This window comes from Pinus tabuliformis, chromosome 3_1 (genome assembly GCF_031772625.1).
Source record: "Pinus tabuliformis cultivar Carrire ecotype Pingquan chromosome 3_1, CPIR1, whole genome shotgun sequence".
Taxonomy (NCBI): Eukaryota; Viridiplantae; Streptophyta; class Pinopsida; order Pinales; family Pinaceae; genus Pinus; species Pinus tabuliformis.
Window position 1 is genome coordinate 719,705,501 of NC_142301.1, and position 72,089 is coordinate 719,777,589.

Genomic DNA, 72,089 nt, shown 5'->3' on the forward strand with positions numbered 1-72,089 from the left:
CATGGTTATTGACCAGTAGTCATAGTTCTTCCCATTAAACTGTGGGAACTGGGTGCTAAACATACCCATGCTAGTGCTGGTGCTAGCCATTCCTTGCATCCTCAACTATGCTTCAATTTCTTGACTGTGTATTTTAAAACACTGACTGTTTCAGGAGTAACAAAAAGAAAACTTTGAGGAATACCTGAATCTTTTGCATGAGACTTCACTTTGCTGGAGAAGATTTACTGCTGCAACAAAAGACTCCTCCCTTCATCTTCTTGAACACCTTCAAAGAGCCTAAGCCTGCTCTGATACCACTGTTGGGGATTTTTCTGGTAAAATCCCAAAAACAAATAAAAACTGAACACACAGAGGCAATGCTCTGTTTCCTTCTCTCCACATGATCTTTTGCACACGGAAGCTTTTAAAAAATAATTTCTTGAGAACAGAGTATTACATACCCAGAAAATGATTTCTATTCATTAAAACAAAATGCCTGATACATATTCATCCTCTTTGCTGAGAGGGATTCACCAAAAATACATTCAACAAAACTCTGTCTCCACCTGAGAATTTACACTGATGGTGTGTAAAAACCCATTTACATTTACTGCTGTGAAAATATTTTACATAAACTGCTGTAAAAACACTTTTTCACTTACTGGTGTAAAAGTCTTATTTTACATACCACTGTAAAAATAATTTACATATGCAGCTCCAAAAGAAATTATATGCTCATACTCCCCACACTGCTGTGCATATCCTCCTTTAAAAAATCAACAACACAAAAAAAATTTCATGTTGTTCCCTCTATTCTTTCGCTGCTGCAAGCTTCCATTTCATCCCATGTGCAAATGTATTACCACACAGAGTGCATTTTTCATTTGGCTCGTTATATCAAAAATGAACACACAAACAAAACATATACAAAAGGATTTTTTTTAAACATACGTTGACTTGCCCATACCTCCAGCATAAAAATAACATTAAAATTAAAACTCTTATCTACTTTCTATGGGCATAATTAATGCATTGAATTATTATCGGCGGTCAACCAAACTTGTTTTTACTCCACGCAAGTATTTAATGTTGGCTCATATGCAAGTTTGAAACAATCAATGGTGGAGAACAATGAAGCGGATCGGACGGCGATGGAGGATTTCGGGAGGCAATTTTATGTTGAAATTTAGGCTCCGAAATGTCAGTTCTGCATACGTAACAGAGGACCACGTGGCTGAGGATAATTGGATCGGGCTCGATTATAAGGAAACTACTTGTTGATCGAAGGCGGTCCAAAATTGATAGGTGGTTTTGCTGAGCGGTTTTCGGCATTGTACAAACGAACGAACGCGGTTGAAATTATATTTCAACACTAAGTTTTGTATTAACCTTGCCTCTTGGTTTCATTCGTTCATACATTGAATAAGCAATCAAATTAAATAAATTATTTGGATCATGAAGGATGATTGATGTTCGAATATAAGGTTTTCCGATTACTAAACATTTTAAATGAAGCGAAAAAATTTTAATCGTGTCAGTGCGAATCATAATATGGTACTAATAATATTATTAATACAGAAATTTCAATTAATAGAAATTGAAGGATAATTTATAAAATATAATTGAAGGATAGCCGACAACTGGGTCAAATTGATGAGAACGTTTACATGTCCCTGTGCAGGAAATGGCACAATTACTACAGGGAGAGAATGCTTCCCTTTTGCTGGCTATAAGGCAATTTTTTGACACTTTTGTCAATACTGAGTGGACACACAAACGCGTGGTAGAAGCTTCAAAAGATGTTAAATCACTTGTTTCCAAAGACTATCCTTAATTGGAGAAGCAAGGGCAAAGAATTTGATTTCTATCCATTCCTGATGGTTTACCGGTCGACCATGGTCGTAGCTCCAAACTTGGCGAATTACTTGTTGCCCTGCAAAAATTAGGCCCCGCATTGGACGACCTCCTTAGAAGCGCCGAAGGGAAATCACCATCATTTCCACCCATCACGTTCATCGTCACAGACCCCTTCACGTCTTGCATGGAGCAAGTCGGAAGCTATATGAAAGTGCCGAGAGTTATCTTTTGGCCTTTTTGTGCCGTTGCCTCCATTTCTCAATGCTACACCAACTTCCTTCTTTCTGAGGGACATATTCCAGTAAATGGTATGTTTTCCTATTGCCCATCTATATGTAATATAGATTCATGTTGCGGGAGCTTTGAATTTCATTTGTCTAAGGCACATGCACGTCTCACTATTTCAATAGATTGAACTTAAAGCCAGAGTATTTTAAATATATTTTTGGTATTTTCACTTAGATTAATTATTTCATTATGTTATATTGTAGAATTTTGATTTTAAAAAAATATTAATAATTATAAAATATGAGAAGGTTGAGAATTTCGCTAAAAGAATTTAAAAAAATTGCATTGTCAGTGTTTGAATTATGATATTGATAGTGGAAATGGATTCAACACCATCAAAAACTTTTGGGGCACTTAAAACCTAGAAACTTAACAGCTATAATTGATGCTTAATAAATCATCCTCTATATACAATATGTTATATTAATAGCATTATTGATGTTTGAATTCAAGCTTCTGTGATCCATAACTTGTTGATATATGAAGAAGCTTCAATCTTCTTCATATATCTACAAGTATTATTGATGTTAGCATTTAGGTTTTCACACTAATAGTTATGTTAATTAGATATCATTTTTTGGAATTCAACTGCTTAAAGTCAGTTATTCATCTATGACGATTTCCATTAACCAGGACAAGAGTTCACCAAGAGCGCTTAACAGTGTAGCTTTCCCCACAATCAAGTCCACTTAGCTTTCTACCCCATTTGCAAAAAGTTAGAAAATATTGTGCGTCATGAACCATTCAAGTAGAGTTCCCTTCACTCTTTTGATTTAAGTATTGGGGGTTTCTGTGGTACAGTAATGTGAGTTTTTTTTATAATATTATTGAGGGGTTAGATGTTTTGGTTGAACATTTCACCAAATACCAGCAATGCTAGAATAACTTTATGTCTCTGAAAATGAGTAAAATATTCATGCAAAACATCCAACACCTCAATAATAATACACATCTTTCTAATATAAAATTATGACAAATACAAGAATGTCAGGCCAGGCAGTAACTCTCCAAAGGCAGAAAAAACTGATTTGTGTATATTCCATAGGTAACCCATTGTTATATACAATAGGGAGTGATTGTTCAGTTCATCTCCCGATGACTGTTCACCTTCCCAATTTATTTGTTTACATAAAATTCCCAATCATGAAGATTAGGTGTCAACATTCCCCCCCTTAATCTGAAGGGATGTTGGTGAGTCCAAGCATCATTCTGAATCGTTCAAGCTTTTCCCTTCCAAGTGCTTTGGTGAAGATGTCTGCAATTTGCTCATTTGTGGAACAATGACGGAGATGGATTGTTTTGGCCTCAATATGATGTCGAATTAGATGATATTTAGTATTGATATGCTTTGTTCGATCATGGAACTTTGAGTTCTTGGCCAACTTTATTGCAGAGGTGTTATCAATCATGAGAGGAATTGATTGTATTTGTTTTACCTGCAAATCTTCAAGAATTTTGCTGAGCCACACAATTTCTTTCGTTGTTTCAGTTGCTGCCATGTATTCTGCTTTTGTTGTGGAATTTGCTGGAACTGATTGTTTGCGTGATCTCCAGGAGACAGCTCCTGATCCAAGACTCATAGCATATCCTGAAGTAGATACCCCAGTTTCTTTGTCTCCATCGAAGTCTGAATCAGAGTATCCAATCAAGCTGAAGTCGTCCACCTGTGTATACTTGATTCCAAGGTCTTGAGTTCCCTTCAAGTATCTTAGAACTCTTTTTGCAGCAGATCAATGTCCCTCACAAGGATTTTGCATGAACCTGGAGAGGATTCCAACAGTAAATGAAATGTTTGGTCGGGTAGTAGTGAGGTAGATGAGACTTCCTACAAGCTCTCTATACTTTGTTGCATCATCAAATTCCTTTCCTTCAATAGATGTGAGCTTTAAGTTTTGTTCCATTGGAGTAGAAAGAGGATTGCATTCTGTCATGCCAAATCTGTTTAACGAATCTCCAATGTATTTATTTTCAGAAAGAAATATGGCTTTTGGATGTTGGGTTACTTCAATGCCAAGATAGTAATGAACATAGCCCAAATCAGTCATTTCAAAACTTTTCCCCAATTCCTTCTTTATGGATGCAATGTAGCTTTCATTGTTCCCTGTCATTAAAAGATCATCTACATATACCACAAGATACACAACCGTTTTGCCAACTTTCTTGACAAACAAAGTTGCATCATCAAGATCAAAATGATTGAAGTTGAATTTCAGAAGATGCTCAGTTAGTTTTTCATACCAGGCTCGCGGTGCTTGTTTGAGGCCATACAAGGACTTCACAAGTTTGCATACTTTATGTTCATGTCCTTTCACAGCAAATCCTTCAGGCTGGGACATAAAAACATTCTCTTTTAGATCTCCATTCAAGAATGTAGTTTTTACATCCATTTGATGAACTTTCCAACCGTTCTGAGTTGCTAGTGCAAAGAGTGTCCGGATGGTGGCCCATTTTGCTGTGGGGGCAAAAGTTTCCTCATAATCGACCCCTTCCTTCTGTGCAAAACCTTTTTCCACAAGCCTAGCTTTGTGCTTGTCAAGTGAGCCATCAGCTTTGTACTTGTTCTTGTAGACCCACTTGTAGCCAATTGGTTTGGTTCCAAATGGAGGATCAACCAGCCTCCAAGTGCCATTCTTTAAGAGAGCATCATACTCCTTTTGCATCGCTTCTTTCCATTCATCATGAGAAGCATCTTCTTTGAAGGAAGTTGGTTCAAAATCTGTAGACAAGTTCAATTCACAATCATAAGTAACATCCATATCAACAGGTGAATTAGAGTCATCTACATCACCTCCATTTTGTCTGTTTGAATTTCTGGTTCCTGTTTTTCCAATTTCATCAGGATGAACACTTTCAGGTGTCTTTGTCAGCCACTTTGGGGGACCTTTCTGAGATGGTCCAGGCTGCTCTGTTGATTGAGTTGGGACTGAATCAATATTGAGTCTCCCAATTCTATCAATTACATCACTTAAAGCATCATCCTTTGTTGGAGTTTCATGCAGGGGAGATTGTTCTTCAGAAGAAGATTCCACATGTTGATCTAGTATAGGAATCCCCCCTTCAAGATGTGGAATCTGATTATCAAATTCTTGAAATGATTTCGTTTTTGCGAATATATCCAAGCGATCAAGTTGCCGCTCAACAACATTGTCAGATTTGGATGATTCAAGAAAAATGACATCTCTAGATACAACAAACTTTTTATTTACTTCATCATAGAGGCGGTATGCTTTAGATGTGTTTGAATACCCCAGGAAGATACACTTATGACTTCTAGCACCAAGTTTGTTTCTATGTACCTTTGGTATCAAAGCATAACAGGTGGAACCAAAGGTCCTGAAATGTTTTACCGAAGGAACATGTCCATACCACAATTCATAAGTAGTCTTGTTTCTTATAGCATTAGATGGACATCTATTCTTTATATATGCAGCACATATAACAGCATCAGCCCAAAACGTTATCTTTACATTTTTGAAGAAAAGCATGGACCGTACCATATTCAAGATTGTTCTATTCATTCTTTCAGCTACACCATTCTGTTGGGGATTATAAGGCACAGTTGTTTGATGTTTGATCCCATGTTGGCGAAGATAGTGTTCAAATTCATTTGGTGTATATTATTTTCCATTATCAGTGCGAATAGACCCAATATGAGATTGTGCATAATTTTCAATCCATTTATGAAAATTCTTGAATGTTTGAAAAGCATAAGATTTGTTCTTCAATAAATAAACCCAACACATTCTAGTGTAATCATCAATAAATGTCATGATATATTTATTTCCATTTGCAGAAGGAACAGGCATTGGACTACATAAATATGAATGAATGAGTTCAAGCTTCCTATGTGCTCTTGAATGTGAATCATGAAAAGACTATTTGCTATGCTTTCCTAGAGTGCAAGCATCACATTGCTTATGTTTCCTAGGAATTGTAGGCAAACCAGTAACACCATTTTTCTTTAATAAGCGGAGACTGTCATAGTTTAAATGTCCAAATCTAGCATGCCATAATAAACTTGATGGAAGTTTACCTTCTTCATGATGAGAAATATATGAGAAATGTTGTGCATGAGCAGAGGTTCCTTGCAGTTTGAGAAGTCTTGCTTCTTCTATAACCCTCATGTCAAGTGAGTGGTCAGATGCTTTTCTTACCTCAAGCTTGCCATCAAACATATGAATGGAGTGACCTTGCTGGCGGATGTGGACCAAGGACAACAAGTTTCTCTTGAGCTGTGGGAGATATAGAACATGATCCAGAAGAAAGTCTGGAAGACTAGGCAGTTTAAGCCTGATTGTGCCAAGCCCTGATGGCTTGAAATCTTCAAAAAAATCTTTTCTATGAGTCATATGACAGGTTGCTCCTGAATCAAGCAACCAATCATTTTTCCAAGAAGCAAGTGAAGCATTAAACAAATCTTCATTTACTCCAATGTTACATTGTGCCTCAATATAGTGAGCGGATTCAGGTGCTTTACCTTTGTCTGTATCATCAGTTTTACCTTTCTTCTAGTTTCTTTTCTGCTCAATTTTGTCCCATGGTAGCTTGCATGTAGAAGCATCATGTGATCCATTTCGTTTGCAGCGAATGCAATGCAGATCTGCCTTTTCTCCTTGAGAATGTCTGCCCCCCCTCCCTCTGAAGTATCTTCCTCTTCCTCTTCGTCCACCTCTTCCTCTTGTAGAATCTTGAGCAGGATGCTTTTCTTTATGAGCAAGGCACACAGTCTCTTCAGAAGATTCAAGGACTGTCTTCTTTCCAAAGGCTTTCTCTCTTTCAGCAAACTTTTTCACAAGAGAATCAAAGGTTATATCTTTAAGATTTCCATTTGCTTGTAAAGGCTCAAGATAATTGGAGTAAGTAGGATAGAGTGCCTTGAGAAAAGAAATAAGAGGGATATCCAGCTCAACCTTAGTGGATTTAATATCACGCATTATAGACTTTACTTCAGATGCAAGAGCAAGAAGATCATTATTTTTTAGTTCAAGAGTGAAGAGTTTAATCATGAGCTGAACAACTTCAAGTGCAGAATGTGAGTCATAGAGTTCTTACAGCTTTTGTAAAGCTTCAAAGGCAGTTAAATATGATGAAATATGGCGACTTACTTCTTCATTCACAGATGCTGTGATTAACGGATAGGCTTTGTTGTTCTTTTTTTCCCAAATGACGAGCTCTTTGTCTGATGTAGGCTCCACTGGGTCATTGTCTCCTTCTCTGACACACACTCCTTTCCACAACTCATTATAGATGAGGGTTTGTTTTATCATCCGGAACCATTCAGGATAGTTCTCCTTGCCAGTGAGAACTATTCCTACAATAGAGATGATTGAATGCATTCTGTAAAAAATACTTCTGCTGATAAAAAACTTCTGCTGATAAAAAAAACTTTCTGCTGATATACAATGAAGTTGTACTCAAAAGGGCAACTCTACTGATTTCAAATTCTTTATGTACTCAGTTTTCTTCAAATGTCTCCAAAATTTATAAAATATCCTCCCCTTTCATTTTCTTTTAGTGGGATTCCTTTTCTCGAGACAAGTGCAAAGAATAATGTTGAAAAGGTATTTATGACCATGGCATCAGAGATAAAAAAATGGATGGCAAATCAGCCGACATTGAACACTGGCAAATCTGGCACGGTGAATGTCGGTGGGAGTCCGCCTATTCCATCAAAGAGTGGCTGTTGTTCATAGTTTCGAGTCCTGGAACTCAAGACTGTTAAGTAATTCTACATAATGTATGCGGCTGCTGGTCAAGTAATTCTACATAATGTAGCGGCGATGTTATGGTTGCATTAGGTATTTGATGCTTGATGCCCAAGTTCAAACATCAAAACAAAATGATAAGGATAATGCAAACGCGAGGATAATGCAAACACTTTCAAACATCAAAACGATAATACCACTGTGCATTCAACACGACTTCGCATTCAAAATGTTGTGAAGAAAGGATTTTGTCCAGTTTTCAGCGATGTACAAGGAGGCTTATCCGTTCTGGAACTCCCACTTTCACTGGCGATAGCTATGCTCTCTTTCCGGAAAGCCTTCACCAATATGTCAAAGAAATTAAATTAAATGAAATATTGTCTACGATGCGGACGATTATACCTTGACTTCACATTTAAACCCGATACTCAGAATCTGGAATGCTTGAAGCAATCGTCCCTTGAAAGTCACCATGGTTCGACTCTAGATTTCCGTCGATAATGCAGGATGGAATCCCTGAGAACGACGATGGCTCGCCTTCGAGCTCGAGATCAGTTACCAACACTGTCAATGGGTCGCACAATTTCGCAATACAGGGTTATTCCTTGGCCAAGGGCATGGGCGTTGGGTGTATGAGAGAATTCGCAACTCGGTCACGTGAGAGCGAAATGATGCTTGGACAGGTCTGCATAGAGGCACCAATGCATCTCTGGGCATGTCAGGTCATCGACAGAGGTAGAGCAGCGCTCAGCACTGAGGCAGTGGCAGACTATTTCAGGACAGAGGAAGTGGCAGAGATGAAGGGAGTTACGACTATTTTTAGAACTGGCTTTGATACCATGTCAGGCCAGGAGTAACTCTCCAAAGGCAGAAAAAATTGATTCGTGTATATTCCATAGGTAACCCATTGTTATATACAATAGGGAGTGATTGTTCAGTTCATCTCCCAATGACTGTTCACCTTCCCAATTTATTTATTTACATAAAATTCCCAATCATGAAGATTAGGTGTCAACAAAGAATATAATTAAATATGAGAGATCATGTTTGAATTATTTCATTTACTATAGAAAGACAATGACAATACTTGTGTTTGTAATCTTCTTCACCTCAATAATACTACACATCTTTTTAATATAAAATCATGGCAAATACAAGAATGTAATTAAATATGAGAGATCATGTTTGAATTATTTCATTTAATACGGAAAGATAATGACAATATTTGTGTTTGTAATCTTCTTCAACTCAATAATACTACACATATTTTTAATATAAAATCATGGCAAATACAAGAATGTAATTAAATATGAGAGATCATGTTTCAATTATTTCATTTACTATAGAAAGACAATGACAATACTTGTGTTTGTAATGACAATACTTGTGTTTGTAATCTTCTTCAGTAAGGAAAGAACAAAATGCAATGACAATACTTGTGTTTGTATCTTGTTCAGTAAGGAAAGAACAAAATGCAGGAAAACTCATCACTTGTCTTCCCCGAAACATCCCACCACTGAAGCCGACCGCCCTGTTATCCTTCTATCGCTCCCAAGATCCATTTACATTCTTTTCAAAGCCTTTCTCCCTGAATCACAGAAGCAAAGTAAAGGGGATTACATACTAGTGAACACGCTTGAGGAACTCGAAGGGAAGGACGCAGTAACAACACTCTCTTTGAATGGTTCTCCTTCTCTGGCCATAGGACCTCTTTTTCTTCCCAACTATTTAGAATGAAGGGCATCGGGATGCAGTCTGTGGGAGTGAGAGGAGGGCTGCGTCACCTGGCTGGATATGCAACGGCCGGGATCAGATATATATGTTTCGTTTGGGAGCATCGCTGTCAGACCAAAACAACCGCTGGAGCAGCTGGCATTAGGGCTAGAGAACAACGGACAACCTTTCTTGTGGGTTCTGAGATTACATATCGCAGGTGGTCAGGCTACAATTTTGCCTAAGGGCTTTGAAGAACGAACAAAGAAACGGGCATTGTTTACATGATTGACCACCAATCTTTCTTAGTATGTGAAAATCTCTGTCTAATCCATAAAATTCGAAGTGAATTCCAATTTAGATATTAAGTTTATTAAAATGTTTAAGGAATATCACTCAGTCAATAACACGTTAATGAGAATGATAAATAACATTTTAGGAGGATTTTGTATTTTTTAATTAATATTATTTAAATAATTTATATATAAAGGTAATTAATTTAAGATTTTAATTAAAATATATAATTTTATATTTATATTATAATATATATTCTTATAAATTTGTAAGTTTTTTGGGGTTAGTTTCGGTATTTGAATTTTGGATAAAACAATTTGCATAATATTTCTAAATAAATCAATTGCCAATTCAACTAGTCTTATAAATTTATGTTATAAATTTTATTAATTTTATTTTAAAAATTTAATAATATAAAAGTATATTTTTTTTAATTATATTTATATATTTTTATTTTTTATTAAAAAATAATTAACCAGTTTAAATTATTTATATATATATATAAACTACACTGTTAGAAAAATAGAAAAGTGATTTCCTAATATTATATAAACAACATTTTAATGATATTTTTATTCATATGGTTTATTTTTATTTTATTGTTTGGTTTCTTTTTATTTATTTTTATTTTACAATTTATAATTTTTATGAATTTTGTTTAAATTAAAGAAATTAATTTAGAATTATATATATATATATATTCGAAATTTTGAAAATACATTGATTTTATATATATTTATAAAACATATCTTAATTGGTATTTTACATAAAGATTTTTATCAAATATTTCATATTAGTATCAATAATAAAAGTATCTAACTTATTGAGTTCACGTCCTTTTAGTCAATTATCTAGATTAGAATTTTGAAAATAATTATCTATATCATATTTTATTCTTAAATCACTTAGAAAATGTTAAATATAGATTGAAAAAAGACAATAAATTAAAGTTCATTTCATAATTAGCCATGTATCAAAAATATGTAACAATAAAATTTACATAATTACATCATATTCTAGTACACATAGGGAATTAAATTTTTTATAGAGACAATATGTTTGAGCATTAAATTCTCTATGCAAATGTGAGAAAGGTATGTCAATAAACTACTTATAAATGCTCATTAAGTTTTCCACCTCAGAGAATAAACTGGTGGTGTAAATATATAATGTTTTGTTCATCTGTCTTATAACCAGAGATGAGTCCCCAAGAATTTGGAGATTCATAAGATCAATGTTCAAATAAGTTTTAGGAGACATTAAACAGATTTGACTTCATTGGAGTATTTGTTCCTACCTTTGTGTCCACCTTTTCATAGAAAAAGTGAGTTTCTCTCTCATATAAAATAAACCTCAATACACAAACCTAACTTGTGCCATGGCATGCACTTTCAAAAAAGATTTAGGAATATTTCTTGTTTATCCACAAGTCATTGATGATTTATGGCCCTTTAGGAAAGCTCATAAACTTAAACGAAGAAAATAAAGCCAAAAAATGAGATGTAATCCGAAAGGATGAATGGAAGAGTTCGAGGGAAGGAAAATACCTTAAAAAAAGGTGGCAATCCTCAAGATGCTAGCATCTTGACCAAGCTATATCCCCCATACTACTAAATATGGAAGTGACCTATATGCCTTCAAGTGCCTTGATATAAACTAGTTCTTGAAATTATGGTCCACCATCATCCTTTTCCACAAATTAAGGAGGCCTAAGTGGTATTCCACCTCCCTCTAAATTTTCATTGAGGAGGGGCCACACATAAATTGAGGAGGTAGTTCCACCATATTACTTACATAATAAGCACTTACCTAGACTTTGGGATTTTCTCCTTTCGAGTCGGTTCGTGTCAAAATTCAATTGCAGAAAAAACAAGCCACGTGAAGGAGATACATTTGGAAAGTATTGTCACCTTCCATAGCATAGTCCATCTTTAATCTCCCTCAAACACAACATGAGGATACCAATTGTGTACTCACTTCTAACTGAGTTTGTTTCCCATTTGAGTTCATCCATTGTATACTTCAAACATATGTGGGATTTTCAAAGTTCCACCTAAAATTCCTCGAACGAACATTTCATCTTAGCATCCATCCCTAGTTCTCATGTCAAACACTAACCTTGAGCACAAAGAGTTGTAGCTTAAGGCCTCCCAAATTTGATAGAGTATGTTGGCCCCTTCCAATGTTCTTCTTTTGAAATAAAGCTCATATTCTTTAGAAAGAACATCCTCTTTTATAGTCATGTCACTCTTGTTATTTTATATAGATGTGAGGTTTGAGGCTGTAGTATATCCAAACAGTCGTGCAGAAATATTGAATAACTCCAAAAGAAAATTTTAACTTGTCATCTCAAAATTAAAGAAAATACTCCCTACCCTATCCTCTTTATTGAAAAATTATTTCCCACATTGAAAGCATGGCATTAATAGGTATGTTATGTATAAGAATAAGTTATACAACATGGTTGCCAAGAGATTTCCTAAAATTACATCTATCTATAGAAAAAAACCCCAAAATTCGACTCAAGCAAGGGTGGGATAAGGATGTCTAATCATGGCTAGACCATTGAGAAATAAATGAGGAGATCATCTATCCAAATTCCAAATTTAAGGATAAATTGGGGGGAAATAAAGAGCTAGAGGGAAAATGAAACTACTACATTGTTAGGAGGTGATCAACCCCAAACTTGAACACAAAAAGTAGATCTCTTTCTTGACTAGTGCTAAGAATAAAATGAACATTTCCAAGATTAGAACTAATAAGCTCCATAGCGAAACTAGGTGTTGGTCAATAACAAAACACCATGGGATGAAAATGCTTGTCAAATATGTGATCTTAGGAGGGTTGAGAATGAAAAAAATCCCGTGGGATGAAAATGTTTGTCAAATATGTGATCCTAGGAGGGTTGATAATGAAAAAAAATCTCTCTTAGAGTTCCATTATTATACTCACATTCAATCTAATTTTCAAATTATTCTTCACTCTACCAACCTTCTTGAGCTTTTAACTCATCAAAACTATGGTGATCTAGGGGGCTTCTCTCACTTCTTTTTAGCACAAAAATAAGAAGTTAAGAAATTTTATTAATCTCTTACCTTCTTAAGGTATGGTGGACCATATACGTCTTAGTGGATATTATTTTTTATTATTATGATCATATTTTTTTATGCATAATATAAATTAATTTTTTAATATTTTAATTACATTTAATTTTTTTATAATTATAAAATAAAAAATTCAAATTTAGATAAATTATAATAAAAAATAAAAATAAATAATTATAAAATAAAAATAAATATATATTTATAAAATAAGTAATTATTTGTTTCTAAATAGATATATATTTTTATCTTCCAATTACATGATTTCAAAATTTCATAAAATCTCAATTTTATTTTTTTTAATTTAAAATATAGATATATAGAGAGAGAGCGTATGCTATTAATGAGATTATTGATGAGAGTATTTTAATGATAATATTATGATGGGGCCAGCCCATGTGGTCCCGCAGTTCCAAAGCTGATGTGTAATGCGCTCACGATCTGGACAGTAATGTAATTGATTTGGTAATAAATGTTGTTTGATTTTCAATCTCCTTGGCTTACAGCATGGGTACCTTGATGGTCTGCTGGGTGGACAACTGTCCCTTCTCAGGATTTTGGAAACCCACCTCGGTTTGGGTTTTACACCGTTCGCGCTCCTTTGGTGGTCATTGTTACGCTGGTCTTTAGCTCTGCGAGCTCCTGACGATTCTTTGTAACTTCTGTAATTTCTATGGTGAAATGTATGAACTCTGCCTGTCCGGTCAATGGTGTGGTGTGCATTTGGTTGCGGTCGTGGTCTCTGTTGTTCCAAGTCTTGGCCTATATGCTATCGATTGTTTGGTGAAGCACTGGTAAGATTTGAACTACGGTTCTGTTTGCATGTGTTTTCGCTGTCGTTGTAGTGTATATCCGGCTTTGATATTCGCCTCTGTGTATTCTGGTCACTATCTGCTCGTATCTCACAAGGGTTTATATATATTCGAGACCGGTAAGGTTAATGAGGACATCTACTTCAGCGTGGGTTCGTCGGCTTCCAATTTCGATAGGTCATGTGGCATGCTCTGCTCGTCCCTCTACCAACTTAACCGGTAAGCTTCCGTTCCTTGCTAGATTTTATTTCTGCTATTTGTTTTGAGGCTAATGGCCCGGCTCCTCTGTGAGCAGGGGCTCGTCCGGGTGTAGAATTTACAGCTATGGCTCGCCTATCAGGTAATGGCCCTTATTAAACTTCCTCAATAGCTTCTTCCCAATTCTCTGTTCTTGTTTTCGTTTGGCTGTGGTTGGTGACTGACCCTTCCTCCGTTTGCCATTATGCAGGTGGAGCTATTCGTTGGTCCAAACACTTGGACTCCCGGCCGCCCTGGACAGTATACGGGTAGATTCACCTTGTTGTTTTAACTGTGCTTGTTTGGGTTCTTGTATGGTCTGCTCGGTTTTCGTTGGCTCTGTGTCGCTATCTGCTGTTGGTTTCTTAGGTGCTAGGTTTTGTGGTAACCTCAAGAGATGGGCTCGAACTCTTTATTGAGGGCTTTTGTTTACAATCGTGTCAGTTCCCATGTCGGCAAACTTGGTTGGTTTTGTAGTTATTTTGAACAGAGAATGTGAATGCTGATACAGACTTTTAATGACTATGTTCTATCCTGTGTATTTTACATGAAAATAAATCTGGAACCGCTCGTATGGTTTTGTTTGCATACCTGTTAAATGTGTATACGCCTGAGAGCTATGTCCGCGCGGCCTATGCTGGTCGTTGTGGCTCTTTGTTTGGTTATTGGGCTTCTGTTTTGGTTCAGAGTCCGTAGTGAAACTGTTAACAATGTTTTTATACCATAAGGGAAAACAAAAGAACGCACAACATTGAATTTCTTTTTACAATATTTGAGGACACTCGTGGAATTGTATGTGCACTAAAATAATGAATATATTTCTTTCTGTTAATTATCTTCTTCACTGGCCAACCCGTATTGGGCTTATTTTTCCTCCTTTTGTATCACTGTCCTCGAACAGTTGGATAACTGTTGTTAGTTGTTTTGTTGTCAGTTACAATAGTTATTTCGTATTCGAAACTTATTCTTAACTAGCATGTTTTCCTTTGCTTGTATTTACAACAGTAATATAACTGTTCAGAAACGAATGACTCTGACTAATTACTACTGTTCCTAATTAGAGCTCATTACATTATTCTTGGCATTTTTAACAAAAAAGTAAAATAAAAAAACAATAAATAAAAATAAAGACAGACACGCTGTCCATCCAGTGAGTTGTGTTCTCTGTCCTTTTCAGAATCCATATCAACCTTCTTTCCGTCTTCGCCCTGTTAACCAGATGCTCCTGCATCAGGCTCCCGGGGTAAAAGAAATTCATGGCTCCGTTCCATGAGTTCCTCCACCGAATAACCAGCCTTCTGTATCTGCGCCGCGTCGAGCCATGAGCTGTCCTCCATTGGACGGTCTCTCCACTTGACGAGGTAACGCAGATATTCCTTCCTGCGTGTCTTCTTGGCTACCTGGGTGCTGAGGATCCCTTCAATCTCATGGGACTTTACCGAAGGCAATTGTTTCTTCCAAGAACTGTCTTCAAATTGGGTGTCCCATTTTGGCTGTACCACACTATCATCCTCTGCTTGGGCATTATATGGGAACAGATCCGCCACATTGAAAATAGGTGATATTCCTATGTCAGGTGGCAACTGAATCTCATAAGCATTGGCTGAAAATTTACGTAGGATTTTGCAGGGACCAATTTTCTTATATTTTAGCTTATTATATGTGCCCTTAGGAAACCGTTCCCGGCGCAGATGCGCAAGGACCTCATCCCTAACATTAAAATGCACCTCTCGTCGCTTTGAGTCTGCTTGCTGCTTGTATTTTTGTACGCTGTCCTGCAACCTTAGTTTGACTTTTTCATGTAGTTCGCTCATTGCTTCTGCAAAGTCTTCCCCATCCGTGCTTCACCGTTCCAGCTTTCCCAAATCTCGTAGTTCATGCATTCCCCGAGGATGCATGCCATACAAAATCTGAAACGGGCTAAGTCCGGTGCTACGATTGGGCGAATCATTATAAGCGAATTCTGCCTGGGCGAGAGCTCGATCCAGTAATCGTGAATTTTCTCCAGTCAAACTCCGTAATAAATTTCCCAAGCTCTTGTTCACCACTTCCATTTGTCCATCAGTCTGCGGATGGTACGCAGAGCTGAAGTTCAGTTGCGTGCCCAACTTTTTCCACAGGGTGCGCCAAAAGTGCCCTGTGAACTTTACATCCCTGTCTGAAATGATAGTTCTAGGTAGGCCATGTAATCTAACAACCTCCGTGAAAAACAGGTGTGCCACGTACGTGGCGTCACTAGTTTTCCGACAAGGGATAAAATGAGCGAATTTTGAAAATCTATCTACCACCACCATTAATGAATCATACCCCCGCTGTGTTCTAGGCAGTTTAAGAACAAAGTCAATGCTGACCGAGTCCCATGGCCTACTTGGAATAGGTAGTGGTGTGTAAAGTCCAGTATTCTGACTGTGTCCTTTTGATAGTTAGCAGACTTTACACCTGTTTACATATCTCTTGACATCCCTGCTCATTTTCGGCCAATAATAGAAATGTCCGAGTTGCTCCAAAGTTTTGTTGATGCCAAAATGTCCCGCTAATCCACCGCTATGCTTTTCCTATGCAATATTCTCCCTCATTGAACAGTCTGGGATACATAATTTCCCACCTCTGAATAATAATCCTTCCTGTAAATTATAGTCTAACCACGGGCTTGCATTCCTTAATACGGGATTTTGGCAGGCTTCAAAAGCTTCCTTAAAATCCATGTCGGTTTGGTACAAGTCTTTTAAATGTTCGAATCCCAATACCTGTATGCTACTCTCCTGTAAGAGCAAGGCTCTTCTGCTCAAAGCATCTACCACTTTGTTAGCTTGCCCACTTATGTGTTTTAACACGAAAGTGAAACTCTGTAAGTATTCTACCCACTTGGCGTGCTTATGGTTTAACTTGTGCTGCTGCATTACGTATTGCAATGTCGAATTATCAGAAAATAGTATGAATTCATTGCCCAATAAGTAGTGCCTCCAATGTTTTAAAGCTTGGACCACTACGTAAAATTCCTTATCGTATGAGGAATATTTATGCCGGCTCTCATTCAGTTTTTCACTGAAAAATGCCACTGGTCTGTTGTCCTGACTGAGCACAGCACCAATAGCTGTTCCACTTGCGTCACACCGAACTTGAAAAAGTTTATTGAAATCGGGCAGCCTCAAGATTGGCCTCTCCGTGATCTTCCGCTTCAAAAGCTGAAAACTGTCTTCTGCCTTCTTGGTCCAACAAAAAGGCTGGCTGGCCTTTTTGATGGTCTCTAACATTGGTGCACAGATTTCACTGAAATTTCTAATAAACTTTCGATAAAAACTTGCCAATCCGTGGAAACTACGTACCTCAAATAAGCTCTTCGGTGACGGCCAATTTATAATTGTTGCAATCTTCTCGGGGTCCATTTTCAATTCATTTTCTGCAACTACAAACCCCAAATAGACCAGCTCCTTCTGCAGGAAAGTGCATTTTTTTAAGTTTATCAGCAGTTTGTTCTGCTGTAATTTCTCTAACACTTTTCGAACATGTTGAAGATGCTCTCTTTTTGTTGTGCCGAAAATTAAAATGTCATCAAGATAAACTATCATGAACTTGCCAATAAATTCCTTTAACATCTCATTCATCAGTCTCATAAAGGTACTAGGAGCGTTGCTCAATCCAAATGGCATGACCAGCCATTCGTACAATCCTTCATTAGTTTTGAAAGTTGTTTTCCACTCATCTCCTTCCCTAATTCTGATTTGATGATAACCACTCTTCAGATCAATCTTTGTAAAATAAGCTGCTCCACTAAGACAGTCCATCATGTCGTCCATCTTGGGTAAGGGAAATCTATATCGAATCGTAATTTTATTAATGGCCCGCGAATCTGTACACATTCACCATTCTCCACCCTTCTTAGGTGCAAGTACTGTTGGTACTGCACAAGGGCTCAAAATTTCTCTGATCAATCCCTTATCCAACAACTCCTGCACTTGTTTACGAATTTCTTCATTGTCCTTCGGACTCATCCTATATGCTGCCTTGTTTGGCAAGCTTGCTTCCGGTATAAAGTCAATGTGATGGCTAATACTGCTCTTGGGAGGAAACTTATCAGGTAAATCGTCAACCACAATGTCTTGGAATTCTTTCAACAACTCCTGGATTTCTACAGGCAGTTCTGCTTTTTCCGTGTTCAGCAACATCGGTCTTGTCCTCCTTACAATTGCATAATTGACCTCATTTTCCTCAATCTGCTTCACAAACTGTTTCCCTCCAATTAACAATGTTTTTGTTCCACTTGGTTTTGCTGCATCCTCTTCCTTGATGGGTACAAGCGTATGTTTGATCCCATCTTTCACAAATTTATAACAATTTGTCTTTCCATCGTGTGTCACCCTCCGGTCATACTGCCACGATCTCCCAAGCAGTATATGGCACACGTCCATTGGCATAATATCGCAGACCACCGTGTCGTGATATTTGCCAATGTGGAATTCTACCTCGCACTGTTCGTCAACTAATAACTGGTGGCCTTTCTGTAGCCACGACACCTTGTAAGGCGTGGGGTGTTTAAGCCGCTTCAAGCCCAGCTTCTCCACCATTTCGGTGGCAACCAAATTGTCTGTACTTCCGCTGTCTATAATCAATTTACAACACTTCCCCTGTGATTTGCAAACTGTTCGAAACAACGCTTTTCGCTGGGTCTGTCCAGCCATCTCTTTGGCTGGTTTCAACAGCACCTTGTTCAAAATTAGAGCTTCCCCCGTTTCCGCCACGTTCTCTATCTCCCGGGGTTGTGCTTCAGCTTCCTCAGGCTGCGCAACAAATGCTCCCCTCTGGCCAATGTGTTCAGCTTCCGGGCATTCAAAGGATCTGTGCCCCCACTTATGGCACCTGTAGCACTGGACATTAGTCCCTCTTCCGTGACCATTTCCTCTTCCCCGCTGATATGGCCGACCTCCTCTAGTGCTTTCTCCCTTCTCTGCTGTCCCTGAAGCTCTGGAACTGCTACCTTCTTCGCTGTTTGTGGCAGTTCTCCCTCTGCCGTAGGACTGTCCTCGTCCTCTGCCATTCCCTCTCCCTCTCCTGTTGTTCTGCTTCCTGTTGATTTTCTCCTCAGCCTTTACAGCACTCTGAAAGGCTTCTTCAATATTTCGGGGAGAGAGAATACTAATCTCGTCCAATATTTCCAATCTCAAGCCATTTACATACCTTGCTATTTTTTCTGGAGTATCGTCCGTATAACCAGCACGTAAATTTACACGGTAAAACTCTTCCGTATACTCCTTTACAGTCATACCCTTCTGCCTTAAATTTTGCACTCGTCGGTAAAGCTCAACCTGGTAGTCTTTCGGCAAAAATCTGCCCTTCAGTTTTGCCACCATCCGTGGCCACCTTCTTATTGGCAAATTGTTCATTCGTCTCCTATCCGCTTGGACACTATCCCACCATAAGGCGGCGTGCCCTTTTAATTTAGTTGCAGCAAATCTAACTCTTTTATCCTCACTGATTTCCTCATTTTCAAAATACTTGTCTATTTCTCTTATCCAATCCAGTAAGACATCTGCGGACAGACTGCCATCATAGTTGGGGATCTCTGGTTTGGGTTTGCTCTGGCTAACAGAACTGATCGCAACAGCCTTAACTCTAGGGCTTCTTCTTTTGACCTATCTGTAACAGTTGCTGCCTCATCTTCACTGTCATCCCCAAGTTCCGGGTCTCTTCGCCTACCTGCCACTACTGCTTCCAAGCGAGTTGTAAGGATTCTCAATTGTTCTCTCAATCCTTCGTCTGGTACTCTGCGTGCACCTCTCCCACGTCCTCGTCTTTGTACTTCCATCTTCCTCTACTTTCTCAAAATGCTGCTCCGATACCACTTGATGGGGCCAGCCCACGTGGTCCCGCCATTCCAAAGGTGATGTGTAATGCACTCACGATCTGGACAGTAATGTAATTGATTTGGTAATAAATGTTGTTTGATTTTCAATCTCCTTGGGTTACAGCATGGGTACCTTGATGGTCTGCTGGGTGGACAACTGTCCCTTCTCGGGATTTTGGAAACCCGCCTCGGTTTGGGTTTTACTCCGTTCACGCTCCTTTGGTGGTCATTGTTACGCTGGTCTTTAGCTCTGTGAGCTCCTAGAGATTCTTTGTAACTTCTATAATTTCTATGGTGAAATGTATGAACTCTGCCTCTCCGGTCGATGGTGTGGTGTGCGTTTGGTTGCGGTTGTGGTCTCTGTTGTTCCAAGTCTTGGCCTGTATGCTATCGATTTTTTGGTGAAGCACTGGTAAGGTTTGAACTACGGTTCCGTTTGCATGTGTTTTCGCTGTCATTGTAGTGTATATCCGGCTTTGATATTCGCCTCTGTGTATTCTAGTCACTGTCTGCTCGTATCTCACAAGGGTTTATATCTATTCGAGAGCGGTAAGGTTAATGAGGACATCTACTTTAGCGTGGGTTCGTCGGCTTCCAATTTCGACAGGTCATGTGGCATGCTCTGCTCGTCCCTCTGCCAACTTAACCGGTAAGCTTCCGTTCCTTGCTAGATTTTATTTCTGCTATTTGTTTTGAGGCTAATGGCTCGGCTCCTCTGTGAGCAGGGGCTCGTCCGGGTGCAGAATTTACAGCTACGGCTCGCCTATCAGGTAATGGCCCTTATTAAACTTCCTCAATAGCTTCTTCCCAATTATCCGTTCTTATTTTCGTTTGGCTGTGGTTGGTGACTGATCCTTCCTCCATTTGCCCTTATGCAGGTGGAGCTGTTCGTTGGTTCGAACACTTGGACTCCCGGCCGCCCTGGACAGTATACGGGTAGATTCACCTTGTTGTTTTAACTGTGCTTGTTTGGGTTCTTGTATGGTCTGCTTGGTTTTCGTTGGCTCTGTGCCGCTATCTGCTGTTGGTTTCTTAGGTGCTAGGTTTTGTGGTAACCTCAGGAGTTGGGCTCGAACTCTTTATTGAGGGCTTTTGTTTACAACCGTGTCAGTTCCCATGTCGGCGAACTTGGTTGGTTTTGTAGTTATTTTGAACAGAGAATGTGAATGCTGATACAAACTTTTAATGACTATGTTCTATCCTGTGTATTTTACATGAAAATAAATCTGGAACCGCTCGTATGGTTTTTTTGCATACCTGTTAAATGTGTATACGCCTGAGCGCTATGTTCGCGTGGCCTGTGCTGGTCGTTGTGGCTCTTTGTTTGGTCATTGGGCTTCTGTTCTCGTTCGGAGTCCGTAGTGAAACTGTTAACAATGTTTTTATACCATAAAGGAAAACAAAAGAATGCACAACATTGAATTTCTTTTTACAATATTTGAGGACACTCGTGGAATTGTATGTGCACTGAAATAATGAATATATTTCTTTCTGTTAATTATATTCTTCACTGGCCAACCCGTATTGGGCTTATTTTCCCTCCTTTTGTATCATTGTCCTCGAACAGTTGGATAACTGTTGTTAGTTGTTTTGTTGTCAGTTACAATAGTTATTTCATATTCGAAACTTATTCTTAACTAGCATGTTTTCCTTTGCTTGTATTTACAACAATAATATAACTGTTCAGAAATGAATGACTCTGACTAATTACTACCATTCCTAATTAGAGCTCATTACATTATTCTTGGCATTTTTTAACAGAAAAGTAAAATAAGAAAAACAATAAATAAAAATAAAGACAGACACGCTATCCGTCCAGTTAGTTGTGTTCTCTGTCCTTTTCATAATCCAAATAACCTTCTTTCCGTCTTCGCCCTGTTAACCAGATGCTCCTACATCATATTTTGATGAGGAAAAATGTTGAATATTGTTGGATATTTCATGGTGTATGTGGGAGTGGGGAAATACAAGTGCACTGGGCATTTTCTATCCCTCTCCATGCAACCGACACACAAATATGTTTGAGACACATGTGATATGTAGATCTAGTGCTGATATTTTGGAGACCTTTGATCGTTATATGTTTTTTCTCAAAACGCGTGGCCTTGAGTTTGGTAATATCAAGGTGAATGTGGAGAACAAAATTCTTCACATTTTCGGTAAAATTAATAAGAAGAACATGCAATTAAATTTGGAGGTAAAGCTGATAGCAATGGAGAGGAAACTACAAGGTGTATTCGAAAATTTATCCTATCAAGAGACTCCAATGTAGAGAACATAAAGGATACTTACAAGGTTGGCATCTTGAGTGTGACCATGGCCAAGTGTTAGCCCTCTGACATTGAGAAGCCAAATCATAAGGTTGTCAGCAAAGTGTTTTTTGAAAGTCTTTATCCAAAGTTGGATCCTACAATGGAAGGTGTTGGGGAGTTGAAAACTACAAGGTGTATTTGAAAATTTATCCTATCAAGAGACTCCAATGTAGAGAACATAAAGGCTACTTACAAGGTTGGCATCCTGAGTGTGACCATGGCCAAGTGTTAGCCCTCCGACATTGAGAAGCCAAATCATAAGGTTGTCAGCAAAGTGTTTTTTGAAAGTTTTTATCCAAAGTTGGATCCGACAATGGAAGGTGTTGGGGAGTTGGATCATAAAAAAATTATGATCTTTGTTTGGACCATGTCATGTCCCTTTTCTTTTTAGTCACAAAATCAAAAGAAGTGGGAGTGTTGAGTGTCAAGATTCAACAACGTACAGGTATTCCTATGGGTGAAATGAGGCTCCTCTATGGAGGTAGGAAACTGAAGATGGAAAAATGCCTCAGAGGCTATGGAATTAAGAGGGATGCCACAATCACTATAGTGACATGCTTGTTTGGAGGTTCCGAAGTGGGTGGGGAATCTTCAAATTAAAATAATCTATCCTTCAAGGAGGCCCTCAAAATAGGACCCTAGTCTTAGCAATGACAGGCAGCTCGTAGGGCATTCTAGGTGGATAAAGTCGAGGAGGTGCACTCACTACAGCAAAACAGGTAATTTGTGCCAGATTTAGCACCAGATTTTAGTGCATTTTTTTCTCAATCGGGATGAGAAGCTTGGCGCTAAATCTGGCTCTATTGTACAATTTTTAAAGCGTCATTTTCTGCACCAAATTTTGCATCCTTTTTATGCCAAAATTTCCATCATTTTTTGCATCATTTTTTGCACCAAGATTTTCATTTGGTTTTACAACAGGTTTTACTTCTAGTTTTGTGCCATTTTTTGCATCTATTTTTGCATCATTTTTTCTTCCTCTTTTGTGGCATTCTTTGCTTCTAGTTTTGTGTCATAATTTGCATCGATTTTTACACCATCTCTGGCATCTGATTTAGTGCCTTTTTTTACATCCAATTTGTGCCAATTTTTGCATCTGGTCTTATGCCATTTTTTGCTTCTAATTTTGTACTTATTTTTACATCTATTTTTGTGCCAGTTTTTCTGCCTTTTTTTACACCATTTTTTCCATCCAATTTTGCACCATATGTTGAATCTGATTTAGTGCCAAATTTTGCATGCATTTTTGCACCATTTTTTGCATCCACTTTTGCATTTTATTTATCTCCCTTTTTTGCATCCTATTTTTCACCATATTTTGCATTTAATTTTGCATCATTTGTTTCATCCAATTTAGCATCATTTTTAACACCATTTCTTGCATCTAATTTTTCATCCTTTTGAGCATCTAAATTTTCATCCTATGTTGAACCATATGTTGCATCCACCTTTGCATCCCATTTTGTGTCTATTGTTACGTTCAATTTTGAGCCATTTTTTCGTCTACTTTTGCATTTGTTTTTGCACCAAGTTTTGAATGATTTGTTGCACCTCATTTTACATCCAATGTTGCATCTCAATTTGCATCCAAATTTGAGCCATTTTTATGCCCATTTTTGCACCATTTTTTCTTTTTTGGTGTCCAATTTTGCACCATTTTTTTTGTCCAAATTTGCATCCTTTTTGGTATCTAGTTTTTCATCTTTTTTGGCTTTGAAATTTGCGTCCTTTTTTCTGCCACATTTTGTGTCCACATTTGCATCTCATTTTGCACCTATATTTTAGTTTGAATTTTCATCTAGTTATGCATCATTTTTGACATCCTTAGTTTCACCCTTTTTTAGCCCCATTTTGCATTTTGTTTTGTGTCTTTTCTTACGTCCTTTTTTCATCCTAATTTCACGCCATTATTTGAATCCTCATTTTGGTGTCCATTTTTGCATCCTTGTTTGCGCCCAATTCGGTATCTTTTCATATGCCCTATTTTGTTCCCTTCTTTGTGTCTAGTGTTGCACCATTTTTTAATTTTACTTTAAAACCATTTTTGTGTCATTGTTTGCATCTTGTTTTGATGGCTAGTTTAACATCCAATTCTACACCCGATTTTGCATCCATGCTTAAATCCACTTTTGGCTTCTTGTTTAGAGTTTTACTTTTATTTCCATTTATAATCCCCTCTATGGGTTCATTTTAAAGTTCATTTACATAGTTAAATATATTAAAGTTTCTAAATATCATTTTGCTATAGGATTTAATGCACGATTAGATGAAAATAAAACCCTCTCAATTTATCCCGGAAACCTAGGACAAACCAATTAAGAGAATGGTTGTTATAAGGCTTAGGATTCTTAGTAGAACAAGATGTAGAGTATAGATTAAGAAAAAGAGAATGAATTCTTGTGAGTCCTCGCATGCAGGTCTTCTTGGAGTTTTTAGTATAGCTAGGAAGCGGTCCTAGCTAGCTCCAAAGCTTCGTCCTACACATAAGAGAGAGAATAAAGCAACCTTCACAGCATAATATCTTGATAATCGAAGCTATCAAAAACATATAAATATTATTGAATAAATAAATACAAACCAAATTTCCATACATCCATTAGTTAAATAGAAGAAGTAAAGAATGAATAGAAACATGGAAGGAAGAACAACTAATCTATATGAATAAAGGAGTTGGAGGAAAGTTACAACAATTAGATGTAGTTTCAATAGCACCTCCCCCAACTCGTAGCTCCAAAATTCTCCCTCTCAAGATAGATCTCAGCAGCGTGACAATACAAGAATTCCCATAATTTTTTCACTGGCCAAGCCTCCAATATATAGGAAAGTGAAGGCTATGAAGATTTCCCAAATTCCTAATTAGTTCAATTTGGGAAAAAAAAATTTGGTTCAATAATGTTTCCTCATATAAAAATGGCCTTTTCCACATTTTAGATGATTTTGTGCTTAGGAAAACTCTTCCCAATGCTTTATGGCTCTTTCCCGCTTTTGCATGCTTTTATTTTTTAGGAAAAAGCTAAAGATGAGGATAAAGAGGTCACATTCCACCATATGAGTTTTCGAAACTGAACAAGAGTGTTAAATTCAAATTCTAGTTTGCTTATGTTTTAGTTTTTTTTAATATATATTTAGTTTTAGTATTTTTTTTATTTTCTAAAAATATATATTTAGTTTTTGGTATTTCTTTCTATAAGAAAAATTATATTTTGTTTTTATAAAAATGGATTTTAAACATTCCATTCATGCTAAATTTGTGATTTTATGATAGGAGTTTAAATTATATATAAAAAAGTAACTCAATGCCATGTGTTGTGTCACTAAGATGGGTGTTATACATCTCTTCCTTGCTAAGTTATAGAATGTGCTTGGGTTTTCTTAAAGAAATAAAACTAATTATGTTCTTCATGATATCTTGAAATGTTCATCTTGAACCAGGTTAATAAAACAATAAAGTTAAAATAGGTGTTCCTTTATCCTTTGTAGATATTTGTCCCCATTAATCTTGGTCTTAATAGATAAATTGTTTTATGGTGGCCTCGAATGGTCATTTCCATTAGTTGCATGCTTTATAGTTTTTTGTTAGTGACATTTTTTAGGGTTGATAATATGTTATTTAATTTATCAAAATTTGTTATTGTCCATGTTATTGTTAAATATTAATATTAAATATGTTGGTTTTTGAGCATGTTTTAGCAAAACGTTCCCAAAAGTTTATAGATTGTATTTTATAATGCAATGATTCATTGCTTGATGAAATTGTTTTGGATATTTTTTAAATGAATTGATGAAATTGTTATCGATATTTTTTTTAGTATATTAACTTGTATGTGATAAGTCAAAAGTCACCTCCTTTTTAGATTTTCATTGGTCAATTTCCCTTAAGGCCATCAAGTTCACCATTCGGTCCCAGGTTAAGGAAATATAGGAGTCATGAAGTGGAATTGTCCAAGCAATTAAATCTTGAGACATGTTTTTTTTTGTCACATTGTACTTCCTTTCTATGTAAATTCTAGATGAGAATAGTCTCATGGAACATGAGGGCCCTCAATAGTAAAGGAAAACAAAGACTCCTAAAAGAAAAATGGTACACAAAGCACCCATCAATAATGTTGATATAAGAAGCAAAAGATATTAAGTGAGGTATTGCCTCATATAATTAGAAAATGGGGGAGGAATTTCCAAGTAGTAGTGATTGATGCTTAGAGTTACTTGGGTGGAATGGTTATTATTTGAAATGATCAAGACATCAAGGTTAATATGTTTACCTCCTTTCGCATTATGAAAATACAATTTTAGTTAATTGACATCGAGGACTATTACCATGTATCCAATGTCTATGACTCCAATATCGCAAATGGAAAACCTCTATTTCTCAATCATATTTCTAGCACAAGTAATTTATACTCCCTATCTCCATGGATTATTGGGAGTGAATTCAATATTATCAAGTGTCTCGAGGAAAAGAAAGGATGAATCGCAATGTTTAACAAGATATTTTGTAAGTTATACCATTAAAGCCATAAAGTAGTCTCCATTAAAGTTGTCAAGAAATGAGTCTCCAACCCACACATGTGGATTAATGAGATGTAATACATGTGTGTGTGGTGACTAACTTAATACACCACTCTAATATCTCCAAAAAGTTATGTATTTCACTCCGTCACATAAATTGACAATAGTGTGACATAAGTAAAGCAAGAGTAGACATGAAAGCCATAGGCAATAAACATTCCCTAGATCCTCAATTAGGTGCTTAAATGATAAAGTGAAAATGCAAGGAGAAAAGAGGAATTCATGATTTAACCATCACAAACATGTGATCAAGTGTGACTAGGAGTGTATATATTCATATATTTTCCAAAGAGGGAGGGAATACATGAGTTACCATTCATTGGCCCTTATTTTTCTTTCTTTTTCGTTTTCTTAAATATAGGACTTAGGCAATAAGGTTTTCATAAGTTTGGCATAACTCATAGATATAAGAGTTACATGAATTTTCACTTCAACCTTAGAGTTTAGACTTAGATAAATCAATACAGTGTATCTTAAATGATTTTGTCTTTCACTTTTTGATTTTATTTCATCACAAATGACAAAAGGGGAAATATTTTGCCACAAATCTATGAATTCTTAATCATAAAGGCGTCATGTGATGAAAACAAATTAATGATGTTATTCTCTATGAAAATGATGGGTATTCTTGAGAAAATCTTATGCTTGTGGATGTCTCGTCTCTGCTTGAGAGGGAGTGAGTGTAGACACCATATTATCCATGTGTCATGTACTATGGCCAGTACTAACAATCATAAGCCTAGTAAAGACACTAGTAGGGAGAATGGTGGATTGGATAAACATATGGGACCATTATTCTTTGAGAATTTGGACTTTGACTAGGACTAATCGCCATAAGTCAAGTACATTAATCCAAGATAAGAATAGTCATGAGGATTGATATTTCCTGGCGTCAAATATTATGATAGTGGATTAGGAAATGATCATGTGAGGACATAACTAGTGAACATCCTCGTGGGGTAAGTGCCTAGAGAGGCAGTGGTGTTCAAATTTATGCCTCCCAACATTGTGCTCTGATCTAATGGAGAGATAAACTTGTTAGTCAAGGCCTTACTCTTTTGACAATGTTGTGTAATACCCCTCTCCTTAATAATAAAAAATAACTAATAAAAATAATAAATCGTAAATGTTAAATAATAAATGATATTAAAAATGTATACAAGAAAATAAATAAAAATAATAAAAATAAAAATAGTAATAACCATACTAAAGCTCTAAATAATAATAAATAGAAATAAAACAAGAAAACTATCAAAAAGAAGAAAAGAAAACAAGAAAGTTAAAAATCAGAAGAAAAGTAAAGAAATAAAACAAGAAAGCTAAAAATCAAAAGAAAGTTGCATGTAGACACATGGAGTGTGTGCATGTGGTTCCCCTTCCAATGTTTGTTCTATTTATTAGATGCTGAGGAAGATGAGAGGCATTCCTGCATTCCATCATTCCGAGATTCTATCTTTCGTTCTCTTGGGAGAATGGTGTTCTAAGACTTAGGAGTCATTGACAGTAGTACGTTGATTGAAGGCTCAGGGGTAGCCAGTTGTAGCAAATCCTTGTGCAATTGAGCCTATGGTTGGGTGGAGAGTCGTCCCCAAAACCTTGTTGTGATAAGCCTACTTCTACCACAAGTAAGCACAGGTAAGCACTATTCCTAGTTTGAATTTAGTTAATTAATTACATGTTTATGTGGTTAGGTAATTGCCACTATGATTTAAATTTAATGTTAATAAGTTAATTAGATATCTATTTTGGGCTGTTAAATGTTGTATCAGAGCTAGGTTTCGATCCTGGGACCTGTGGGTTATGGGCCCACCACGCTTCCGCCATGCCACTCTGATGGGCCCGGGGTCATTGAGTACCGGACCGGACGCCTGCATTGGGGTAGATGAGGTTTGAGTTAGGCGCGGGCCTTGGGGCCAGCCTTGGACTATGACACGGACCGGGTGAGGCTTATGCCTAGTGCCAAAAGTGGGAAAAAGGACAGAGATTCCTTGAGATTTCCGGGGGTGTTGGGGACTTTCGATGCCGGTTGGTTATACTAGTTTAGTAGAGGGTGTTAGCAACATGAAGTAAATAAATAATAAATAATACAAAAGTAATAATTAATAATGGAAATAATAAATAAATCACTTAATAATAAATAATAAAAATAATAAATCATAAATGATATTAAAAATATATACAAGAAAATAAATAAAAATAAAAAAAAATAAAAATAGTAATAACCATACTAAAGCTCTAAATAATAATAAACAGAAATAAAACAAGAAAACTATCAAAAGGAAGAAAATAAAACAAGAAAGCTAAAAATCAAAAGAAAAGTAAAGAAATAAAACAAGAAAGCTAAAAATCAAAAGAAAAGTAAAGAAATAAAACAAGAAAGCTAAAAATCAAAAGAAAGTTTCATGTAGGCACATGGAGTGTGTGCATGTGGTTCCCCTTCTAATGTCCATTGTATTTATTAGATGGTAAGGAAGATGAGAGGCATTCCTTCATTCCATCATTCTGAGATTCTATCTTTCATTCTCTTAGGATAATGGTGTTCTAAGACTTAGGAGTCACTAGCAGTAGTACGTTGATTGAGGGCTCAGGGGTGGTCATTTTTAGCAAATCCTTGCGCAATTGAGCCTATGGTTGGGTGGAGAGTCTTCTCCAAACCCTTGCTGCTGTAAGCCTACTTCTACCACAGGTAAGCACTATTCCTAGTTTGAATTTAGTTGATTAATTACATGTTTATGTGGTTAGGTAATTGCCACTGTGATTTAAATTTAATGTTAATAAGTTAATTAGATATTTATTTTGGGTTGTTACATGTGGTATCAGAGCCAGGTTTCAACCCTCGGGCCTGTGGGTTATGGGCCCACCACGCTTCCGCTGCGCCACTCTGATGGGCCCGGGGTGATTGAGTACCGGACCGGATGCCTGCCTCGGGGCAGATGAGGTGTGAGTCAGGCGCGAGCCTTGAGGCCAGCCTTGGACTAGGATACATACCGGGTCAGGCTTATGCCTAGTGCCAAAAGTGGGAAAAAGGATAGAGATTCTTTGAGATTTCCCGGGGTGTTGGGGACTTTCGATGCCTGCTAGTTATACTAGTTCAGCAGAGGTTGTTGGCAACATGAAGTAAATAAATAATAAACAATAAAAATAATAAATAAAAAATAATTAAACTTAACTTAGGGACGAAGTTCCTTAAAGTGGGAGAGTATGTAATATCCCTCCCCTTAATAATAAATAATAAATAATAAATAATAAAAAATAATAAATAATAATAAATAATACAAAAATAATAATGAATAATAGAAATAATAAATAATAATAAATATCACTTAATAATAAATAATAAAAATAATAAACCATAAATGTTAAATAATAAATGATATTAAGAATATATACAAGAAAATAAATAAAAATAAAAATAGTAATAACCATACTAAAGCTCTAAATAATAATAGATAGAAATAAAACAAGAAAACTATCAAAAAGAAGAAAATAAAACAAGAAAGCCAAAAATCAAAAGAAAAGTAAAGAAATAAAATAAGAAAGCTAAAAATCAAAAGAAAGTTGCATGTAGACACATGGAGTGTGTGCATGTGGTTCCCCTTCCAATGTTTTTTCTATTTATTAGATGGTGAGGAAGATGAGAGGCATTCTTGCCTTCCATCATTCCGAGATTCTATCTTTCATTCTCTTGGGAGAATGGTGTTCTATGGCTTAGGAGTCACTGGCAGTAGTACGTTGATTGAGGGCTTGGGGGTGGCCAGTTGTAGCAAATCCTTGTTCAATTGAGCCTATGGTTGGGTGGAGAGTCGTCCCCAAAACCTTGTTGCGGTAAGCCTACTTCTACCACAGGTAAGCACAGCTAAGCACTATTCCTAGTTTTAATTTAGTTAATTAATTACATGTTTATGTGGTTAGGTAATTGCCACTGTGATTTAAATTTAATATTAATAAGTTAATTATATATTTATTTTGGGTTGTTACATGTTGGCTATGATGATGTAAATCATCATTGATGCTTATCAATCCAAATCCCTTCTTATATGAATATTTCAACTTGAGAGTAGTACATTTTTGTGTCATTATGAGTACCTCCCTAGTTTAGAGGGAGGGTCATCATCTTCATTATTTCCATCATCACCACCATCAATGTCATCATTATTGTCATCATTTCATTATTGTCATAATCACCATTCATGTCTTCATCATCATCATCCTCATCATCATCATCATCATGATTATGGATATTGTCATCAGTTGTTCATAATTATAGACATCATAAGAAATATCATCAACCTAAAAAATGTTACGAGTGCTCGAAAAGGGTTGTTAGGACACATGATATATGCAAGAAAAATAAAAACTTTATTTTTTAGAGATGATCGATGATCATCATCATTACTACCATTATCATCATCATTATAATTGTCATCATCCCCATCATCATAACTAATATAATTTTTATCATAATTGTTGTCATCTTCATCATGAACATCATAATCATCATTCATGTCATTATTGTTCTTGATGATGACCAAGATGAAAATAATGATAATGATGATCAGATGATGATGACTTGGAAGATGATGCCAAAGACAATTATTATGATTTTGACCATGAAAACATTTAAAAATTGGTAAGAATTGCCAAGGTCATTAGCATCATCATCATCATTTTCATTGTAGCTTCCATCATCTTTATCATCATTTTCATTATCATAACAATCACAATTCATGTCATCATCGTTATAATTATTGATATAGTCATCACTTATTCATAATTTTCAATGTCATAAGAAATATCATCAATGCAAAAAATATGATGTGTATTGGAAAAGGGATGCAAAAGTGAACAAGAAAATGGGGGTAAAAATAGACGTAAATTTTGATGAAGAGTGGAAACAACATAAGTAGATGCAGAACAAGACAGAAAAATTGACACAAAATTTGATGAAAAAGTAGATGCAATAGTTGATGCAAACTTGAACACAAAATAGGAGTCAAACATGGATGAAAAAGTGGAGGAAAACATGGGCACAATAGTAGGCATCAAACTTAGCATTAATTGTGGTGAAACAAATGTGGATACTACAATGAATGTAAAAAAAAAAGAGACACAAACTTGAATGCAAAAAGGAGGAAAAATTGGATGAAGAAAGGGATGTAAAGATGGGCAAAACATGGGTGCAATAGTGAACACAAAATTAGTTGCAAAATTGGACAAATCAAAAGTGGATGTAAAAGTAGATTCCAAATGGGATGCAAAAAACATAAACAATATTTGATGCAAACTTTGACACAAAAGAGGATGCAAATGTGGATGCAATAGTGGAAGAAAATGTGGGTTGCAATGATAGGCATAAGATATGGCACAAATCATAGCACAAAAAAAGTGGATGAGAAAGTGGATGTAATAATAGACCAAAAAAAGAAAGATGCAAACTTAGATGCAAGACAAGATGCTATAAGGGATGTAAAAGTGGATGCAAACACGGGTGCAACATGAGAAACAAAATTGGATGCAAAATATGGATGCAATGGAAGTACATGCAAAAAAAGATACAAAATGAGATGCAAAACCCACACAAAAGTGGATGCAAAAATAGATGCAATATTTTATGCAAAAGAGGATGCGAAGATGGATGCAAAATTGGAAGAAAACGTGGGTACAACAGTAAGTACAAAACATGGCACAAATTGTGTCACAACAAAAGTGGATGTAATGATAGATGCAAAAAAAGAAGCAAATGAAGATGAAAAATAGGATGCAAAAAGGGATGTAAAAGTGGGCGTAAACATGGGTGAAACAATGGACGTGAAATATGATGCAAAAGTTGATGCAACAAAATTTTATGCAAAAGTAGATGCAATACAAGACACAAAACCTTATGCAAATCTTGAGCAAAAGCGGATATAAAAAGGGATTAAAAATAGATGTAAAAGTCTATCGAAACCTAGATGTATATGAGGATGCAATCGTGGATGCAAATTTAGAAACAAAAAAGGGTGCAAAGGGAGGTGTCAAACTAGGTGCAAATTATGGCACAAGTAAAATGGATGAAATAGTGGACACAATAACACATGAAAAAGAGGATGTAAATATGGATGCAAAACAAGATGTAAAAGTCAATGCAACAAAACTAAATGCAAAATTAGATGCAAAAAATATGCAAAAATGGATGCAAAAAATGATTTTAAAATGATGCCAAAGAGGATGCAAGAGATGCTGCAAAAGTTGATGCAAGTGTAGGCGCAAAAAGTGGATGCAATAGAGGATGCAAAAGATGGTGAAACAAAATTAGGTGCCAAACTTGATGCAAAACATGGTGCAAAGGATGGCACAAAACTTGGCATAAAACGTGGCGTAAAACTTGGTGTAAAATCTGGTGCAAAACCTATTACAATCCCTGGTGCTAAACTTGATGTAAGACTTAGTGCAAAACTTGGTGAAAACTTTGCATCATGTTTTGCACCATATTTGATAAATGGACACAAAGAGCACAAAAAATGGTCTCTAGATGCAAAAAAGGAAGCAAAAACGGATGCTAATCACAGGGTTTTGTTGTAGTGACTTTATTGAAATTTCACACCAAAATATGGAGGACTACCTTCAACTCTACACTGAATCAAGCCTTATCTGTCACTTTGATGGCTTATGTCCACATTCAAATGATCTATACAAATGGATTCATATGGTTTGGACTGATGAGTGCAAGGTCATCTTCTACTCTAAAGGATTTTTTATAGTGATTTTTGATGAACTAGAAAAGCACCAGAATGCCCTAAATTATGGGCCTTGGTTATGGGGTAAAGTTCGTTTGTTCATAACTTCCTAGTTTCTGGAGTTCGATCCTTCTACAATAGTATCACCAAATTTCCAATTTGGGTTCGAATTCTAAATTTTCCCACCCATATTTGGCACTTTTAAGTTTTTCAGGGCATAAGAAATTTTTTCGGCCATTTTCCTACCACATATCCCTCTTGAGGGAAGTGCAACCTATACACCTACCAAAAAATATGTGTGGAAATTGATATTAGTAAACGGATGTTAGATTAAAGCAATTTAAAAATTAGTGGTTTTCATTGAACCCAACCTCTGGATTACGAGAATATTGTGTTTTAGTGTTGAATTTGTCTACAAACTAGCCATATATATAATTCCTACCCTCTATTAAATTACATCAAGAGACAACACTTTAGATCTTCAAAATCTAAAAGTTCGAAACTTGTTAACCCGTCCTCTATGGAGGGTGAGACTTCTTCTATTTCAAATCAAGAGGAGAATGGTGTTGACGATGGTATGACTCCAGAGAAGTAAGATCAAATTGTCACTCCTCATCAAACTTATGCGGCTTCAATAGGGATCTCAGTACCCCTTGAAAACAGGAAATTGGGAAGTCAAGACATCTCTTTGGGTATTTTAAAGCGTGCACATGAATTGACTTCTTTTGAGACCGATAGGGAATCTCCTTCAGATCTCACCAATAATTTACAAATTACTTTGGTTGATTCACCTCCTGTAGGTCAGAAAAAGGTTGCGAGAAAGAGAGGAAAGAAGAGTCACTTTGAAGACCATACCGAAGACGGGTGATTCTGTTTGGTCTACAAAATCTATCGTAGTCTCTTATTTTGGGTCTGTCAAATCCATGCTCTGTCAAAGTCCTTAGATGGACCTTTGCTACACCAATGTAATTTTATTTTCTTTGATAATAGAAAGTATATATATATATATATATATATATATAGAGAGAGAGAGAGAGAGAGAGAGAGAGAGAGGAATACTCATTAAAATTTGTTAGCATATCACATTTCAATTTCTCAAGAATGTTATTCTTATTATTCTATTAATTTCTCAATAGAGTAAAATACATTTAAATATGAATGTTTTTTGTTTGTTTTTTATTATAAAGAGAAATTTACAACACAAAAGTTATTCATCTTAGGCCACACCAACCTTTAACATGGGGGGAAATTTGCAATGTCTCCTACCAAATACCACAAATTTCACATCAAAATCACTACTCACTATGTCTATTTTGTAAAAATGACCTGAGGATTGTACCTAATCTAGGCCACATGAACAATTAACATGGGTGGATTTCCTTGGGCGTCTCCTCCCAAATACGGTGAGTTTCAAACCTTAGCCACCTTAAAGAATGAAACCTTCAAATGTAATTATGACAAAATAATTTTAAATTCATTTTAGAATAAGGATATAGAGGTGAACTTTTATCCACTTATGTATGGCGAATAACTCCTTACTTTTCACCATTAAATCCTATTTCTTTGGACAAAAATTTGACGAAATAAGTGGCTCAACTTTGATACTCTTTGTATACACATATCACAAAATCATTAATATAACCTCCCTAAATACAATATCAAATTTAATCGCTAACTCTACCTCAAAATATTTCTTTAGAATTGATCTTGATTTAATAGTATAGAACTCATCACCATTAAATTCAAATCCTCTCTTTTCAGTAATAAATCCAATTCTTTTAAATATAATTTAAAAAGAAAAACAAATAAATCTAATTTTCAAATAATTAAATAATTAAAAAAATGAAAGGAAAAATTGATAATGTTTACCTACTATATATTTTATAAAATTTAAAACATATAACTTAAAGCACATATCATTTATAAAATAATATTGTAATAAAAAAAACTAAACCAATAATAATCTCTGTAAGTACATATATTTTTAATGATAATAAAAAATTATAAAACCATTATAATTTTAACTTAGGAAACATCTGCCATTCTCATTAATTTCGTAATGCTTAACTAATACCCCTTTAACATTTTAATAAAGTAATTATGTACATTGGAATTTACTTGGAATTTTGTGGATTAAAGTACGATTTGGAAGAACTGGGCGAAATGGAGTGTCAACCACGTAGACGATAGAGTCACGTGTATGGATCATCTAGGTTGTGTGCTTTTGACAATTTGACTTTCTTACGTACGGTTACACGTGTGAGGGGCGTGCCACAACGTCATCGATAGATGCCTCAAGCACTATGAGATGCCATGTAAGCTGGGCATAAATTTTTCTCTATTTTCCAGACTTCTGGTTGGTGCTAGATCTTCTGTTAGTGCTCGGATCATTTGACCGCCACAATCAAAATATCTAGAAACAGAGTAGAGTCTAGTGAAAGAAGATACTTAAAATGGAAAAGGATGACAATTATGAACCATTACAGTCTAGGTAGTACATGATTACATAATCTGTACCAGATTAAGCCATTGAAGCCATGAAATGGAGCAAGCGTGATGACCATATTTAATATTTTCAACATCTAAAATATTTTCTTTTTTAAGAATGATACTGGTTTTGCATATGTGGTAAACCCACTTATGAGTAAAACCTGAAAGGCTTGAAAGCCAAGCTCTCTTGACATCTTCTGGACTTCAAGTCAAATGGCTTCATGTTTTGGATTGGTGCACTTTACTCATCGTCATGGCATTAACGAAAGTGTTTAGGTTCAGAAAAGAAGATCCTCCATGAAGGACGGCCTTTGTTGCCGACTCTTTGAGTTTGAGAACGTTGTCTCTCATCTTCTTTCCTTCCGCTGTTCTCATCATTCTCCTCACAACATCCTCAACCTCTTCTTTCGTGGCCACCTTGCGGTCATCCACATCCACGTCTTCAAAATCGAGGCCGATCTTCCACACCTCCTTAGCGAATCTGCAGTTGAGAAACTGATCGCCAAAATATGGGAATCCCACTGACGGAATTCCCATGCTCATGCTCTCCAACATAGAGTTCCAACCACAGTGCGTGAGGAATAATCCCACTGAAGGATGGGCAAGGACTTTTACCTGTGGCGCCCACCTCACAAACAATGCCCGTTTCTTTGTTCGTTCTTCAAAGCCCTCAGGCAAAATTGCACCCTGACCATCTGCGATATCTAACCTGAGAACCCATAAGAAAGGTTGTCCGCTGTTCTCTAGCCCTAATGCCAGCTGCTCCAGCTGTTGTTTTGATTTGACAGCGATGCTCCCAAACGAAATATATATAACCGATCCCGGCCGTTGCATATCCAGCCAGGTGAGGCAGCCCTCCTCCTCCTCCCACAGACTGCATCCCGATGCCCTTCCTTGTAAAAAGTTGGGAAGAAAAAGAGGTCCAATGGCCAAAGCAGGGCAGCCATTCAAAGAAAGTGCCCTTATTGCATCCCTCCCTTCGAGCTCCTCGAACGTGTTCACTAATACATAGTCGCCTTTGCTTTGCTTCTGTGATTCATGGAGGAAGGCTTTGAAAAGAATGTCGGATGGATCTTGGGAGCGATAGAAGGATAACAGGTCGGTCGGCTTCAGTGGTGGGATGTTTCCGGGAAGACAGGTGATGAAATTTTCTGGATTATTCGCCTCCGTTACTGAAGAAGGTAGCAAGATAGTATAGTTATTGTCTTTGCAGAGCAAATGAAAATAGTTGAATGAAACAAACCAGGATTTATAAGCATAACGTAAAAACTATAACTATGAATGAATGTTTCATCTTTCATATTCGATTGCATCGAGACTCACCAAGACCATTTATATTTAGATGCACCGATAGCGATCATGAGTTTTTATTGTGTAGTTAGTTCTCGTAAATGTAATCGTGAGAATTAGTTAAGGGAAGAGGCTAATTTTGTAACCTCGCTGTATGTGTAGGTATGTTAATATGGAGTTTGACCAGTGTTTTTAAAGTAAAAATAAAAATAAAATTTAAATGGAATAATAATATTTTTTATAATAAAAAAATAAATATGTTAAAAAGAAAGTAATTAAAATGGAATAATAATATTTTTTATAATAAAAAATAAATATGTTAGGAATAAAGTAATTAAAAGTTTTTTTTAAAATATTTTAACATTAAATTTAAATAAATTATTTAAAATTTTATGTTAACTAATTTATGTGGATATTAAATTTATATATATTTATATATATATATATATATATATAAAATAGTTAAATGAAAATATTTTGATGTTGTATATAATAAAATATTCAATGTGAGTTATGAATATAATATATTAATACTAGCTATACTTAAAAATATATTAATAATAAAAAAACCATTTTAATTTGTATTGTAAAATGTCTACATGTTATGTAAATATTTTAATGTCAACTATGTATATATATATATATATATATCATGAAAAAATAAGTTTTTATGGTTAAAACCTTCGAAACTTAAAATTTTACAGTTTGGTAACAATAAATGATTACACATTGCATTTTGCACTGTAAAAATGTTTGAACATAAAGAAATTCAATCCCTTTAAGCTCATGTTAAGTCCATGCTTAAGATGGATCTATAATGGTTAAAATCCTCCTTATACTTCCTATAGACTTCTTGTAGTTAAACCAATATTACTTATAAAACCTTTAAATCTTAATATTTTACAGTTTAGTAACAATAAAAAATTACACACTATATTTTGCACTCTAAAAAAATTTGCACATAAAGAAATTCAATCCCTTAAACTTATGTTAAATCCATACTTAAGATGAATCTATATTGATTAAAATCCTCATTATACTTTCTATAGGCTTTTTGTAGTTAAATCAATGTTACTTTACCATTTAAAAAAAATAAAAAATTATAACTTCCATGTCAATTCACAGAAGACACTTTATGTTTGAAATCCAACATAAACGTAGTTTCTGAACTCATATGTAAAATTTATCGAAAACAGCTGGCTATATTGTCATGTTTAGTGTTTTTGGCATACTATTTTTTCCAAAATTAAGTAAAATTTATTAAAATTATAAACCTATATAATTTAAATGTTAAAAAATATCTAATATATAAAATTTATTTATATATTTAAAATATCAAAAAAATTATAATTTACAAATTTTTTATCTTAAAAAAAATAAAACCTAAATAAAAAAACAAAAAAAAACTTCTTAAAAATATTCACATAAACAAATAAATTATGAAAAATCCAGATACACAAACCTAATCTTGCTTCTATCTCTCACAGACAAATTATGTATCTCAATTGATTGCAATCATTTAAAATAATCCATCATTTAAAACGGGCATATAGAACATTTTGCGTACACTGAAAACCAAAAAGTAATTGTTTTGTCATAATGTCATACATAAAGTCTACCTGTTGGTTACATGGCCTCTAAATAATAAATTTGACAGTTTACTAAATTTTGTGTTAACCTTGGTTCTTGGTTTTATTGGTACATAAATTGAAGCAATCAAATTAAATAATTTATTTGGATCATGAAGGATGATTGAAGTTGGCATATAATATGAAGCGAAAAAATTATTAATCATGTCAGTGCGAATCATAATATGGTATTAATATTAATAATATTATTAATACAGAAATTTCAATTAATAGAAATTAAAGGATAATTTATAAAATATGATTTGATCAACCATCATAAAATGTGAACTCTCTTGTAATTACTGGAAATGGAGAACATACCATTTACTGGAATATGTCCCTCAGAAAGAAGGAAATTGGCGTAGCATTGAGAAATGGAGGCGGCGGCACATATAGGCCAGAAGATAACCCTCGGCACTTTCAGATTGCTTGCGACTTGCTCCGTACAAGACATGAAGGCGTCTGTGACGATGAACGTGATGGGTGGACATGCTGCTGATTTCTCTTCAGTGCTTCGAAGGAGCTCCTCCAAGGCGGGCCCTAACATTTGCAGGGCAACAAATAACTCGCCAAGGTTGGAAGTGCGACCATGGTCGCGTGGTAAACCATCTGGAATAGACAGAAATCGAATTCTTTGTCCTTGCTGGTCCAGTTCGGGATCGTTTCTGGAGAGAAGAGATTTAGGGTCTTTTGAAGCTTCCACCATGCGTTTGTGTACCCATTCAGTATTAACGAAAGTGACAAAAACATCCCTCATAGCCAGCAACTGGGCCAAATTGATGAGAACATTTACATGTCCCTGTGCAGGAAATGGCACAATTACTGCATGGGGAGCAAGTTTCCCCTTTTGCTCCAACATATTCATGTCATTATTGCTCGACACTATTCGTTTCTCTTCCGTTAATCCACTAAGGAGTTGAGCTACGACTCATACAGCTTCTCCAAGGGATTGAATACAATTATCATGGTGATTATGTTTGGTTCTTATAATGCTTAAAAAATCATGGGCATTGCACACAGCATGCTGATGAAAATTTGCAACCAATTTTCAACTTTTAGTTGATTTGGTAGGTTTACGTTTCCGTCATTGACTACAACTTGTTATTTGTCTGGAATGATTACCTGCGAGGAGACGTAATGCTGCTGCACCTCAAGAGTCAATGTCATGAATCTATCCACTAATTCATTAATTATTGGATAGATTCATGACATTGACTCTTGAGGTCCAGCAGCATTACGTCTCCACACAACAAACTTAAAGTTAGGCGGTAATTCTTCACTTGTTGAAGTTAACCATGCCCACTACCGAGCTGAGTAGTGTCAGCTAACGAGAGTTCGGGCTGTCGGGGGTGTTACGATGAGAAAAGAAGAAAGACAATGCAGTCTACTACCTTTTCCCCAATGTCAAGGGTTTTAGAATGACACGCTATGCCTTTCATTTATTGGTAGAGTTTTAGTGACAAGCTTGTAGAGGAACACGCTATGCTTTTCGTTTATCGATGGAGTTTGAGAGTTGTGTTTCTCTACGGATAATTTTTTCTGAGAGTTGTGTTTCTCTACGGGGATATATATATATATATATATATATATATATATATTTTGTAGACTTTGTTCGGAAGAGCATAGATGAATGTGGAAAGAGAATATATGAAGATGTAATTGCGTATGATGTCTGCTACAGGTTAATTTCTCTTCTATGCAATATTAAAGACTATCCGCATTGTGAACGTTTCTTCATTAAGAACACTTATCTGCATTTTGCACGTTTCTTTGATAAGAACACTTCGCCTGTGCAGGGTTAAAAACTCACATTTCTTTATACATGTATTTTATTATAATAATTAATTTGAATTATTTATATATAATGGGTGTTATATAAAATATAAATAAATTGTTTATTACAATAATAATGTTTAGATATTTTTAGAAGAGAGAAAAGGTTTTTGATTGGTCAACCTATCCCATGCAACACACATGGAATAACTATTGCTAGATTTCATCTTTATGGCAAATTACTCTATACTCAAGCACTTTAAGAGGAGAGACTTTGCTTTTTGGCTTTTCTAATATGCATGGGATTTACCTCTGCCACATGTGGGGCAATTCCTTTAGTCATTAGTGAGTGAGGGGATTGAATTGGGTGGCAAAGATACACACATGTGGCATAAATTGTGGGCTTCCTTTCTGGTTTGGGAAATGGCTTTTTTTCATGCCATGGATTGGCATGCACAAAAATTATAGGAGACCTAGCTTCAGAGATTGGCGTTCTTCAGCTCATGCACTGAACATTGACTAATGGCGGGGGGGAAATCCTAGGGATAACATTGGACGCGTCTCGTGGACCACTCACAGTAACCATGACAATACGTGTTGTAGGAGCGAGAGGCATCAACCATCAAATAGCTCTCATGAATATGCAATTGCAAGTCTCGTGGGTCAGTTAGCATTGCATAATTCTCTACATGTCTAATTCCTTTGGTTTTGTCAATACCTTCACTATTTTTTCTTTTATTTGGTGGGTGTTGGCCTATGATTCTCTAAGCTAAGCAAGGGGTGAGTTGTGGATTTTATATAACATCCATTATATATAAATAAAATCCACAACTCACCCTTTTGTGGATTTTGTAGTTGAGGCAATGGACTTTTTCCATGCCATGGATTGGCACACATAGGAAATATGGGAGACCTGGCTTCAGAGATTGGCGTTCTTCAGCTCATGCACTAGACATTGAGCAATGGTAAGGGGAAAATCCTAGGGAAAGCATTGGACACATCTCCTGGGTAGCTGACGGCAACCACACCAACAAATGTTGTAGGAGTGGGAGGCATCAACCATAATGTAGCTCTCATGACTATGAAGTTGCAGGTCTAGTGGGTTAGTCAACATTGTGTAATTCTATATATGTTCAATTCCTTCATTGTTTTTTCTTTTATTTGGTGGATATTGGCTTGCAATTCTCTAAGCTAAGCAGGGGTGAGTTGTGGATCGAATGATGTTCACGCCTGGTGGTTGTTGGACCCTCCAAAAGTATTTTATCTACCCTCCCTCATGAATGGTATTCCATTAGAAACTATCATACCTCTCTCGCAATACGAACCTCCTTGGATTTTACATTTATTTAGCATTCTCATTTTTAATCCCTCGGGTTTCTGGTTGTTTTTGGAGAAAATTCTATCGTGGCCATCATTTATCCAGTCCAGTATGCACCAAGATTGAATGCATTGTCGCCATGGGTCTAGGGGAAAGGGTCCTCAATGTTGACCTCGAGCTCAAGCCCAAGCCCAAGGCATCACAACCATTTTCTAGTCTGCCACTCTTCGAGAGATTCAAGAGGAAATCTACCAACTTGAAGCTTAGATCACTAGTCACGAGCAAGCCTACTCTAACTCAAAAATTCATGTAGAGGTAACCAATTGGGTTTATAACCCAAGAAATGTCAGGGGAACATGGAGCCAATACCTAAACTCCATCACCCTTCATTGGTTGATGAAGACACACCTAGGTAGATGAAGGAGAAACATGAATATTGTAATGATACAATCTCTTCTCTAAACGAAATGAAGCATGTGCAATGTTACTAGTGCTCATCTCTTTGCTAGGTTATATGCTTGGTTTGCTCACCTTGAAATCCATATACGATGTGAATTGAAACTCCCTAAACAAGCTAGAACAAGCACTTCATTTGACTCTTCATATTATGTTTCACCACTTGGTAGTTATCTTTTACTTTTTGTAGTTCAATCTATATTAGTTGTCATAAATTTCTTAGTGCTAATTGCTATCAATTCATATTATGTGAAATCTTTTCCATGATCAAGAAATTTGGTTTCCCTTGAATGAAATTGTGACCATATAACATAAACAATAGTATCTTTTAATATTTTATAGACATTTTTTGAAGCAATACGACATAAATTAAAAAAAAAAAAGACCGTTCTCTATATAAAAATTGATATACTATATATAAATTTAATTTGAACTCTTGAATAATTTAAATGAACATATTTCCTTAATCATTACATTTTTACAAACCATTTTTAAATAAATTCTATTTGACTAATTAATAATAATATATAGATATTTTATAAAGCATTCATTATTATTATGATGTAATGATGTCTGACCAAGAATCGAATAACTTGAAAATGAGGTAAAATTTAAGTACTAAATTAGTCTAATTAATATAACAAATCGAATGAAACGTTTTTTTATATAAATATGGAAAGGAAATTGGAAAAGGGAAGAAAATAATTGAATGAAACGTTTTTTTATATAAATATGGAAAGGAAATTGGAAAAGGGAAGAAAATAATTAACAACTTGAAAATGAGATAAAATTTAAGTACTAAATTAGTCTAATTAATATAACAAATCGAATGAAACGTTTTTTTATATAAATATGGAAAGGAAATTGGAAAAGGGAATAAAATAATTAACAAGAAGCGAATCGCATTAAATTATTTTAAAACAAACGCATTAAATTATTTTAAAACTTATAATTAATATATTTAAGTTGATTAAATGAAATTGCAATAAAGCTAAATTATTTACTTTAAGATTTATAATTAATATATTTAAGTTTATAAAATGAAATTGCAATAAAAATAAATTAAAAAAAATATTAATTTATTATTTTTTGGTTATTTGAATTAATTGATATAAAAAATGTATATAATTAAAAATAAATAAATGAATATATCATATCATAAACAAGTGCTATATGATAGCTATTTTTTTGTTGGTTAATTTAAATATAGGTAAATTAAAGTGAAAAACAATAAAACAACTATGTTACCTTGGTAATGAGAACTGTGAAGCAAATTATTGGTTATAGTAGAATTAGCATTTTCCTCCAACTTTTAAGGTAAACCTTGGAGTTTTTTTTCCAACATTAGTTACTAAATGCTGATATCAAAATTCTTATAATGAGAATTTGATCTACCTTTAACTAATCCTATAACTAAACTTAGATAGTCAAGTATCACATATAAATAGAGAGAGATGGAGAGAGAGAGAGAGAGAGAGAGAGTAGAAAATGTGTAAATGGAAATAAAGAAATAGAGTGTTGGGAATAAATTGTTCATAATGGTATAAACAACAATTGCATCCATACGATTCAATTCCTTCAAATTCCACAATACGAGGGTTTTCAAATTCCATTCCTTCAAATTCCACAATACGAGGGTTTTCAAATTCCACAAAAGCAGTGTTTTCAAATTTCACAAAACTAAGGTCTTGAATTTCACTTCAATATACATATACATACGTCACCAATTTTTGATGCATAGTTTGGTGTGTTTACTCACGTTTTCTAATTATGCACTTAAATTTGAACTCGCTATGTTGGAGTTTCCACATTCCACATTGCTATGGTTTTCAAATTCCATGAAGCAAGGGTTTTCATAGTGCATAAAACTAAGGTTTTCAAATTGCATAATTATATTTCCTAATAATGCAAACACACTTTTGAGCCATGCTAAGCAGGTATCCTCGATGGGGTCCTAGTTGGTAACTTGGGCATTACAGAGCCTAAACAACTAAGAACACATGTGAATTCCTAAGAAGAAGCACACATTCTTGTGGGCATGTGTTCCTCATGATAGCCTCATTTCCACTTTTGGGGTCATCATTCTTCCACAAGTGCCCTTAGTTGATTCTCACTGGTTTTTTCAATTATGCATAATCCTTCTCAAAGTTTTCATTATAGAAGTTCTCACAAAATTCCTTCATACACTTCATGCTAGGTGTTTTCTTATTAGTCTACATAGTTTCTTTCTTTTACCACATATGAAATCATTTCCAGACATATGTGATTCCACAACCACTTGCCACATGCTTATTTACAATATAACAATAAAGTGCTAAGTTATTTCATCATGACTATCCCTAATTAAAAAAGCCTGCATCATGTTCTAGTTGATTTCTTAAACTTGTTTGAGAAACTTCCACATATTTAACTTTATGTAGCTATATATTACTCTTTTATGTTTATCTCATCATTATAGATTGATCATGGTTATGAGCAATGCAATAGGTTATCATCATTCATTTCTTAAAACCCCCATTTCTTTATACTTATTTTTCTATCTTCTCATAGGTTTGTATTGTTTGAGGGGTGAGTTTCTTCCATTTTGACTTCATTCATATGTAATTTACGAAATTGTGATACTATTTATCATTTATAATTTATCTCATTTCAGATTGAATTATTATAGTGTTCTTCATCTATCTTAATGTTTTCATAGTGGAAGAATTAAATGAATCAACTTGTACAGTCTTTTTTATGAATGAGTCCTAATTTGGTTATGAATTCTTCCAGAGCCATTTATGGCATTAAATGTTTTTTTTCTGGGGTAAAAAAATTCTTCTTTGTGCGAGATCATCTGGTACTCGAACTTTGTATACAAAATTTATGCATCTCGCAAGTTTATCTACCATACTAACCACCATGCTACAAGTCGTTGTCACATTAATCCCCGCTACTCATGCATATGTGGCTAGCCATGTGTGTAATTTAAAAAAGACTCGAGAATGTCCAAAATCGTAACTCTAGTTGATGGTTGAGGGAGTCAAACTTTTCATATAGTTAGCTATTTTGTTATGTTAAATACTAGGATGCTAGGAGGAGTAGGGGTTACATTTCATATTATTACATTCTCTTCCATATTTGAGCAAAGAAATTGGGAGTGGGATGTTAGAGGGAAAAATAAGGGCTTACGATTTTGTAGCAACTTTATAAGCCATAGGTCTTAGGTAAGTCTATAGAGAGTACCTCTTTCTTTGTATCTACGCTTTTTCCATACTAGAGAATAGAGATCAAAGCAACCTCACCTTCTAGCTAGGTTTCTAGCATAAGGGTTTTCCAAGGGAAAAATTGTGCTTACTTTGATTAGTGTGTGTATTTATTTTCACTTTATTATGTTTGCATTTCAACTAATTTATGTGTAAGCATACAAACAATAAATAAAGAATCTGAGTTCTAAAATAATTAATATTCATAGTGAAAAATTCAATATTTATCAGATCTATTATGATGGATTGTTCCAATGGAATATCCATGATAATTCACTGGTCATCTCCACATCTTTCCTAAATGAATAGTGTCTTCTTTACTACCACATGTTACGTCGATCAATTTAACATATTATGTGATTATATGTTACTTCATTTTTGATGTTGTTTTCTTAATGTCCATGGTTAGGCTTTTATCTCCATTCTTCCCATCTTCAAAATGCAATATCCTCAAAGAAAAAAAAAAATCCAATAACCATTAATTAGTAGTTATGCTCAATAATCATCTTGAATCCATTTTATATTTGAACCCATCATTCATATCAACTGGAATTGCATTTTCAAACTCTGCCATGATCATGAAAAGTTAGAAAAGTTTCTGTAAAAATCACATCATTAGAGTTTTGTTGATGCGTTTCGAACCATCCAGTGTGGTTCATTGCTAGAACAATATGAAGAACCTGATATTCGCATCAAGTTAAATAGATGGAGAGAAAAATTTTAGTCGTTGTAATATAACAGATAGATATGACTAAATAAATAATATTTTAATATAAGGAATAATTGTTAGAATATAGTTGTTAATATTGGCCATAAATGTCAAGTTGTTACTCTCATTAATCGTATCAGAAGATTCTATTATGAGGACACGTATAAAAGACAAATAATACTAAAATAATTACCAAAATTTATTTCCCACACATTACATCTATTTATTGGTCGTATCTATATTTCATTGCCCCTATAGCACTAAAAAGGTTCCAATTTCCTGTATCCTCCCTTAATTAACTATATAAACCTCATTGTGTCTAAAATGTAACAATAAACCTTTATATTCACATAAAGTTACTCATATTCATGAAGTCATATAAATTAAATTTACTTTTATTTTTTGAATGGTTGTACATATTTATCAATATTAACCAGATTATACCCATCATAACTTAGTCCACAATAGTAAAATTAATATTTATACAAAAATACAAATCACAATAAACATTCATGTAAAAGTGTTTCCTAAAAATTTCATATGAAAACATTAACTTCGTACATATTAACTTGTTGCATGTCTTACTTTTTTGAACTTGTTATAGAATATTTCATTCTTCTGAATTGTGAAATATGCAATTCTCTAACTTTAGAATGTTGTTAAAACAATTACACTAAATTATATCTTAATAAATATCATATAAAGACATTACTAATTAAATAAAAATAGAAATAAAATAAATCTCATTTAAAAATATTATTAGTTAAATGAAAATAAAAATAAAACACAAAAACATTACCAATTATACTTTACCAAATGTATCATGAAAACATATAAATCATTATCATTAGAAAATATTAAAATAACATTACGCAGTGAAAAGGTATCACAAGAGATGAATAAAAAGGTATAGGTTCACCTTATAAATAATTTATTTTCCTCTTTTAATTTTGTTTCAATATTTTATTTAATCACTACGTATCTTACATATAAGAAGAAGTTATACAATATGGATGGAAATGGGTTTCCAAAAATTGCTTATACCTTTAGCCAAAACCGCCACCATCGATTGAAGTGAGGATGGCATAAGGATGCCCACTCTTGGCTAGACCATTGGGGAATAAAGAGGAGATCATCCTACATAATTAAGGTAATATCAAAAATAATATTTCTTCCAAATTTAAAGAGAAATTGTTGGAAAATAAAGAGTTGGAGGGAAAAAAGGAAAGTGCAATATTATATGGAGGTGATCACCCCAATCTGGAAAACCAAAATTATCTCTCTGTCTTGACTAATGTTAAGCTGAAAATGAACATTTCCAATGTTAGAACCAATTCCAATGAGTTTCATAAAGAAATTAAGCATTGGTGAATTCTTAAAACACCGTGGGATGAAAGGGTTTGTCACTTATGTAGGCATTGGTGAATTCTCAAAACACCTTGGGATGAAAGATTTTGTCACCAATAATAGGAGGGACTCTGTTTCTACCTTTCCAGGATCTTTTGTGTGCACATGGAAGCTTTAAAACGAATTACTGAGAACAGAGTATTACACCACCATAAAATGATTTCTATTCAAAAATATATATTGCCTCATACATATTCATCCTCTTTTACTGAGAGGGATTTACCAAAAACAACATTCAACCAAAAAAAACAAACTCTGTCTCCTCCTGAGTATTTACACTGCTGGTGTGTAAAAACCCATTTAATAGGAGGGTTGAAGGTAAAAAAACATTTTCTCTTAGATTTTCCATCTTATATTCACATGAAAGAGTTTGCCACTGATTGTCCTGTTCTTCCTCTCAGCAACTCCATTTTGTTGTGGGGTGTACCTTGCTGTAAACTGTTTGTGAATTCCATTTTCTCTACAATATCCTAGGAATTCCTTGGAGATATACTCACCTCCTCTATCAGTTCTCAAAACTTTAATGTGCAGACCGCTTTGGTTTTCCACAAATGCCTTGAAATTTTGGAATTTCTCAAACACTTCACTTTTGTTTTTAAGGAAATATACCCAAGTTTTTCTTGTAAAGTCATCAATGAATGTTAGGAAATATTGGCTGCCTGCTAATGATGGAGCTTGCATCGGTCCACATAAGTCTGAGTGGATGATCTCTAAGGGTTCCTTTGCCCTTATCCTTTTACCTGATGGAAAACTTTCTCTATGTTGTTTCCCCAATATGCAACCTTCACATAGGTTGTCCGATTTCTCTATCAATGGTAATCCTCTTACCATTCCTTTTCTGCTTAACAAGTTTAGACCTCCAAAATTGAGATGTCCAAATCTCAAGTGCCACAACCAATTTTCATCCCTTGGCACGCTTTGGAAAGCCTCTTGGGTAACTGCTGCAATTTCATTTTTGTTTTTCAAATCTGCCCTGATCCTGAGAGGGAACATCATGTTCCTTGTCATCTTCACTTCAGCAATGCTTCTTTTGCTGGGTGCTATATCCATGATGGTGCATACATCATTTTTAAAGAAAACATTGTACCCCTTATGGACAAGCTGTCCAATACTCAAGAGGTTACATCTCATTCCAGAGACATAGTAGACATCTGCTATGGTTTTCTTTTCTCCTTGCTTTGTAAATATTTTTACCTCTCATTTTCCCATAACAGAGATTTTACTATCAGTTCCTAGTGTAACTTCTGATTTCATATTTTTATCTAGGGCAGAAAAGAAGGCTATGTTTCCTATCATATGGTTGCTGCAACCTGAGTCTAAAAACCATATGTCTTCACTGTTTGTTTCAGCGATGTTACAAGCTAACAACACATTATCTTGGCTGATGTTTTCTCTAGTGACATTTGCATTTTGTCTATTACTCATATCATGCTGCTTCTTCCTACATTCACTGGCATAATGCCCATATTTTTTACAATAATAGCATTGGGCATTGGATTTTTCATACCTTTGTCCTTGAGCATGATGTTGTCCTCTTTGTTCGCTGCTGCCTTGGTCTTGGTTCCAATTTGGATTGCTGCCTCTTCCTTGAGCATTTGCTGGGTTGTTGCTTCCACCTCTGTTCTGGCTTCTGCCTCTTCCTCTTTTGTTTCCTCTGCCTTGACCTCTTCCTCTTCCAAAAGACATCTGGGTTTTCAAGGCTTGCTCTAGAGATGAGTTTTCATTTCTACTCAACCTCTGCTCATGTGTTATCAGTGATGCATGTAGCTCATCAACTGAAAAGTTTGAGAGATCCTTTGTCTCTTCAATGGTGGTGACAATCGCATCAAAATTTGAGGGTAAGACCCTCAATATTTTCTCCACAATCCTCCTTTCTTCAATGGTTTCTCCATGAGTCCTCATTTGTGTGATCAGATCAATTACATGTGTGAAGAATGAGTCAATGTTGTCTGACTCCTTCATGCACAGATTCTCAAAATCTTTCCTCAGCAATTGTAGTTTTGCTGTCTTCGCTCTCTCCATGTCTTGATAGGTTGTCTAGTTTGCCATGCTTCATTGGATGTCTTAGCTGCTGCTAACCTTGGAAACACACTCTGGTCTACTGCTAGATACAACAACACACGGGCTTTTGAATCCTTCTTCCTATTGCTCTTCAGCAGATCTTTCTCTGCTGGAGTTAATCTATTAAACTAGTTTTCATCTGCTGGTTCTTCAAAACCATCTTCAACTATTTCCCATAAATCTTGAGAGGCAAACAGGGCTGTCATAGTTATTGCCCAATAGTCATAGTTTTTCCCATTAAACTGTGGGAGCTGGGTGTTAAACATACCCATACCAGTGCTTGTGCTGGCCATTCCTTGCATCCTGATCTATGCCTCTAAATCCTTGATTGTGTGTTTAAAAACACTGATTGTTTCTTCAGCAACACATAAAAAACTTTTGAAATACCCGAGTATTTTCTTGACTGAGCCTTCACTCTGCTGGAGAAGATCTACTGCTGCAACAAAAGGACTCCTCCCTTCAGCTTCTTGAACACTTTCAAAGAGCCTAAGCCTGCTCTGATACCACTGTTGGGGATTTTTCTGGTAAAATCCCAAAAACAAACAATTCAAACACACAGAGGCAATGCTCTGTTTCTACCTTTCCAGGATCTTTTGTGTGCACATGGAAGCTTTAAAACGAATTACTGAGAACAGAGTATTACACCACCATAAAATGATTTCTATTCAAAAATATATATTGCCTCATACATATTCATCCTCTTTTACTGAGAGGGATTTACCAAAAACAACATTCAACCAAAAAAAACAAACTCTGTCTCCTCCTGAGTATTTACACTGCTGGTGTGTAAAAACCCATTTAAGAAATATTTTGAACCAACAAGTGTTGGCGAGATGAAAATATAGAACATAACAATGTAAAGATTCTCTTATTTAATTTCTACACTACATTACTGATTTTTTATATATTATTATATATTATTTTGATATTAATATAAATATTTAAACATTTTTAATATAAATATAATTTTTATTTTGATATAGTTTTTTTAATGTTTTGAAATTGTTTGAAAAATGTAAAATATTTATGAAAATAATTTAGAATTTTACATATCTTTGAATAAATCTTCACTAACAAAATATATAATCATTAGTTAATCTCTAAATAAACTTTATATTTAATTTTACCTTTAAAATTTCTATCAATAACATTATTAACATTTTATACATTATTATTTTAATACTAATATAAATATTTAAACATTTTTAATAATATATTTATTGAAAATTCCAAAAAATTAATATAAATATTAATAGTCATTTTATATCACATAAATATTTTAATTTAATAATTTTTTAACTCTATACTAAAAAATAATTTAATATTACTAATATTGATCTTTTATATAATATTTTTAATATTAATATAAAAAATTAAGTATATATTATATCATTTTATATCAATTAGAAAATTTTAAATAAAAATACCAGTGTTCTTTCCATATTAGATGAATATTTTATTTTAATATTTTTTCAATTTTTATTATGATGAAACAAAAATTAGCATAAAACTTTCTTAAGTTATCATATGGATGGTTTAAATGCGATAATCAATAGGTGGATGTTGGGTTTTATCTTTGTGTAAAACTTTTATAAGTTATCGTATTGATTGTTTACTTGTGATAATGAAGAGGTGGCGTTGGGATTTATGTTTGTCTTGATGATTAAAAGATCAACCATTTTACTTTTCATATCTTTGAAAGGACATCCACATTGTTAATCCCAAAAATATCTTCATGTTTTTTGTTTTCTTTCCAATAAAGACAAACATGTTTTCTTTCCAATAAAGGCATCCACATGTTTTTGGTTTTCTATGTTAAAAGGATAAATTAGCTTGCTTTATACAAATAAATAATTGATTTACTATGTTCATTGCTATAGATATATAATTTTAATTTATATAATTATATTATTAAAAATATTAATATATAAATTTTATAAAAATAAAAATAAAATCTACATGTTTCTGGTTTTCTTCGTCAAAAAATACAAATTATCTTTCTTTAAACAAATAAATAATTGGTTTACTATGTTGACTTACTTATATATATAGATATATATAATATTTTAATTTAGAGAGTTATATTATTAAAAATATTAATATATAAATTTTATAAAAATAAAAATATAATTAATATATATAAACTATTTTTAAAAATATAATTCTATTAATTATTATCGAATTTACTCTATTTTTTAGCAGATCTGTTTTAGCAAAAATGCACGCATATTTTAATCATTAAACCTACTCAAACTATATATAAATTATACAATTTTACATTTTCAAAAAACAGAAATAAAAACCAAAAGTTACACTTACGTTACTTTATTCCTCATTTCTTAATGCAACGAGACTATGAAAACTTTTTTAAGCAATAGTCTCCATGACCTGATGCTTGAGAGAGGCTGCTAAACAAGAAGCCTTAGAAACTCACAATGTCTATGGAACGTACGCACTGAACAAATTAAACCTTAGAAGGTCGAAATTTGCTGTGTTAGGGCACACGAATTAAACATTAGTATCTTCTATGATTAAGAATGAATAGTATTTTACCTTTGAGTTTATTTTACCTTTGAGTTTATTAAATTTTAAGAGGAATGAAAGAGAAATGCAAAGATTATTTATTATATTATTAATTAATATTAGGTTTAACCGGTAAATATTCTTGATTACCATAGGTGGAATTCTTTGAAGTTACAGTCGGATATATCTCATAATACCTACACAGTAAAAGCTCTCGATTACTCTAGATGCAACGAAGTATTAGAGTTTGTTAGACTTTGAAAATGAAAGTTAAAAGCGCATTCATATAGATATTTTTTAGATTCTTCCTATATATCCAGAATTATATCAGCCCATTGTTTTCATTTGTTCTGCAAATGTGTATTCCAACTAAACTTTTGTTTGTAACTTTTCAGTAACCGAAGCGAAAAATCCGAGAAAGCTCGTCACTTGCCTTCCTGGAAACATCCCACCATTGAAGCCAACCGACCTGCTATCCTTCTATCGCGCTCAGGATCATCGGGATATTACTTTCAATGCGCTTCTGTATGAATCGCAGAAGCGAAGTAAAGGCGACTACGTATTGGTGAATACTTTCGAGGAGCTCGAAGGGAAGGATGCAGTGACAGCTCTCTCTTTGAATGGCTGTCCTGCTCTTGCCGTGGGACCTCTTTTCCTTCCCAATTTTTTGGAGGGAAGGGATTCGTGCAGCAGTTTGTGGGAGGAGGAGGACAGCTGCCTGATATGGCTGGATATGCAACAGCCGGGATCAGTTATATATGTTTCATTTGGGAGCATCGCTGTAAAATCAGAACAACAGCTGGAGCAGCTGGCGCTAGGGCTAGAGGGCAGCGGGCAACCTTTTTTGTGGGTTCTCAGGTTGGATATCGCAGAAGGCCAGGCTGCGATTTTACCTGAGGGTTTTGAAGAACGAACAAAGGAACGGGCAATGTTTGTGAGGTGGGCTCCGCAGGTGAAAGTCCTTGCCCATGCTTCGGTGGGATTATTCCTTACACACTGTGGATGGAACTCTATGTTGGAGAGTATGGCCATGGGAGTTCCTGTGGTGGGATTCCCATATTTTGGCGATCAGTTTCTCAACTGCAGATTCGCAAAGGCTGTGTGGAAAATCGGCCTGGATTTTGAAGATGTAGATATGGATCACCAAAAGGTTGTCATGAAAGACGAGATTGAGGATGTTGTGAGGAGAATGATGAAAACAGCGGAAGGAGAAAAGATGAGAGACAGCGTTCTCAGACTCAAGGACTGCGCAACAAAGGCTGTCCTCCCGGGAGGGTCTTCTTTCCTGAATTTAAACACTTTCGTTAAAGACATGATGATGAGTAAAAGACTCTCATCGAAAAACAAAATGATGTGATTTGGATTCTAGAATGGGTAAGGAAATGATTGGGAGAATCCTGAACGCTATTAAAAGTGTTTTTAAATCTATGAATATTTTGAATGTAGTCATTTTTTCTATTTTTATAGTGTCACCCACAGAGTTTGTTAGTTTGTATTGACTTTTAATAGATTTTAAAAATTATATTGGTGTAACTTGTTCCCTGCTCACTAATTTTTTAGGTATTTAAGATTATTTCAATTCTAATATGGTCATATTCTACTTACATTGGGAAAATTAATATAATCAAATTTTACTTAACAAAATAAGATGTGTAATTTATTTTTTTCTGGGTGTCTCCCTGCCCACCAATTTCCTAGGGATTTGTGATTATTCCAATTCTAAAAGTTCATATTGTAAATAGATGGGTAAATTAATATATAATCAAATTTTAGTGACTAAAATAGTCCATTTTACAATAAGATGTGTAATTTTTTTTTATATATACATTATTAATAAGTAAATGTGTGCATTAGTAAGCCACTTTTAGTGTTCTACTAATTTATTTTGTTATATTTATGAAACCTTAGACTATATCAACTACATTAATATTTTTAATGTAATTATACTAATAAATATAATAACCGTGAATCTGTTTCTTTAAACTAATTATCTGATTCAGAAATTAAACTAAAAGAAATAAAAACAAAAACAAAAAAGATTTTATAGGTCGGAGATATGAAGTATTATAATCATTATTTCTATGTTTAAGTTATTAGAAATAACCATAGGATTTAATGTTGCAAAGAATTCTTTGAAAACTGGATGTTTTCAGTAACTGTAAGTTGTAATTTAAGTGGATGATCATATCTTTCCTGTGGTTATAAGTATAGAATATTCTTAGGTCAAAGAAGTATAAAATCGTTTTCTGATAGTGCGATCTCTGTATCATTTCAGAACCGTGGAATGTGTGTACAGAGCGAAGCAGGATTGAGCTTGTGGAAGCGGAAGCCGTGAGGGTATGTGTTTGTAATGGCTGTCAACAGCAGAAATTTGAATCCAAATAAACTCAGCGGAAATCTGCGCCCATTGTTAACTCAGCAATTGAAGGAACAATAGGTGTGAGTGGCCCGCATACCCCTATAGCTCGTGTTAAATGAAGTGCGTGTGGATGGAAACTGCGTGGGGATGACCTCATTACATTGGGAAAGCCGTCGCTTCAATTATCATGTCAAAGCCATGGAATTGCTGAGCGTGATCTGACGAGAGATTTGATTCTTTTCGCTGGTGGAAGTGTTTGTTCGCATTGAATGTTTAGAGTACATTCCAGACGTCCTGGGAGAGGTGGATTTTGAGCAAACGTTTTCCTGCAAAATTTTCTCTATGAAACCTAAGGAGGCCAGTGGACATAGGATTAGGGACATATGGCTTTTTCCAATAGAAGAAGGAAGTAGCTGTAGCAGGGCATCAACAAGAAGCGATACTAAGCAAGGTTTCAAATTACGGTTGTGAATAAAGTTTGTGTATATATGGTGCTATGTGTCTTGTTCATCTTGTGATCTGAGTTCGAGTTAGCAGCCATCGTTTTTGGCATTGTGTCGAATCTGCTAATATAGCCATGTTGTCCAATGATAAATGACATGATAAATGAGTTGTGAAGTGTAGTAAAATAAGATTATATTATAAATGAGATGTGAAACTTAGTAAAATTATATTTGTGTTATTTTATAAGTTTATATTTGTCTTATAAAATAAGTTTATAAAATAAGTTTAACTTTTATGGAAAATGTATAAGTGGAGTATTATTTATTAAATGAGAAAATTATGTAAATTAGAACATTGAAATGTAGATTTTGATGGAAGGTTACAATATTTGAAGATAAGTGAAAGCACTCTGGAGCTACAGTTGTAAGAGAAAACAAAAAAAAGTTGCTATTGCGCATGTTGGTTAAGGACTACATTATCCTACACAATCAAGATTGCATAACGTCAAAGGAGACATGGGACACTCTCAAAGGTTTGTATGTGATGAAAACCACAAACCGAATATTATATCTAAAAAGTAAGCTTCTTTCGATTAAAATGGAAGAAATGAAAACATGTAATTTTATTTCTAGAATTAAGGAGTTGAAAGACAAATTTAGTGACATTTGTGAGATAATATCTAGTGCAGATTTGGTTATTGCCACATTAAATGGTACGCATATCAAATGCTTATTACTATTCTTGTAGCCAGAGAGAAGGCTCCTACTTTTGATGAGTTGAAAGGTATACTTATGCAATAAGAAAAATGGAGAAGAATTCTTAATAAGAGATATCCCAATTCATATGTAGCATTGGTAGCTAAAGGGAAGCAGTCTTTCAAAGAAAAACATTGGGTGAAAAATGAAGGAAAAAATCCATAGGGAAAATCATTTCAAGGTGATCCCATCACCAAGGTCAAATGCCGATTTAAGTAGACATGATGCGTGATATTTATGTGGAAAACATGGTCATTTTGCTAAGAATTTTTTGAAAAGAAAGTATGATTAATTTAGACAAATAAGGCATACATGAAATTATGTTAACAAAGATGATAAAGTGAACCATGATTTCATGAACCTTAGATTGTTTGTCTCCAATGTTGCTTTATCAACAAAAACTAATGATGACCACGTTTGGTTCATTCATTTTGGTGCTTCAATTTACATGTTATGTAAAAGAGGTTGGTTTGATAAATACCACAGAGACAATAATGGTGCTCATATCTATTTAGGAGACAATAAATCACATGAAATTAAATGACATGGAGATATAAGTGTTACTATTCCTAACAGACAAGAAAAAAAAATTCATAATGTAATATATGTTTCAGGATTAAAGAAGAAGTTATAGTTTTTATTATTACAAATCAACACTTAAAAGTCAAATTTGTTAAATCACAATATATGCTAAAGGATATGCATGAAAACTACAAGGTTGTTGCAATAGGACTTACAATAGGATGATTATTCAAGTTGGATGTAACAAAGAAAGGTCATCAAGCATTGTCATCAACAAACATGTTAAATGAAGAACTTTGGCATCAAACGTATGGACATTTGAATATTAATGACCTAATTTTACTACAAAAGAAAATGATGATAGAAGGTATTCCAAATATTAAAAGTCAACACATCAAATGTTAAGGATGTGTAATAGAAAAACAACATATGGAAGAATTTCTCGTGCATACTAATAGAAGAAAACTTGAAATTATTAAATGAGTGCATATTGATATATGTGGCTCTATGCAAACAAGGTCACTTGGTGGAGCTTCTTAGTTTATTCTATTTATTGATGATAGTACTAGATATACATGGGTATACATTATAACAAATAAAAGTGATGTGCTTGAATACTTTAAAGAGTTCAAGAATATAGTTGAAAAACAAATAAGAAGAAGCATTAAAATTCTTAGATCAGATAAAGTAGAGAGATTTCATCAAATATTTCAAGGATTTTAGAGTTCTACAACAATTTATAGTACCAAATACATATAAGAAAAATGGAGTATCTGAGAGGAGGAATATAACATTAGTTGAATGTGCTCATAGCATGTCGAAAGGTAAAGGAATTTGTAATAGCTTTTGGGTTGAAGCCAACAATTTCTCTTAAGAGTAGAAAGCCCACAAAATTTCTTGAGCACAAACCACCATTTAAAGAATTTTATGTTTTTCAACCTAAATTTAGTCATTTGAAAATATTTGTACGTAAGGAATTTTCTCATAGTCATAAGGAAGACATGAGAAAATTTGATGTCAAAGCTATCAAAGAAATTTTCATTGGTTATTGTACAGAACAAAGAACATACAAAATGTATGATCCATATACTCACACACTTTTGCAAGCAGAGATGTTATATTTCATGAGCATGTAGATGAAAAAATAAAAGAGGATGAACATATTGTGTGGCATCATTCTCATGAAAACGACAAAGAAGAAGAAGAAGTTGTCGACTCATCTAAAAATAAAGGCAACATGGATATCCCAAAAGGAATTTCAAGAAGTCAACACAAACAAAGAATCGATGAAGGTACTCCAAAAAAAAGCATGAAATGAGAAGGAACTCCATAGCAACATGAGCCACTAAGAAGATAAACAGAACAAATTTAAATGCCTATATAGTATAAATATTATGCTTTAACAGCTCAAGTGATGATTGTTGTCGAGCCTTTGAATTTTGAACAAGTTAAAAATCATAAAGAATGGATGGATGATATGAAAGAACAATATCATTCTATACTGAAAAATGAAACTTGGAAATTAACAAAATTACTTGAAATAAAAATTCCTATAGGATCAATGTAATAGGCCATGGTTTACTTCCTATGTAAATAAATAAAAAATAATAACCATGGTCACGAGACACGTATTTGAAGTTGAATGTTGGGCAAAACATGGTGACTGCGATCACTTGTGATTAATAAATGGCTATGGAAATCGAAAAAGGCATTGGCAAAGGAAAGGTGGAATTAATTGATATTTTATTTATGAAAATAATGGAAAATAGGAGAAAACGGAGATGAAAGGTCACAAGATTGAATGAGGAGGACATTGAAGGTAAATTAAGGAAAAATGAAGAAAATAGAGGCCTCAATAATAAAAAGGCTTCTAGGGATCAATTCACAACTTTTTCCAGTTGAAGCTTTTGTTAGTTTTAGCGTGGAGCTCTCTCTCTGTTCTCTCTCTCTCATACTCTTGCACACTTAGAGAAATATTGGAGCATTGTTGGAGAACTATACTTTTCATTGGATTTGGAGAAAGAAGGCAAAGGAAAGTGGCAAAGCGTAAGGAAACTAGTAGATCAAAAGCTATAGTTGGATTTATTTGCATGTAACAAGTTTCATGTGTGGTTATCCTTGTTGATCATGGATGCATGGTATATGCATGTTATTATCTGGTTATGATCTGTCCTTTGGATGGATGATTTCCTAGATTGACAATGGTTTTTCCTAGATATCCATGGTGTTGTGGGTTTTTCCACTTGTTGTTTTTGATTGGTGCTCGCGTTCCTTATGGTTATTGGTTAACTTACTAGTTCTTGGAGCTGTTGGTTGGAACAAACACTTTGTAGGCCTGGAACAACTTGGGTTGAGTTACTAGTCCTCAAGCCTAGGTTGGAAACACACTCTGGAGCCCTTAATGGGTTGAGTTAATAGTCCTAGAGCTAGGTTGGAAAAAGGCTCTAGAGCCCTCAAAGGCTATGGGTTAAGTTATTAGTTCTTAGAGCTGTGGTTGGTACAAATGCTCTAGAGCCTTAGACAACTTGGGTAGATATCGATCTAGTTGGTGTTAGTGATATCTGATCGTGAGGTGGAATCATAGGTTGAGGGTTGAGGTGGTTAGGACTCTGGAAGCGTTGGTTTGTTTTTCTCTGTTTATCCCATGAGATCCCACCTTCAGGTTTGGAATATGGCGTGGGTGTGATTGGTAGAAAGAGAGGTTTGGTTCAACAAAGTCTATGGTTGAGTGGTATGTGGAAGTCATTGAATTTGATGGAATTTGCATATGTTAATAAGAGCTCGTTTCCTCTTGTATTTTCATGAGTAATTGTACTTTTTATTATGTGGTTTTGATGGTCATTCTATCATGGTTACTATTATGGTTATATGTTGATTATAAGCATGGTTTCATAATAGGTTCTAGTTATGGCTCTTGATATGTTTTGCTTGTTGATGAATGGTTAATGAATGCATGGGCTAATAAATGTTATTGCAACTATTATGAGAGGACATTATACCTTCTTGAAGATTCTTATATAAGTATGAGGCCCCTATGTTTAAATGTGCATTCATGACCTGTACACTAGTAAAAAAAGATGAAATTAGTGAGTAGGTGACTGAAAAATTTAGTCACCGCAACTTTTCCAAGTGAAACACTACAAAACATGAGAATTCTAAAGTGACGAACTAAAAACAACTAACATAAACAACTAATTTAGTCTCAGGTTAAAATATATGACTAGCTAATAAGTAGTACAACTAAAATGACTAACATGAATGACTAATTTAGTCTAGTAACATAAATACAATTACCTAACAAGTACTACAATAATAGAAATCAATTGTTTATGTTAGTCGTTTTAATTGTGTCACTTCAACAATATAAAATTTCAAGTGACAGGGGATTCAAAGGATGTTATAGATTGGATGAAAGGTTATACGTCCTTAAACACTTCTTTATTGGACCAATGGACTATCAGAGTTATGGAGATTATTATAATTTGTAAGGTTATATCCTTTGATCACATTCACAGAGAATTAAATTCAAAGGATGACATATTATCCAAAATGAGAGTGGGCTTACAACTGTGTCAAATACAATACGAAGAATACCTATAAAGAGAAGTGTTTATTAATTAGTAGAGGACACATTTCCTTTAGATGAAGACTTAACTTTTCATGCATATCTACATTTTTTATTATCATGTGCATATCTATTGAACTTATGATACTTGTTTTTAACTTGGACATCAATTTGTTTATCTAGTTTGAACACCCATTATAAACATAGAAGTACTAGACTTTTAAGAAATTGTTTTGAATACTATGGGGATTTTGATATTGCCCGAACACTAGATGTTGCACACATTACAATATCATGTCATGCATGTGAAACCGCTTTAATATATGTTACATGATGCAAATTACATCTTATTGGATTCTTTTTTTTTTTTTTTTTTAATGGCATTTCCCAACACCTTACCTATTAGAAAAAATTACATAGGAATACATGTAACTATAATAATATTTACTTAGTTGCTAAAGATGGTTTGACTTCATAACAGTGATTATCATTGTTTGTATTCTTGGTACCATATGTCAATGTTGGGCTTCCATGATGGCGTTGTGATATTGGCTGGCATTCCTCATAATAAACATGTTAACTCCTAGGTGTGCACACAACTTGTTGAATGTGAATATGGGCTTTCAAACTTGGTAGACACAATGTTGTATGTGTTGTATGAAAGGTTGTTGAGGTTTCAAGACACTACTTTAAATCTTATAAGAACATTGTGCTGCCCCTTAAACCCTATGAGAAACACTCCATGCTTTGGTATTGATTTGCAAAAATAAATTTCATGAAAAATACATGTTTATAGTTTATGAAACACTATACATCAAATACATGTAATTATGCTAAAATCATATGAAATATCCAAATATTATTTTCCTCATAAAAAATTCAAATACATATTATAATACTAAAATTACACCTAATATCCATTTTCATAGTGATTCCTCTTATACAAAAAAATAATACCATAAAAAATTATCGTCAAACTTGATCTCTAAATTCTATAGTAAGTCCCAGTTCTCTAATGGAAGCTTTGTAGAAAAGTCCAAATTATGTCATAGAACCTCTTTGGAATGGTGACTTCAAAGGAAAACCAATGAAAAACTTGAAGGTGGGCGAATTGACTTTCCAACCATAGCCATCAATTTTGAATACTAACCACAAAACAATTAAAATTATTTTCCAATAAAAAAGATGGCATCCAATTCACATTCCATTCATAAAAATAAATTTCGAATATAAACGACATAACAATTAAAATTAGTTTGCCAATAAAAGATAAAAATAAAAAATGGCATCCTCTGTAAAAAATGGCGGTATTTTTTTTTAAAGCTACTGTAGTAGGAATGTTTGAATAGTTTTTTATGGTGGAAATGTATACGTAATGGAAAACCCTAGGCACCAATATCCTTGAAACGCTCAACCCATATTGTTAAAACTTCACAACTATAACCTGACAAAAATTTGTATTTATTTTTCATGTCAAAATTTTAATTTTTTTTAGATGAATTTGAACCCTCGTTAGGGCATAAAAAAATTTGAACATTGACAGATCACCCTCCACATGGGTGGCTCCCCTAGGAAACAAAAGATCATTGTTGGGATCTAGAAAAAACCACAATAGGTGTATATTATTCATACAAGTGAATAATTTAAATAATCACTTTACCTTTTTAGCTAACAAAAATATATAAATATTTACAAAAGAGTTGAGCACGCATGAAAAAATAATTTCTCTACTGGAACACATAATAGTTTGATCTACTAGAACACATATTAGTATGATCTTTGCGCTTTGAGCACTGCGAGAGTTTCTTGATCATTAACTTCAGCATCCACCAATGGTTGCCAGGGATTTTACTAACAAGAATGTTGTATTCATAGAGCTCCAGGAAACACACAAAAAAAAGGATCTATACATCTTTCCCATAGTTTTTCTTTTCAAATTATTTATGGGTAACTTATTTCTTTTCTGGGCACAAAAAATTTATTGCTAGTGCTAAAAAAAAATCGTTGTGGTTGCATTGCTTTTATCATTTAAAGAAAAATTTAATGTGATTTGGGTAAATTTGAGATCATTTATGTATAGGTATGTGTGATTTCTTGTAGATCTCATTTATTCTGATGTTATTTTTATTCATGGTAGATGTGCTTTGACTGTAATACAATGAATACCACATGGGCATCACTCACTGATGGGATTTTCATCTACCTGGATTGTTCTACTTCTCATTGTAGTCTTGTTGTTCACATTAGCTTTCTCATGGATGTATTTTAATCTTTACTACTCAAATTGCAATGTGTATTTCTTCATTTAGGCACTAAAATTTCTTAAGGTTTCTTGGCCATTTTTTGCTTCCTTCTTGTCTTTGTGATGTTTGTAAGCTAATTAATTGAAATAAAAGTAGCCTATTCCTTTTTTAGGGTTTTGTTGTCTTTGTGATGTCTTCTTCATAGAAATACCCCATTTTAAGCATTTTGGAAGGCCCCTTTTTGAGGATTTTGTTTATCATAAGTGCCATTATCTCCTTGTAATGTGCATTGAGTGGTACATTAAAAATTACTCAATGAAAAATGTATATCAAATATTTTGCACATCGACAAGATATTTCCTTCTCACCACTCTCAACATATTCATTCAAAGAGTCTCTTATCTCCTTTTTACTTCTTCTATGGTGATGTAATTAGTGCCACCCCATCAATGTTCAATAATATATCCATGAAGAGGAATTGATAAATAGATTTTCTTTGCCTTCTTAATTAATTCAACTCCCTTTGAATCCTATTACAAATATTTCAATGTTTTGGTCAGAAAATCCAGAGGAATTATATCATAAACTACTTCATGTGGAACAAATAATGCTAAAATATCTATTTATTCAAGGATATCCAAGGGAAAGTCATCAATTGTGTCCAACGATTTTCTGAAACCTCGGCTAACCTACTAAGGTTAAAGACCACCACATTGCATCCACCTCCTTTTCCCACTCATACCTATCCATTTCCAAGGAGATAATATTTTCAAAAAAATAATGGTGATAGTAGAGACAACCAAAGATCAGTAGCTATTACAGCGACATCATCAGTAGAAAAATATTCCCCTATTATTGATCCAACTTTTCCCTTATATTCCTCGAAAGAATGAGATATAGTTTTACCCATCAATTGACAAGGTTCCTACTAGAGGAACAAATGATATTCCACTGTCAAGATATTCCAATCCACATAGGATTGACTCAATTTTCAAGATATTCCACTCCACTACGGGTTAATGGGGGCAGTTGACATGTCGATTCAAATCTTATTTCCATGATTTAGATATTGGTTCTGATTTTGGACAATATAATATTGAGGAGAAATTATTGAAAGTATTTATAGTGACATCAATCATAGCTCAGTGAAACATTTGCGTTTGAAGCATTTGAAGGAATTATGACAGTCAATCTTGGGCAATAAGCTTGAAACTTGTGGAAGTGAATATAAATTCTTCTCTTAGAACTTCACTCAAATTTGTTGCAATGTGATTGATGGGTTTTCACATTGAAAGATTTTAGTTGGTTTATGTAATTTATTTTAAGACTTCATCTAACATGCTTGAATTGACCTTGTTATGGTTGTAAGTCATTGAACCAAAAATTTGTCACTATCATATTAGTCAGAATACTTCACATACAACCCTATGAAGATGTATCTCCAAGCCTACTTGATGAATGTTTAATTCATGTATGACTTGCTGCTAACCATCTATCGTATTAATAGGAGAAAACAAGAAAAATGCAACATATGTTGAGGGGATATGATATCTATATTGATCGAGCTGGTTGGGCATGAGATCGGGAAACTTAAGCATGTTCCCATTCCAATTCAATTATCCAGGTAGAACTTATGCTTACTTTTGGACAAACATATCCTTACTTAGCTCGTGTTAGGGATAAAGATATTATTAACAAAGAAACACGTAATTACAGCTTTACATTCAAGGAACTCTCACTGCATGACATTTATAACTGAAAATACTTGTTTGGAGAATATTTATAAAATCGGTTCGATGGCATCAACCAAAGCCTAATGACAAAGGAGACTGGATCAATCCATATGAGATAATTATTTTTGTATAAAATATTGTTTTTCCAAAATCTCCTGAAAAGTAATCATAAACATGAGTAAGACTGACAACAAAGTGGTCCCTTCGAGCATGCTCATTTCACTGAGAGGCACACTCTACAACTCAATGAGGGAGATGTTAATTCCTGCTATGCTCAAACTTACATTGACACGTGTAGTTTATAAAATGCAAGGCCTAAGTGAATTTTCAAGGCATTGAATCCATATATTGGTTCTTCTAAACCATGAATTTATCCAGCATCGATAATAACCAAATATCTTGAGGCAAAAAAAAAAAATCCAAGTTTTTCAATCTAAAACAAGTTTGCACCTCAAGATATTTGATTCCTTTCTACGCTTGCTAAATCCGTGGTTAAGATGGATCTATACCAGTGTTTATAAAATCAATGTCTCTCATCCTAATATCTGTATCCAACAACATCATACTTCAATTCTAGCATATCTCTATGCAATAGTTCCACACACAACAAAATATATCATGCAATTCTTCCACAATAGTTGGCATACACAGACAATTTATACCAGTCCTATGAGTTTTTACCTCGATGAATAGACAGAGAAAAAACTAGATTAAAAATGATTCAACATTTGTGGAAAGAAACTAGGGCTGACAAGTTTTGCTTCATTTCTAGTTTATGCATCATGTGGACAGTTACAAATGAGAATTAGTTTTCACAGGTAACAATAACCTTCACGAGCTCATAACTGAAGTGTAACCTTGCAAACCTTTTTGACAACATTGGTCAACAATTCAATTTGGAGCCATACTATATAATTATAGAGGTTGAGTATCTTGACAATAAATCTCTGTTTGCAAGTCCATTTTCTAGTTCTTTACAACACTACCAAACTGAGTGAGAATTCAAAAAAACTGTGTTAAGTTTGATTTTCATATCCTTATGCTTTTTCCTAAGTTAGTGTAAAACCTAATTTAGAAAAATGTTTATAGCTTTCCTTTTTCTCACACAGGTGTAATTTTTGTGCATGATTTTTCTCAAACTATGGTACTCATACCCATTTAAAATGAACATTACATTTCCTAAAAATCCCAATTAATTTTATCTAGTCAACAAGGTAGTTCCCATCTTTAACATTACAAGTAAATCACATAGTAGAACACAAACCTACATATCATTGACAAAAAATGTAAAGATGCACAAAATCAGTATTCAGTGACTTAGAACTTGAAAGCAGAGTGATTTACCTTTTTAGTATATAAGTATTGTGATTTTTTGTCTCAGGTTAAAGGGCATATGTTCGGTATAAAGCAGAAACTAGATAAATGTGACTTAACAAGGCAAGAAACCCATCATCAGCATTACATGTGAGGATTATAAATCATATCAAAGAATCATGGAAAAAGGAAATAACAAACACATAATAGAACCCAGACATGCATATCATTGACATAGATAGAAATGATGTAGAAAATCCTACACAAATCTAGCTAGTTAGTCAAAGAGTAATGCATACTTTCAAGCTTAATATTTTACCTCCTCGTTATCATAGTTTGGGTCATTGAGATCAATGTTTAAATCCCCTTTAGTGTCTAGTAATCCTCCCCAAATGCCTTTTCCACCACATCCACTTGCAAACATGATAGAAATTCTAATGAGCCCAACGCCCATGAGACAACAGTCTCCAACCTACCATAACAAATTTATTCATTTTTTTCATCATGGTTAATCTCCTCCCATTCTATTTATTCTCCCCATGACACCCGTTTAACATCATCTCAAAGCTTTTATGTCTTTGATAACGGGTGGAATGTCCACCTGAACCATTGGAAAAACTAAATTCAAAAACATAGTTCTCTTCCAAAAATTCATCTAGCTACCTACCATAACAACATTTAGTGAGAAATTGAATTTTATATTAATGTACATCAAATATAAAACTAGGTTAAACATACTAGAATCTACATCCTTCAAGAGAATCCCATACTTTCATAATCATAAACATTGAAAAGATGAAGTCAGGGTTAAAGTACAACTAACACCAAGAGAGCAGGTAAGTAGCCCTACTCATATTCTGAATCTAAATCAATAGTGCAGACATCGATGCCCAATGCCTACAATATAATATCCTCGATACTGTGACTCATATCAGTAGGTCATGGGGTAGTAATCCTCAGTGGAATAAGCATATTCACCTTGGAAAATAGGGAAGGAAGTACCAACTCTTAACATCCATCACTGCGGAACTCTTCAGAAAAGAAAAAACCCCAGTAATGTGTTTCCAAGAAGATAAATGACTCTCTAAGGATCTTGTCAACCTCCAAGAAGCCCTCAACCCAATGTGTATAGTTTCCAAGGTGGTGCATGGTAGAGATAATATCCAAATAATCCAAGTGGTAATCGAATGTAGACAAGACACTTCACTCTCAAATTATAGAAAATGTAGGAAAGAAATAATGTTCATCTGAAAAATACAAGCTCTAAAGTAAACATCGTTTGCAAGGACTAACCTCTGTAATGTGCAGGGAAAGATGGTTATTTTTTTCCTCTGATCCATAGTATATATTTAAATGAAATATAAAATGATCCTTGACCTCAACCTTTACATAAGAAATAAAGTCTACAAATCCATTCTGCTCTCAAAAGTTGGTGATCTATCTCAAACATCAACTAGTGTCAGTCCCAAGTTGCCCTCCAAACCATTCATGTTTTTTTGTTCAACCACATTATTTTCATCTCTATCTAGTACTATTGCCAGCAAATTTAGATACACTAGACATAGATGAAATTTAGTATACCAATGAGGCAGATGGTGGAAGTTCTAGGAAGAGGATTAAGCTTGAAAGCTAGGACACATTGAAGGGAGATGCACCAATGAGCACCCCAAGAGGAGGAGCCAACATTGATGTGCATCATGCTAAAAAACCATCTATTTCTACTACTTGGAGGAACTATCATTGTTCTAATCATCACCATCATCATCATCATCATCCAGGAAGAAAGGAAAATGATTACACACCTAAGGAGTTTAAGAAAGCCAAGCCACTCACATTTGATGGGGATATGATGAAGGTAGAGGATGAAAAATCTTGGTTGTTGGGCATGAAGAAGTTTTTTAGAATACATAACTATTCTAAAAATATGAGAGCTAGAGTTGCCACCTACAACTTGAAGGGAAAAACAAATATATGGTGGGAAGATCTGAAGAATGTTAGAGTGATTGTTGAGAGGGAGTTGACTTGGAAAAAATTTGAAAAGTTATTCACAAAGAAATATCTTTCTGAACACTATTATGATGGAAATGAAAAGAAGTTCTATGAACTCAAGATGGGGCCATTATTAGATGAGGAATACATCACGAAGTTCCTATGGCTATTTAGGTATGTACCATATCTCAATCATGAGAAAGCAAAGATTCAAAGGTTCATTAGTGGCTTTCATGTGGCATTCAAAGATAAAATTAAGTTTCTGGAACCACTAAATTTGAAGGATGCCATAAAAACGCTGAAGCACTATTATGAGCAAGAAAAATGTAGGCCAGAGTTCGAGGGAAAATGGTAGGAAAATGACAATGCTAGAAATAAGAGAAACTAGCCCAAGAAAAACTCAAAAGATAGGGAAGGTAAGCAACCAACCCCTGTAAACCAATTTCAACAAAAAATATAACGTTGTTGTTAAGGAAAATGTGCAACAACTAGCACTAGAGTAGACCAAGTTTGAGGGATGAGAGCCACTAAAATGTTGGATTTCTGGTGAACATCATAGAAGAAGGGATTATCCACATCAACAAAATGTTGGCCCAAAGATCTATAGTGCTCAAGAAGCTTGGACAATAGGTGATATAGCTCAGAACATGCCGAGAGTTTATGTAGTAGTGGACAACTACCAAGCAGACCAGTAGACATCCATTATTAAGAGGGAAGGTAAGTTGCATGACCAAGTTATTTCCATTTTAGTTGATCTAGGTTCTAGTTATAGTTATGTCAACCTAAATATTGTTGGTATATGAAATCTACTTAGGGAATTGAATGAAGATCCATGGTTGGTTCAGTTAGTAACTAGAACAAAAAGGAAAGTTTGTCATTGGGTAAGGTCGTGTGTATTTGAGCCTAGTGGCATGCCTATCAAATCTCACTTGAATGTATTTCGATTGGTTGCATATGGCGTACTATTGGGCACAGACTAATTACCCCCATGCCCAAAGATGACACATTCTATGTAAAGATAAAAGCATAAACATAGGTTTGATTTAAAGTGGTCATTGTATTAAATATAAAGTTTTGTCTTAAATATAAAGATTTTTCTTAAACTAATTTTGTCTTAAATTGTTTTTGTCTTAAAATAATTTTGTTTTAAATTGTTTTTGTCTTAAAATAATTTTGTCTTAAACTATTTCTGTCTTTAAATTTTTGTCTCAAAGTACTTTTGTCTTAAATATAAAGTTTTGTCTCAAAATATTTTCGTCTTAAATTATTTTTGTCTTAAATATAAAGTTTTGTCTTAAAATATTTTTGTCTCAAACTACTTTTGTCTTAAAATATTTTTGTCTCAAACTACTTTTGTCTTAAAATATTTTTGTCCTAACTATTTTTGTCTTAAACATAATGTTTTGTCTTAAAATATTTTTGTCTCAACCTATTTTTGTCTTAAACCTTATATTTGAGACAAATCAATTAATATTAATTCTTAATGTAAAATAAAAAATGAGTTTTTGAGACAAAATATTTGTTTTGTCTCAAAAAAATGTCTCAAAAGTTCCCTTGGTGAAGTAGTGAATGCATCATATTTAAGCCATATTTCCAAAAATGAACTTATCACAAACTACCCTACAATGTAAACTATAGCGCTCATGCAAATTAAAGTGTATTGAATAGTTTCTAGTGCCCAGGTACTTAGGCTATGATTTTGTGTATTTAGTGATACTAGCAACAGCCAATAAATCGTATCAGCAAGTGGGATTACCGAATTAGAACAACGCTAACAATCTCATACCATTAAATGTAAATTATCCATTCATCATGCACATTAACAATTGAAAGAGAACTCAAGAAAATTCGTGCTCATTTATTTAGCATCTACGTAAAACTATTCGTTCGTCTATAAATTGTTTACAAAGTTAAATGTCCCCAGGTCTCAAATGGTCATAAGGGTGAACTATTTAACTTAGTTAACTACGAAACTGTGTTTGGGTTTCTACATCAGTAATGAGAGATTAGTTACATAGACACCACGAAACTCTATTTAAAGAACAGATTTCAGTTGAAGAAAATACATGCGACCAGAGAATGAAATAACAACAATAAATTAATTCTTAACCAAATCAGACATTTAATCAAACAAACTACTCCAAATCTGTATGATTTTGCCTCTGAGACTAAAATATACCATCATGTGTTTTATATATACTGCAATTTGTTTGCTTAATGCATAAAATGATGATCTGATGCTAAAAAGACACAAAGACTATAACATTTTAAATTTGGAAGGGAAACATTTGCAATTTCATTGATATCTCATGTGCCCAAAAGAAAATGCTAGTTACCTGCACGGAATAAAAGCTCGTTCAAAGGAATTCGTGGTAGATTTAATCAATAAACTCATCAAACCCCATTTTTTTATATTTTTCTTTATGAGTGTGATGGTGGGGAACTCTTGGAGATGACTGTGACAGTTCAGTTTTAGACTAATCATTTCGAATTTCGAAATTAAAACCTGTGTGGATCGGCTCAACATGTATTTTAAAAAATGTTATGTATACATCACTTTAACTGAACCAACAGGAATCTAAAGATTCAATTAAAGAAAACCAGAGGCATTTGGAATATTGCACAAGTCTCATATTTGCAGCTAATCTCATGAGTTTAGTGTAAAGTAGCCTCAAATTTTACTTTGGCTCGTTTAAAGATCAAAGGAAATTTCAATCCCCTTTAAAATATTATCCAAAAGTCTGTAGGAAAAATCTCATGTACAGATCCGTGAAGCATGTTTGAGGCCAATTTTTCAAGGAACATCAATGACCTTTCTGTCGCATTCAATGCTCTGCACATATTGGAACACGCCTTAAATTGATGGATAGTTTAATGTTTCACATGAGCTTGCCTATATATCTTTATCACTATAACAGATTTCCACTGATATTTTATTTGATATAGTTTTCATGCATTGGTTATTATAGGATCTATTCATGGCATGAGATTGGGTTGAAAATTGTGTTTGTCTAACAAGCCCATTGTCAACAAAGAACTGTTTCACTTTGCTCCTACAACATGAAATTGCTAGCATCAACATTGCGAGTTGAGGTCTAAGAATATGTAATACGAAACAGTTCATGCAATTATATTGTGCATAGTGTGTGGGATTTAGTTGAAGGCAACTGTGTAGTGTAACCTATGGAGATCACCCAGACGCGACATCTAGAAAACTTAAAATTGTTGCATGTTGCAAACATTACACTGCCTATGATCTTGACTCTGGGCAGAGCTTCAGTCAGTTTGACTTTGTGTTGTGGTTACTCAACAAGACATAATGGATACTTTCCAACCGCCATTTGAGACATGCGTTAAGGATGGAGGTGTGAGCAGTGTACTATTCTCTTTCAATAAAGTCAATGGAATTCCCGCCGCGGAATTGAGGATAGAGCCAAAGCCAAAGAGGGACAATGAGAAAAATTTTAGCCGCAACTTGCAGAGCCACATTATGTGAGTGATAAGTCACAACTAGAGTCAAAAACTTCAAGTCATAGCCACACTCGAAAGTTTTCTTTGTCGCAGCCCAGCGATAAAATAATTGAATTATTTTTTTTGTAGAAGGAAGGATGTGACTGTAATATTCCCTTTTAAGTGTATAGAATCATTAGGATGTGATTGTAATTTTTTTGTTTTAAATCATTTAGATCAAATTTTTCTACATTAAAATGTATATAGGCCCTAAGAGTTGAACCTAGGATCTGATACCATATGTAACAATCCCGAAATAAAAACAAGTAATTAATTAGATTAATCATGCGATTTATAATCAACACGCAATTTATCAACTAATTAACATCAAATTTAAAAAATATGAGTAGAGACAACTTACTTGTGGCGATGATGTTTCTCACTTGTGATTTCGGGGCTACGCTAGTTGAATTCTGCTAAGTGCAGCAAAGTCTTGGGGACGACTCTCCACCCAACCGTAGGCTGAATTACACAAAATCTTGCAACAACTGGCCACCCCCGAGCCCTCAATCAACGTACTACTGCCAGGGAATCCTTTGTCTCACAGCACTATTCTCCCAAGAAAATGGATGATGGAATCATGGAATGATGGAATGCCTCTCATCTTCCTCACCATCTATTAAATAGAGCAAACATTGGAAGGGGAACCACATGCACACACTCCATGTATCAACATGCAACTTTAATGTTTTCTTGTTTTATTTCTTTTTTACTTTTTGATAGCTTTATTGATTTTTACTGCTTTCTTGTTTTATTTCTTTTGTTTTTACTTTTTGATAGCTTTACTGATTTTTACTATTTTTCTGTTTATTTTTATTTTTATTTATTTAGAGATTTAATATTGTTATTTATTATTTTATTATTATTTATTATTTATTATTAAGGGACATTACACATACAAACTAGACTAAAGAGTGCAAGGTCATCTTCTACTCTAAAGGTTTTTTGATAGTGTTGTTTGTTGAACCATAAGAGTACCAGAAGGCCCTAACTGGTGGGCCTTCGTTCTAGGGTAATGTTGGTTTTTTCTTAACATCTTGGTTTCCAGACTTCAATCCTTCTACAATAATCATCATCGAGTTGCCAAATTGGGATTGACTTCCAAATTTTTTCCACCCATCTTTGGCACCTTTTAGTTTTTTAGGGCATAGGAAATTCCTAGGGTCGTTATCTTACCACATATACCTCTCAAGGGAAGTGTGGCATGTAAACCTCTAGAAAAACATATGTGGAAATTGAGATTAGCAAAGGGTTGTAAGATCAAATAAATTTAAAAATTGGTGATTATCATTGGATTCAAACTTTGAATTACGAGAATACTATGTTT

At 34.4% G+C, this 72,089-nt stretch overlaps 1 protein-coding gene and 1 pseudogene across 2 annotated transcripts; one reads left to right on the forward strand and one right to left on the reverse strand.

Moving 5' to 3' along the window:
• Positions 1-2,103: 2,103 nt before the first annotated feature.
• On the forward strand, positions 2,104-53,715 carry LOC149189303 (UDP-glycosyltransferase 85A8 pseudogene; annotated as a pseudogene). The gene is made up of 2 exons (XR_016255880.1): positions 2,104-2,147; positions 52,724-53,715. The product of XR_016255880.1 is annotated as a UDP-glycosyltransferase 85A8 pseudogene (transcript).
• On the reverse strand, positions 35,870-39,798 carry LOC149189304 (UDP-glycosyltransferase 85A1-like). The gene is made up of 2 exons (XM_089411783.1): positions 39,158-39,798; positions 35,870-37,090 (listed from the first exon to the last, which is right to left on the reverse strand). The coding sequence occupies exons 1-2, from the start codon at positions 39,699-39,701 to the stop codon at positions 36,138-36,140; spliced, it is 1,497 nt and encodes a 498-aa protein (XP_089267909.1). The 5' UTR covers positions 39,702-39,798; the 3' UTR covers positions 35,870-36,137.
• Positions 53,716-72,089: the final 18,374 nt, after the last annotated feature.

Bases quoted from the DNA above. Each gene is read 5' to 3' on its own strand.
- LOC149189304 (XM_089411783.1), bottom strand. From the start codon at position 39,701: ATGAATATGTTGGAGCAAAAGGGGAAACTTGCTCCCCATGCAGTAATT. The intron at 37,091-39,157 runs GTATGTTCTCCA...TACCTTCTTCAG, and splicing joins GGGACATATTCCAGTAAATG to TAACGGAGGCGAATAATCCA.